The 71635-nt window shown below is 39.2% G+C and overlaps 3 protein-coding genes and 1 long non-coding RNA gene across 6 annotated transcripts; all 4 read left to right on the forward strand.

Moving 5' to 3' along the window:
* Positions 1-7921: 7921 nt before the first annotated feature.
* Positions 7922-10178, forward strand: LOC106962641 (uncharacterized). The gene is made up of 3 exons (XR_001428022.1): positions 7922-8104; positions 9012-9038; positions 9120-10178. It is a non-coding gene; the product is annotated as an uncharacterized LOC106962641 (long non-coding RNA).
* Positions 10179-20308: 10130 nt separating this feature from the next.
* skor1b (SKI family transcriptional corepressor 1b) lies at positions 20309-26316 on the forward strand. 3 transcript variants are annotated; one of them, XM_015057179.1, is made up of 8 exons: positions 20309-20508; positions 20811-22531; positions 22862-22955; positions 23073-23177; positions 23278-23337; positions 23788-23862; positions 25157-25231; positions 25584-26316. In XM_015057179.1, the coding sequence occupies exons 2-8, from the start codon at positions 20828-20830 to the stop codon at positions 25679-25681; spliced, it is 2211 nt and encodes a 736-aa protein (XP_014912665.1). In that variant the 5' UTR covers positions 20309-20508; positions 20811-20827; the 3' UTR covers positions 25682-26316. The 3 variants fall into 3 exon arrangements, with proteins under 3 accessions (XP_014912665.1, XP_014912666.1, XP_014912667.1); XM_015057180.1 differs by having other exon boundaries at positions 25587-26316; XM_015057181.1 differs by lacking the exon at positions 23788-23862.
* Positions 26317-26794: 478 nt separating this feature from the next.
* On the forward strand, positions 26795-35396 carry pias1b (protein inhibitor of activated STAT, 1b). Its single transcript, XM_015057182.1, has 14 exons — positions 26795-26855; positions 28278-28710; positions 28895-28979; positions 29106-29153; positions 29928-30018; positions 30127-30261; positions 30365-30470; positions 31804-31877; positions 32089-32249; positions 32923-33056; positions 33149-33326; positions 33643-33779; positions 33916-33953; positions 34858-35396. Exons 1-14 carry the CDS (start codon positions 26832-26834, stop codon positions 35182-35184), a joined length of 1971 nt encoding a protein of 656 aa, XP_014912668.1. The 5' UTR covers positions 26795-26831; the 3' UTR covers positions 35185-35396.
* Positions 35397-37706: 2310 nt separating this feature from the next.
* morf4l1 (mortality factor 4 like 1) lies at positions 37707-42649 on the forward strand. Its single transcript, XM_015057184.1, has 12 exons — positions 37707-37857; positions 39320-39366; positions 39459-39526; positions 39613-39699; positions 39845-39922; positions 40007-40032; positions 40140-40231; positions 40362-40463; positions 41063-41151; positions 41270-41442; positions 42324-42408; positions 42486-42649. Exons 1-12 carry the CDS (start codon positions 37818-37820, stop codon positions 42568-42570), a joined length of 972 nt encoding a protein of 323 aa, XP_014912670.1. The 5' UTR covers positions 37707-37817; the 3' UTR covers positions 42571-42649.
* Positions 42650-71635: the final 28986 nt, after the last annotated feature.

Here is a 71635-nt window from a genome sequence, read left to right on the forward strand (position 1 = left end):
GTTTGAACTGCATGAACAAAGATAAATTCCCTTTGTTTACACTGAAGCATCTCCCAAATGCCTCCCTGAATGTCTGCTGTTTTCCTCAGAATCTGCACTGAAATGTGATTAGTTTAATGCACGGAAAATATGGATGTTGTAATTACCATTTGCACAAACGAGACACTGGCTTCATTGATATGCTGCTGCTGATAAGACAAGAGCCTGGCAGTGAGACAATGGCTGGGGCCACGAGGGGCTCGCCAACACCAGGGACATAGGACTGTCCTACCTCCTCAGTCAATGCAAGGGGACCAACAAAGGCTGCCCGTCATTCACCGCGCACAGACGTTTTTAATTAATTTTCACTCGGCTCTCCTCAAAGTGCTTACGTGGGGATGTTGACCCCGAGATCTGAATGTAGATCCTCAGCTCCGGCTGTCAGAAGGTCAGCCGTATGGACTCCCTGAGCTGGAGCCCTGTTTTCTATAGCTGTGGACTCAGGAGGCCGTGATCATTGTCCTGACAAGAAGGTCAGTGAAGAAAATGGCAACGCTGTTTCATAAGAGTACGCCTCACACGGTAAACAGCACCAGCTAACTACTTCATATCAAGGTTATCTGGAGCAGCTATCCACTGGTATGCCTTGAAAAGATTCAACAGGATGTGCTGCTTTTATTTATTTCATGTAAAAAGGTCTAACAGGAGAAGCTGTTGATAAGATCTATGGGAGAAAAAAAAATTTAAAACCATGCAGTCACTTTAGATTACAAGGAGTAATACGACTAGTGACATTCCTTTGATACTTCTCAATGATAAACCATTCAGTGTTGCACATGTGAATAGTGAAACCTGTGCATGTGGATTATGCTGTAACAGTATTCCACTTTATGATTTGTAAGTAAACTTGTGTTTCTGTTTGGCTCAACAGATCAGATTTGAAGTTTGGTGCAAACTTTTGGAGGGCCACATTTTACATTCACCCATCTAAAGTACGAGACCCAACAAACATGGAGCAAATCAAAATGAAAACAAAAACAACTTTACAAATAAAGCCACTTTGGTAGTGAAAAATATCCATCCATCCATTTTCTTTACACCCTTGTCCCTCAATGGGGTCAGGAGGGTTGCTGGTGCCTCTCCAGCTATCGTTCCGGGCGAAAGGCAGGACACACCCTGGACAGGTCGCCAGTCTGTCGCAGGGCGACACAGAGACACACAACCATTCATATACACACTCACACCTAGGGACAATTTGGAGAGGCCAATTAACCTGATAGTCATGTTTTTGGACTGTGGGAGGAAGCCGGAGTACCTGGAGAAAACCCACAGGGAGGACATGCAAACTCCATGCAGAAAGACCAGGGCTGGGAATCGAACCCAGAACCTTCTTGCTGCAAGGCAACAGCTCTACCAACTGCGCCCACTGTGCAGCCCGTGAAAAGTATTAAATATCAAAAATAATTTTCTTATAAACCCACAAACATTCATTAGCTGTAATTAAGAAAGAAAATTATTCTCAAGTTGTATTTTAGTAAGTATATCCCAATGGCGGCACATTCGACTTAAAGGTTGTTTTTGAATGCCGTTTTTTCCTGAGTGAAGAAAATTCTTAATTGGAAACTTTCTTTTGTCTTTATAGAAGATTATTTTTACTTAAAATTAAAATTTGTTTGCTCTTTGAAACATGTTGGTGTGAGGAAAAAGTAGAGGAGGAGACAAATACTATTGAAGACGGTCAAAGAATGGGAAACTGAATACCACCAAGTTAAGACAACTCCATTCTCAAAACTGTCAGAAATGTTTATAAACATACAACATGTTGTCATATGCGCATTAGATGGCATATCATACAATATAAATATTTTGATGTCCATATTAAGGCAGCAGTAGATCATAGTCTGTAACAAAAATGTTCTCATTTGGAAAACAAACTGAAAAGCACAAGTTGGGTAAATCCAGTCAACTGTTTCAAAAGTAATGCGGTGTAAAACAATGTCTATTATTACAGTTCAGGTGAGTAATATTTTATTGATTTTCACACTATTCAACAGACCAGGAAGTTACAGACCACTTCCCATCCCTTCACTGTCTTCAGCGAACACATCTGACCATCTGCAAATGTGACCTTGGTTTAAAGATGACATCGTTGAGGTTCGCTGACTGTTAACATTAAAACTCTTCTCTACAAGTGAGATATTTACTAATCATACCGTCTTAACAGAACTCCATTTGGAAAAAAAATAAATAAAATAAAAATCCACCTATCCCCTTAAGTACCATTCTCGCACTCTAAATGCAAGAGTCTAAATCGGGTCAGCCAGAGGATAAGCAGGATGGAAGGTCATCAATGCGCTGTTGTCTTAAAGCTGTTCTTATTTGGATTACTACACAGCAGTGGTCACAAATACTTTGCAAGTGTATGGGCCTGTATGTGTCCACCTTGCACCCCCTGTAGAGCTTTCTGATCTGCAGAGGCTTTGGTGGATAAAAGGAAGCAGGATTTGTGATATTTGTTGAACGTTCCAACTGTGGCCTGGGGAGCTTTTTAAATAAGTGCCTCTGGTTTATTCTTTGGTTTATCTCTGTGTTAACCCTCTTTTGTCTCAGTAGGGGACCATATTTGGTCTGATTAGCAAATGTTAGAAAAGAGGGTCAGGTGGTGGCAGGAGGTCCCTCTTCAAAGCCATGTCATCATGTGAAATGCTCCTTCTTTCACCTTTCCATGGTGAGATTAAACTTTTGACCCAATGATCTACTTTTATCTCTCTGTTGGCCATATCAAGATGTCTTCTGGTCAGATTTTCTTTACTTTTATGTAACATTTATGCCTCTAGACGAAATCGGTCTCAAATATCCCGGATTGTTATTTTGGTGTAGATTTAATACGATCTCTGACAAGTATTTTAAGATGTCGGAGGAATTTTGTCTGGTTATTTTCAAAATCTTTTTGAATCTGGCCCCGGTGGCCGGGGTAAGATGTCTTCTGGTCCCTAAAACCTTTAGATCTAATGGTGGACCATTTTGCTCACAATTAATGCAGCCCCCCAGGAGACCAAGAGCCTATAGACTCATGGAAAATACTGAAGCACCCCTTCAGGCAGCCAGCTAGACGTGGCTTTCTTCCCCGTCACTCACATTTGCCGTAATGGCACGAGAGCCTCGTTGGCTATTCCCAAACGTGGTGTGTTTGCACGAGTGTGTGTGTGCGCGTGTGTGTGTGAGAAGAGAGCGAGAGAACCCACTGCCCCAAGCATGTCTCATTCAAAGTGCTGTCACTCCTTGCTTCCTGGCATCTATTAACATCCACCATTATCATGCTAATCTACATTGTATGATTACATAAAGTAATTTATGCACACTTCTACAGAGAGACTATAGTTGAATGTTTAAAAAAAAAAAAAAAACATTGCACAATTTTTGACATTTTTTCTGTTATGCTTTACTTGTGTTTTTTTATGACTTTGCTTGTAAATTGTCCCATCAAAGGTTTCAGTGTCTCTACCTGGTGAGAAAATAATAGCTCAAATCGCAAACTGAGCCATGCTGCTTTGTTCATGAGGAGAGGACTTTCCCGGCAGTTCACTTCAGCTCCGTATCGGAAGTGGCAAAAATGTGTTTTGTGCTGAAAGTGGAGGGCAAGAGATGAGCTCTCTTCCTCATTTATTCACAGCTAGTGGACTAATTAGGAATGCAGAAGGCTGTTAAATTAAAACTGAATTGCACTTATTAACATTTTAACTACCAACCCCACCCTCTTTAGACACTAAACAAGGACAGTTTCAGCTCTAATATGCCTGAAGAATCCCGCTGAGGCGACTCTTTATGCAACTCTAAAACAAAAGACGTTCCTTAAAGTAAAATCTCCCTTTTGTTTAAACAACCGAGCACTTAACATTCTGCGTTACACGCCGAGGCTCCCTGCACGCTGTCAGGAGATGCACCACCAGAGCTTCTCAAACTCTCTGCTTAATGGAACGCTATTTGTGGTCAGATTGGATGGCTAATGGTGGTCCCTTTGAGGGTAACTCTCCAAATTAAATAGCATGGATTCACATCTGTCAGACAAAACCAGGAGGCTCTTTGTAATCAATGACCCAAACCAAGTGAGGCTCTATGGGGGGGCACCTCTGCTATGATGGCAGAGAGCATAAGAAGCCACCGGGGATGGAGTCGACTCACCTGCCCTAACCGAAGCAAACAAGAACCGGAGGAAGAAGCGCCAGCAGGGTTAATGTACATTTATAGAATGGGTCAAACTGCTTCAGCCAGTCGCTGATTTATAATGCAGGAGTGCAATGTGACTAAACTGTAAGGGGAATTCTTGTTTTTCTGTGCAAACATTGCCGTCGGTGTTGTGTTAGAACGTCGAACCCCATTAATTTTATCACTCCCCCTCTCTTGTTTCTCTACGTCTCTAAATTTTGTTTGGAGGAGAGACTAGCGAGACCTCCCGCTGTTGTGGAGAATTTCCTCTCGTTGTTAATTTTCCCCGCTCCATATGGCGCCGCAGACACTTCACCTGCAGGCTGTGGCAGGCTGTAGCAGGCCGCGTGGCAGCCAGAAGACGTCCTCGGGCTCAGGCTGTCATTTACGCAGGCCCGTGCATCTGTCTGAGCAGAAGAGAGCACAGCAGAACAGAGAGAGTTCTTACTGGATCCGACGCTCCTCGTCCAATTTAATCAGATTCCTAAATATCCTTTTACAGCCTGACACAGGATAAAATCGACACAATTCTTTGATTTTTTTTTTTTTTTTTAGAATTTTGTCTATTTGATGCTTTTAAGAAAACAAAAAAGGCACTGCTTTATCTTCTAAATGTTCTTGTATCGTAATTGCTACATTAGGCTTTTGCAGTCATGTAACGATCAGATGTCTTTATGCACTCTAAAAACAAACATTGGCCCAATTTTTCCATGGATTTTCTTCGTTGATATAGCAAGTTTTTAAGAAAAAGCTATTAGAAATGTTTGATACTGAGGTTATAAAGTTACTAAAGTCCTTTTTGTAAGACACAACATAAAGCGTCAGAGTTTTCTCCAACTGTACGAAGCCCCAAGTAGATCCAGATGCCTCTTCCCTGATCCTTTGCTGCACACTGTTTGTCAGCTGGCTTAACGATGGCCACTATACACTTTTATCTCACTCACAACAAAAAGAAATTTGTACGATTTTTTCGGAAGTGAAACTTGTTTTCAAGGGCAGGTAAAGCTTTCATGGCTCAGAAATTAAATCACTCTTTTGCTGTAGCTGAACAGATAGCCCGATTGATTAGCTAACATCAACTTGTTGTATTCTCATTCTTACTTTATAAACAGCAAACTACTAAATTTAGCAAGTAAATTTATGCAATAATTTTTTTTGTCTTTGTTTCATAAGAAAAATAATAAATTTGGTATTAAACTTATCATGACTATTAAACCACAGCCTTATTTTATATTTATATGTGCCATGAGAATCTCCCACCAGCCGATGTCTATGCCAAAATGTGCATCGCGTCTGTCAGTCTGTTTGCGTGTGTGTGCGTGCGTGCGTGCGTGCGTGTGTGTGTGTGTGTGTGTGTGTGTGTGTGTGTGTGTGTGTGTGTTTTCAGGGGCCTTGGAGTTCGCCTATGGCAGATCCACGGAAGAGAGGGTTTCATCCTGGTTTGTCATTGATTAGAGAAGGGTCTTTAATTCCTTCCCACCCCATGTTGTGATTCATTTGCATTTTGTGTCAGGAGGTAATGGAGTTTTGCTCCACGGTTTGCTCTGAAAAATCTTGAAGATGTGGCCTAATGTGTATGCAGCCGCTAGCAAAGAGCTTTCTGGTTGATTAAGTCTGTTGCGTTAGCTCATTTTTTTCCCCTCCTTTCTTTCTCGTCTTTGATTGGACTACATGCTTCTCAAATACTTGCGTGAGAATAGAGATAAGACTTAAAAAATACATGTCAAGATTATTATTAGACAAATTTGTAAAAAAAAATATATAATTGCTAGTGCTGTTTATTTGTATTTTGATTTTGATACATATTCTGCTTAATAGCCAGTCCCTTGTAGCTAAAGCCAACTGTAGCTTCAAAGCAGCCAGTGTCAGTTTTTGAAATGAGTGATATGGCTCTGTGCCCAGGGCAGAATGACTTTGTGTAGTGAAAGGTGCCATTTATTGTTGAACATTTTGTACTGATCCTGCTCTAAATTATACCTGCTAGTAAAGATCGCTCACTGTAAGGAACTGACATTATATAGTTTCAATAAGATGCACCATCTGGAGGTGAAGGGTCAACCAGCCCAAACAAGAATATCAATCAAAGATTAAAGAGTGTTTTACTAAATTTTCAGATAATAAAATGCAACTGAATTAAATTACCCATTAGATTTTAAGTATTTTTATGATTATGTCAACAGTTAATTCATACGCCACTACAGCAAAATAATAAACGGAGACACAAACGTTCAGCCCAGCTTATAAGTGTTATGTATCTTGAAATAAAGATAGAATTTCTAGTTGGAGTTTTATAATAGGAATCTCATCTTATTTTGTCTGGATTGGGATTTAAAGTTAGGAAAAGCACCGTTACAGTTGGATTGGCTTGATTTTGGAATTTAAGGATGTTTATTTTTGAGCAAAGATGGAAAAATATTGGAATTAAATATGTATCACTGGCATGTCATGTTGTGGGTCAGGGTTAAATCTGTGTGCAAAACTTTCATGACTCCACCACAGAGAAGCAGAGTGGATTCCTGCAAATTGCTTCAAACTTGTTTGAAAGTCAGCTGGGCATCAATCAGGGCAAAAGAGGAGAAGTGTGGGCATTTCATCTGTACATTTACTCCTGGTCTGCTCTATTCAGACAGGAAAAAATATCTTTTCCACAAGAATGTACAAGGAACCCACAAAACTCCAGTATCTAAAACAACCCGCACTCACACAGTTACCTATTTATTCATCCAACTGGATTTCTATTATATTAAAGTGTGGCATCAGCACTCAATCACTTATTGTGAGATGTGACTCATTCATCTGATAAATATGTAAATTGAAAATGTTTTATAGTTGATAGCCAGCAATAATCTCATTTGGAGGACTTAACACAAATTGGATGAGAAAGTGCAGCTCATAACAGTTAGCAATGAGTGAATTCATGTCTGAATTAAAAAGAAAATGAACAGGGGACAGAACTCCTCTTTTTTTTTCATTATTACAAATGTTAATGAAAAAATGTTATTGACTTGAACAAATGGAGAATACACCTGGAAATGTATATTAAAACCTCACTTTCCAATTTCTCTCTCTGTGTAGTTTGCAATTATAGTTATTTCGGCGGCAGTGGGGGGAATTAATTTTCCGTGCAGACTGATAGCACGAGCGGCGTAAGGAGAATGGATATTGTGCAGGATGGGGGGTCTCTGGGTATTTACAAGGTGTGGAGGGAGCAAAGCTTTATTTAATTGAGAGGATGAATCAATAACAGCTGCGGCGCTTTTGTCGGACAAGGCCTTACGAAATGAGCAAGTGATTTAATGTGGACAATCTGCAGCCAGACGGACTGCTGATTGAAAATGTTTTCGTTCTCGAACATCACGAGTGGCTTAATGCAGGTGGAGAGCCTCAAAAACTTTTTAAAAACCCATGAAGACCGGCACTTTCTATTAATTAGAAGGGGTTTTTTTTTTTTTAAATTATGGCTAAAAAGTACCGGGAACAATTTGTCTCTCGATGATGACAAGCTCGCTTGCGGCTTCTTTGTTGCTTAACGCCTTTTTTGAAATGTGTGAATATTTTTTTAAATCAAGAATGAATAGTTTCAACATGTCCTTCCTAATTTGAAGTGATCCATTTTGTTAAAGCCATTACCAAAAAAAATCACTTGCTGTCAATGGCTTCAACACTTGTGTCCTTGTGAGGGTTTTAAAAGTGTTTTTTTTTCTTTTCTTTTCCTTGTTCTAACTTTACAGAAACTCTTTCCATCAGTAAGAAAAGCTCTCAGACATCTCCCCAGTTCGGCTCCCTTTGTTGCCACTGGGTTTTTGGTAAATGTTTTCTCAGATCTCACGTATGCATCATTGCTCCCACGCCATCACTGAAATCCTTTCTAGAAAGAAGAAGAAGAAAAAGAAGAAGAAGAAAAAAATCAATCTTAAAGGTAAATTAGCCTCCCCTTGCACACTGGCAGGCATCCCAGTATGTAAATTCATGTGCTAATTCACAACATGATTTCATCTGAACTTACAAGCAAATGAGGTTTTAATTGAAAATAAGATCTTCTGCAGAGTCCCTCACAGAAGACGTGCGACGAGGAGGAATGACACTTTTCCCAGATTGTTTTTAAGACACAAAAAACACTTTTCTCTCTCTCTCTCTCTCTCTCTCTCTCTCTCTCTCTTCCTCTTCTTTCAAGCCATTTACAGAACCGTTGTATGTATCTCAATGTTTGCCCACATTCTCCAGCTCCTTGTCCATGCGAAGAGGACTGGCTATTAGCATTTGTATATTTTCATTATGCTAATGTTGTGTTAGCACATGCCCACAGATTGCCACCACTGGTGCAGTCATTCTGTCTTGCTGAACATAAAGTGGCCGAGTGGGTCATTTTGATTATGACACACTAATTACATATTGCCCCCACCACAAAAAATAAAAGGGAAGTCAAAGCAACCCACAGTCTTTAACGATAAGCTTTTATGAGTTGGTCGAGAGAAAATAGGAGAAAAAATCTCTACCTATGGCCCTGACGGCTATGCTGCACACATGCTTCACTGCTTCCCTTTAAACTTCCTAAATTGTGTTTCACAATAAATAGATGCCCAAGCCTTTAACTGCCAGTATTAAATTAGATACCATTAGATGTAATAGAAAATTCTCCCCCTGTAATATTTTCATAAGAGTTTGAGGCATTTGATTAATCTGACCACATTTTATTGCATTAATGATTTTTTTTTCTCCCTTCCACTCTGTTGTAAAGACATCGCATACAGGCTAATGCTGTTTTTTTTTCCTTCTCCTTCCTCTCTCTCCCTTTCCCCTCTCTGCTCGCTCTCATTCATCCTCAGCCGTTATTGCAATGCATTGTTGATGAGGTGAGTCGGCGTCTTATGTGCTTTCACTCCTAAAGTCATTCCTAATGGAGTGGAAACCTTATATTTTGTTTCCTAATGAAGCACAGGAGTGGCAGACAGCTCCGCTTGGGCTGTCCTATGGCTGCCTGCAGGTTGAAGCCACCGGGCCGAGCCAAGCAGCTCCGAGGGAGCCAGCAGGAGACGCCAGGCCGGGCCAACACACACCCTGTGCATCAGCTTACACTTATACAGGCAGCAAAAAGAGTGTGGAGAAAAATCTACGAGGAATAAATAACTTTCTGAGTGGGAGATGGATTTAGATCTCTAGAGTTTTCTCAACTGCAAGTGAAATTCTGCACTGAAATTTTTACTTATGTGCAAGTGTGACAGACAGCTTGATTACAGAAAGCCGTGTGCTTATTAGGACTGGGCTGAGTCTCGTGATGTGACGGCCTCGAGTAAAACACCACAGTTTAAAGGCATTTCTGAAAAAAAAAAATAATAAAATGGAAAAAAAAAAAGAAAAAGACATTATCTAATAGATTTAATTTAAAACATTATGGCAACAACTGACTCCTTTGGTAAGATAGCAAGCAAATATTGCCTTTCTGTGGTCCCTAACTGGTGACTGGATTGGAAGGTTTTCTACGCCAGCTAGTATTTCGCTGTGGGTCCCACTGCCAACGGTGTTTCTTCACTTCAAGTTATCCTTCTTCTTTGTCCTTTCTGGTTTGTTGGACCCGTCAGTGTGCAGGTAGCTGCTGCCACTACATTTTGTGCATCAACAGCTGGTTGCTGCTGGCATCTTTCTTGGATCGCGTTGTTGGTACCTTAGTCATGCATAGAGATGCCACATTTGACAAACCTTAACTTTGTTCAAATCTTTCTCAGAATGGTCCAGGTATCATGTTTGGAGAAGGAAAGCTGACGTCAAAGAACATCAGATATATCCTGGCTTTCTGCCAAGTGGTGCACCATCAAAAGATTACCGAAGCGCCTCTATTGAACGCATCTTCTTTTCCAACACTAGTGGAAAAATCGGTGATCCTTTAAAATCTTAAAGCCATCAGGAAAAACAGTAGCACTTTGATCTCATCCCAAATCATCTTGAGGCTATTCAGCTGAGCAGAGAAGACATTGTATAAAATATTTGTAGCCTCTATCTGATCATTGGTAAAAATTGCATCTTCAACTCCCAAACTAAATAACATTAAATAAACACTGAATTTTACTTTTTTTTTTTTTTTTTTTGCAGTGGGACTGTTTTTTTTTTTGTTTTGTTTTTTGCTGCAGTAGAAAACCTAGTGTTTACCTGCTTATCAGATAAATTGTAGCTTTAAATAACTTTAGCCTAACAGTAGTGACAAGTGGTGCTTCTTTAGTTTTCACTGAAAGAATGAGCCAATTTGTTTTTTGATAAGAGATGGAAAGCTTGCTGACAGGCAGTGTTCAACAACAATTGGAAGAAGGAGACCACCGCTCTATTCTCCATACAACTTGAGAAAATTTTTGACACTTTTTTTGGCTTTTCAAGGACTACGATCTGTAGAGAGAGTATGAAGAGGAATTTTAATGATTTTGAAGCAAACCGATAAAACCTTTGTATAACCACGATACCAATAACAAAACCATGTCTAGTAGATGAAAATATTCTCTGTCAAGTTTCAGTTTGTCATTTTTTTTCTTTTAAGTTTAATCCTATGTTGCATGTTGAATGTAAAACAAAATGTATGTCCATGATAAAGTAGCAAACCAACAGGCATAACTAAAAAAGTCAAACAAAATGCAATCTCTAAAGATGTGTAATGTTTTTATGGATACTGTCTCACTAGAGAACCCATAAAGATTAGGAAATTATCAGACTGAAGTTACCAGATTGACCCAAATGCAGGCGTGATGCAGACAGGACGGTTGCATACCAGAGCTTTTACTGAAAATTCAAAGAACTCACAACAAATGAGCTGGAAGCACCACAGAAGAAGAGCATCTGGAGACATACTGGCTTGACGGCTAGTAACAGGTCAATAGGGTGAATAGAAACCTGGAGGATAAATGCTGACTGATAACAAACAGGCCACAGCTGTGAAGGAAGAGATGATCTGAAGGGCACCTGAGGAAGGTAAGTGGAGAAAATGACAAAACACCAGCTGGCAAAACAATAACACAGGCATCATCAGGTGGTGAATAACTATAATAGAAAACATGACGACACAGAAAAGTAACCATAAACACTTAATGACAGTTTGCCTGTCTAATAGGAAAGCAGCAACACACTGCTTGATTTGATTTACAAAAACTAGCATAGCTGTGCTAGTTTTACACCAGCTGTTGTGATTCCAACTTTTTCTCTTGAGTCCAGATAAATAGTTCATCAGGACTTTTGTGTGTGTGTGTGTGTGTGTGTGTGTGTGTGTGTGTTTTGGTTAGCGGAGACTTTTCTCATTGTTGTTCCTTTCCAGTTGATAAAACCTAAACAATGATGTTCTGGGTTCTTCTGTGTCTGCATTGGTCGCTGATTTGCTCCTGGTACCATTTGTGAATAATTCTTCTATATGTGGTTGGCTGGAGTCAAAAAGCCTTAGAAATGTCAAATAGATGTCAATGACCTCTTTTTCTTCTGTTCTTGAAGTTTTTAAGCTGTGGATATTATGTCTTGCTCTTATAAATTGGCTAAGCTTGCTTCTTGTTGTCAGATCGGGTTCTGTTCAAATGATTTCTTGATTCAATAGGTCAGGTGGCAAACTGAAGGAAAAACACACAAAAGATATTTTCACATATGTCAAGTTTGGTTTGAAAAGCCTTTTTCCCTTGATATATTTGGTGGTAACAAAATCTAAAGAAATCTATAAGAGAGCAAAAACGTGTTGCAGCTCTGCATAAATGGACGTCAATTAAACTCATTTGTCTGACAAAGTGCCTTGATATGAATTTTGTTCTAATTTTTCACTACATAAACTTAATGAGTGACAACATCAAACTTGGACCAACAAGGTTTCCTCATCAAATATGGGTCAGCCATCATCACGACAGTCCCTTTTAAAGTGACATTTGGGCTTAAGCTTTGATTTCCAACATTTCTTTTAAGATATTGACCATGTGGAACAAAGCAGCCAAACAAAAATACAAAGGCCAAGAATTATCAATTTACATAATGTGAGAATATCATTTTTATTTTTTTTTAAATGGCAGAGGTCATTTGTGGTAATGCGCCGTTACGCCTGCTTTACATCCGACATCTGATGGCTTCCTCCGTACCCTGATGAGGCTGCCACTTAACAAGTCCAGCATCTGACTACTCAAAGCTCTTCAAACTGTAAAAGATACGCCAAACTAAAGAAGTGCAGCGTGATAGTGGAAGGTCCTGCAGCAGTCATATATGGATTTGCAAACCCTGCCTGTTCACCATGTGCAACTCGGTTTAAGCAGAGCAGAAGAAGCGGCGAGGCTGTTGCACTCTGAGCTATTCTGAGCTGACGTTTCACAGCAAGGTCACTTTTAAAACAAAATGTCTCCCTCTCTATCTGGGTCACAGCGCATTCTGCTACTTTCTCCGAAACTTCCCTCCTTCCTTTCTTCCGCTGCACCACAGCTTATAATTAAACACACACAATTATCCCAAATTTAATGGGATTTCAGGATCGGGCTTTTATTTAAGAGGTAATGAATAATATTTTAATTGCATATGTAACTGTGAGAACCAAATGTGCTTCTCTCATCACGTGTAATTACTACCACATATTCCTAGTGCGATGTTCTGAGAATGCATTCAGGATCTTGCGGGCGCCTCTTTTTCCCTGCATTTCTAAGGTTGATGAGCTGCAGTAATTGTAAAACGACTCAGTGGGTGGAAGAGAGGAGGAATAAGCACACTTGAAACATATGGACATGGTCCTATTGTTTTCTTTTGATGTCTGTAATTAATGATATAATGCATGGCACTGAAGTGGTTTGACCTCTGATACGACGATTATTCAGAGTGTGGCAGCATCAATCAAACTGTGCTTTTCTCAGATCTATTCCTGCGCAGCCCCTCAGGGACAGACGGAGCACCCACTGTATCCTCATTTGTATTCAGCTGACCATGGCCTCACTATGAATGATTTAGACATCTATATGTCAAATGTAGTCACGTTCGCCGCTGCTGAAGTTCGTATAAAAAACTCAAGTGGACGGTTGGCTGCCTCAAAAATAGGAGAAAGAAGTCATTTTCTTCACAGTACTTTGGTGTATTTACTGCTTGTTTGCCTCTGTCCCTCCACCCTGGATACGACGTGTATTTTACTCGTGTCGGGGGAGATGATGTCTCTGTGTCCAGTAATGACAGGCTCAGTGGTGTTATTCAGCCTCTCCGCACCATAATGCGAATGTTTGCCTTTTGGATGGAGGACTGGACCAGATTGTTTTGGCTATTTAGAAGAAGCGAAATGCATCACTGCCCCGCCCGAGGACAGAGGCAGGGGTTGATGTCCCACTCCAGCAAACATCCAAGGCCCTCCTTGGGACGGGCGTATTAGAATAAGCTGTTCCATTGTTAATTTAAATGGCTTAATGCATCACTCTGAGGTGAACAGACTGATGTGAGCGGCAGAGGAACCCCGAACAAGTAAGAAGGATTGCGATGCCGACGGGTGTTTCTTTAATATCAAATCATATTGAGTCCTGTGTTACTTCAGTTTTTCCAAAGGCAGCTTCCAGGTTATTAGCATAAAGCTGCAGCAGGATTGGTTTGTTCTCTGGTCCTTTAATTTTACCACAGCTCCCAGATGTTAGGTCTTTGTCTCACCGCTGATCCCCGGCTGATCTACGATGTTGTCCGTATTCCGCCTGCAGTCCGTTGTGGCTGTGTGTTGTGTTATTGGGTCAGGTGAATCTATCAAGGACAGAGAGTTGGGCAGTTTACACACCAGGGGGATAATTACAGGGTGATTGGTGTCCTCACACTCTCTGCTCTCACTATCTTTGTCTCCTTCCTGCGAGCTTTGCCCTTACATAAACACACACAGCATGTGTCAACTAACAAAAATAAATAAAAAAAAGGACAAAAAAAAAAAAGGAAGTAAAGCTAGGATTCAGGAGCCCTTACTTGTCCCATCTCTGGGGCCCACTTTTAAACATCTGTGTTTGTTTGATAGAAAACCTGTGCAACTATTGTTTACAGATGCTTGTGTACTTATTTACACCAGCTCACTGAGACGAACACAAGAGACCGCAGCCATGTATTTCTCCAGCAACTCATCCCCCTGCTGTCATTAACCTAACCCACTCACACAGACTGTTCATCACGATTTCACACATAAGGATCTCACTCCACCCTGATTCCTCACATCTGCATGTCCTTTCTGGGACGTAAGCTGTCGCTCAGGTTGAATTAATTACTTTGTGCAACTAATTACTATTTTGACCCTTAATGGAACAGCTTGACAGTTTTTGGAATTGCATTCATACAAAAGCGGCAGCACCCACTGACAGTGAGAGAGAGGTGGCACCACGGCACAGTGTTTGGTCAAAAGTTTACATACATTCAAGTTGTTCTTTCTTTATGCTTAACTTTAATACTTTAAAAAAAAAAGAGAATTAGGAAATGTTCATCTTTAGGGGATTTTCTCTAATCCATACAAGGTCACAATTATACACACAGATGAAAATACATTCACAAACAGTAATATATTTAGATACAACCAACATTTTTTATAATAATTAAAAAATTATAATAATATGTGGATATGGTATGGGAAAGACATCACAGAAAGATTGAGCAAATTAGGTTCAAGGCATCTAAACAAATCAGTGAAAGTCCCGTCTTTTTGCAAAAGCTAAGAGGTATAGATTTGGTCCCAGGTCACCAGTTCCAGTTTTTCGTTTGGGTTTGTTTTTCCACTTTTTCAACCTGACGCTCCAGGATGAGTCCCTGTTTGTTGGTTTAGTTTAGTTTTTTTGTTTGTTTCTTTTAAATAGCCATTTTGTGGAAAGGTCAATGACACTTGAAGGGTGTAACAGCTGCCCCGTTCTCAACAACTTCCTAATTTTTAAAATACATCATTCCATATTAATGACAAGTGTCCAATATCAACTGTCACATGTGGTTATGTTAAATATAGTTTTGCAATTTCTACCAGTATTTTCTGAACCATTCTGGTTCATTTCTTAGCCATTGCCTGGTAGCAACTTTTTTAACCGCTGCCATCAAAAACTTTTTAGAAGACGTGAAAGTTCTGTTGACCGCTCTTATAATCTGAGATAGATGCCTAAATGTTAGACATCTTTGGGATAATGTGTGTTTTCTGCAGCGCATTTTAAACAGCACATTCCCATCTACATTTACTACATCTTGTATTTCTAGGACTTGTGTGATTTCTAAAGATTGCCACGCGAAAACACTTCATTTGTTAGACACTGTGATGACAAGTATGTCGCACACTTCCTCACTTGCGGGGTCTTGATGGAAATCTCTGGTTTGCTGTTCACACACATATAAGCTCTTTACACTTCCAGAGTTTGAAAGCTTGTCAGCAGAGGAAAACAGTGTTATGTTTCAGCACCCCGGACAGTTCCTCTGCAGAGACCGGCTGGGCGTTCGAGACCCTCCAGTTGCCCCTTCACTTTGAAAATCACCGGGGAACCACCAAGACGGAGTCCAGAACTGAGATTTACCACATCCCAGCCATAAGTGTGCGCGAAGCTGTTGTGCGCCCCAACGAGTCTATGCAGTCGCCCGACTCCTTCCCCCTCACTCGCATATCATCCACCCAGAGCCATTCTATCTGTATGGAAATTTGGGCTCCACAGCTGGAATCCAGCAAAGCACTGTCATCTACTAATAGTTATTATCGCTTTGGCCTTCTCTCTCTTAAAAAAAAAAAGGGAAAAAAAGAAACCCTCCAATACAAGCACATCACATCTTTATGGTAATGCCCTACAATATAGCCCCCAGCTATGGTGCATAGACCTTTGTTATCATTACGATAATTCCCATTCTCACTTGACTCCTCATTACACTTTTGAAAACTGCTTGGGGTTGGGATGTAGACAAATTTCTGCATCTTCCTTTTATTGCACTGCCGCACACGCAAAATTTACATCCCCACCATATAAAGGCAGCAAGAATGACAAAAATAAGTTTAAGAGATGCTTTTAGCAATAAAGAGTTACTTAAAAATACTTAATACACATTTTCACATTTGTTCACGTTACATACACAAACCTTAGCGGATTTTGTAGCTTATTTTACATGGAATATCAACATTGTAGTAAAGGGGCATTTTTTTTACACAGAAATTTCTGAACAGTGTGGTCCATGTTTCAAATCACCCCTTTTACTCTGACATCTCTAAATAAAAACCTATAGCCTTTAACAGTTGCTTAATAAATGGAGTCCATCTGTGCATAGTTTAATCTCATTATAAATACAGCTGTTGTGTGAGGGCCTCAGAGGCTTGTTGGTTGAGCAAACAGCATCAGGAAGACGGAAGAGCAGGTTTAGAGCGAGGTCAGGTTAAAAAACAAACAAAAAAAGCTTTAGGTGTCTTATGTAGTCATTTTATATTCATCAGTAAAAAAGTGACTGAGTATTTTGCCACTGCAAATCAAGAGTCATGCTGTCGGGATTCTTTTCTTCAGAAGGGACAGTGAGATTCGTCACAGCTGATGGGAAGATAAATATAGCAAATTACAGGGAAATACTGCAATAAAGCCTGTTATGGAGGATTTGATTAAAAAAACCTAACATTAAACACAGTGCTACAACGGAATGGCTTAGGACAAAGCATATGTATTTGCTTGAATGGTATAGTCAAAGTTCAGAGCAAGCTAAATCCAATGAGAACTGAGAAAGACCTTCAGTGTGAACATGCACAGTTGGCAGAAAAGCACTCTAAAAGACTCAGTTTCATTTCAACATGTATTGACCACATTTCCAAGGCTCTGTGTTGATTTCTTTGTTTAATAAAGAAAAATAAATCATCTTTCCTACAGTTGTACACTTCATTCTTTTGACTCATGGAGGCCCTTTGTCAGCGAGACCCTTTCTAACATACCAGAAGATATGGCTAATAAACTTTCCAAGTGTTTCAAAGTAATTTATTTTTAGCAGTGGATGAGATGAAGCAAAGGAGGTTATCTTTGTCGAACCAAAAAGGCGGTTGATTACCTCCAGATTACTGCCTTGAAGAGCTTCAGCTCAGCTCTGCATTACAAGGAAAGCTCAGAGAAACACGGCAGCATGTGTCCTTGCTCCTCTCCATGAATGCCCACACAAGGCCCCTGGATAGACTCGCACATACAAAAAGTAATAATTGCAGAGTGATTGACACAGCTTGTCCCGTGCAGCCTGTGTTCCACTCTTGAAGGCTCTCCTCGGAGCACCCTCATTGTCACGCAGCCTTTTAGCATCTTTGTTCCGGCCTTCCCCCAGGACCTCACAGCTCACCATTGGCAGATGAGTCCCGCTCTGTGACAAAAGGGTCCCTGTGCTCAGTCTCATTTGATGCAGTGATGAACCCCACCCCACCTCTCTCCTCCTCTCTCTCTCTCTCACTTTCACTCCCTTTCCCTTTTCTCTCTTTCTCTCACACACATGCATGCACACACACACTAACCCGCTACACTCCACCTCCTTGGAAGATGAAATGTTCCGTTTAGCGGTGCACGATGTGGGGGTCAGGACCCAGGGGTGGGCTTTTAGGAGACAAATAAACATCCAAGCAGGAGAGGGGTGATGTCTTGTTTACGCATTAGCAACCATTTAGCAAGTCTTACTGTTTTCTCAACACCTCTCCTGTGGCCTCTCAAACAGCTGATCTTCCTCCTCCAGTTGTGTGCTTCGACATCTTAGAGTCACCTGCGCCGTCCATTCCTGCCTCTGATCAGCCGTAAGTGACAAATCCTGCATCCTGACTCATTACGACATGAAAGCAAACAGGAAAGATCCAGCATAATTAGCCTGCAGCACATTTTCCTTTAAAAAAAAAAAAGAAGAGAGAAAACACTCCTGATTATTGTCACACCCAATCAGGGAAACATTCACACTCACAACTGCATCATTCTAACACCATCTAATGAGGTGATGACCAACCACTTGTTATAATTGCTTCAGTCTCCTTTTAATTTTCAAGCTTATTAATCATATGTAGGGTTATTTAAGAATGCATAAATTAATCTTAGATTAAAAAGCCTATCAAAGACTCAAAACAATTAAAGAGCAAGGTAAGATTTCCCCTGGGCTGCCACTTTTATTTTAATAGAGTGTTCAGGTGATTATCATACTTTGATGCAGCGCTGTGATTAATGCAGAGACACTTTTAAATGAGCTGTTCTGCTTCACAGAGAGCTGGAATCAGCTCGAACCTGACACTGACCTCACTAAGTTGTTTTCTTCTTATTTTGTTTTGAATTTTTTGGGGGTTTGTAGTTTGATTTTTTTTTTTTTTTTTTTTTTCTTAAGTGCACATAATTTTCTGAGGAAAAAATAATGTCAGATTTATCGTCTTTTAAAATACGGGCCAAAATTGGAAATGTATTCCTGAAGTGGATGATGTTAAGAATTGTAAAAAGGTTTATTTAGATTGTTTTGCGCACTTGAACGAGTGTTTAGTATCCTTGACCTTCATTTGGATTGATTCACGTCACTGACAATGAAACCCTCCGTTTTTACGATCCATTGCGCTGATGCCCCTCACTGATGCTCAGTGATCGGTAGATACTCAGGTGAAGGGCAAAGCTGTACTCCCATTAAATTTGGTCATATTTTCATCCGCCTGTTTCAAATTGTTTCTTTTCTCACACGGATTTTTTATTTTTTATTTCATAAATCAGTTTAAAAATATTCTGCTTCATTCCCAAATGCGAATGAGATTTGTAGATTGACATATGTGGAAATTATTTTTAAAAACAAAACAAACAAACAAACAAACACAAAATCATGGTGCGGTTTATATAAATCACATTTGAATATTACGCTAATAACTTCTGAATTAAATTCAATATTCAGCACCTGCATGTTGGAAGTAAGGTTTTATTTATTTATTTGTTTGTTTATTTATTTATATACTTAGTCAAGACCTGGAAATTCAAACATAAGAGCATAAATAATTATTTTTTTTTCCCAAATCCCCACGAAAGTGTTTTTTTAATTATTATTCCAATCCAGTTTTACTTATAAAGCAATTTACATTAAGACCACCGTGCTGTATAGAATACATAAAAACATACATTTTACAAATGCTACAAGAAAAGCCACACAGAAATATGTATGCATTTTTAATTTTTGGAGTTTCTCATAAATTCACAACCTGCTGATATTATCACAAGCGTTATGTTCATCTAAATTTTATACTGCAGCAAGATGTTTTTAACTTATTCTAAATATTTCATATTGCTATTCATGTTTGAATATTACTTGAAAAATATAAAAGAGTGGATATAATAATAATAATAATAATAATAATAATAATAATAATAATAATAATAATAATTTTATTTCAATTACTGCTCCAACATTGCATCTTCACCCACTGAGTAAATAATTACGCACAAACTGTCATTATTGCTGTGTCCAGCTCTGTCCCGCTGATGTCACTGAGGCCAAGCAGAACGTGTCCCGTTACCTTCATCAATATTATATCAGCGCCTGTCGCAGCGCGGGGGGGACACAAGAAAAAGATTAACCCAAAACCTTTTATTGACTTTCAGGAAGTTTAAATGTCGGTCGCCGATGGCGCATTGTGTCTGATTCTTTTCTCTGAGCTGAGAAAAACACCGTAAAAGCAGCTCACAAGGAGGGAACCTCAGAGCAGCTGTTTAATATTATTCTCCTGGCACGAGTAGTTTGTAAACTGTGAATACGTGGGAACCCAGCACGTGACGGAGGCCTGCACCAAGCATTCATCCACCGCGCGCATGACAATGTGTCAGAGGGGGGTCTGCTGTTTCAGTGAATCCCACATGCAGACTCCCGTTTATTCTATAAACAAACACGCCCGATATCAGTGTGTAAAGGTCGTTTAACTTATATCGCTTAGAATAAAGCGCTTACTTTGTTTACTTAGCTCCTCTTAGAGTTCAGCACAGACCTTCGGGCTCACACCAAATCATCTTCATTGGTCATGAATCCATATTTAATGCGGGCTGCTCGTAGAAGTGGGAGTGTCTTGCCCTAAGTTTTGCAGTCACTTGATTGCTGTTGTTGTCGGTGGGGGTAAAGAGACTGTTAGGCGAGGAGGGGGTGGGAAGCGTGGCGGGAGGTGGGGGGGGGGGGCGGTCTGTACAACAGTCTGCGTGCCATGTGGACACCGCTGCTCCTGGTGGCGCAACACAAACACTCCGCGCACACAGACCGCGCAGCAGAGAGACGGGAGGACACAGAGCAGGAGGGAGGCGTCCCGCTCCTAAAGCAAACACATTTGCAACCTCCAACATAGACTTCTTATTATTTCTCCGGCATTCATTCGATCACAGTCACTCGATTTCGGAGGTGATCTGAACAGGACCGTCAAAGGTGAGTTTAGGAGACGGATTTCTTGAGCACAGATGCGGTCTGGGTGTCAGATGGAGGCTACTTTGGAAGCCGCGCGCATGTGTTGTCATCTTTGTAGTTTGCAGGATTGCTCAATCATGACTGTAAGAATTAAAAAGTCACGGACAAAAAAAAACTGCGTTGTAGAAAGACTTGTGATAAAATACATACTAGACATTTGCGTAAAAAAATCGAAAGGTTCTTAAAAGCAAAAAAGTCTTAATTAAAACTCTTTTAAAGACGTATTGCAACTCATGTGTCCAAATTAAATGTCATATTTGCAGCCTCCAGGTCTCCAAGGATGGACTCCATACCTACGGGACGAGACACCACCAGCTCTTCGCCAAACTCCAAACAAGAACTTTCCTACCCCAGTACCAACTTGAAACCCAACCAGGTCGGCGAGACCGTTCTGTACGGAATACCCATCGTGTCTTTGGTGATAGATGGTCAGGAGAGACTTTGCCTTGCGCAGATATCAAACACGTTGTTGAAGAATTACAGCTACAACGAGATCCACAATCGACGCGTGGCCCTGGGCATCACCTGCGTCCAGTGCACCCCGGTGCAGCTGGAGATCCTGCGGAGAGCCGGGGCGATGCCAATCTCCTCCAGGCGCTGCGGGATGATCACCAAACGCGAGGCTGAGAGACTCTGTAAGTCGTTTCTGGGAGCGCACTCGCCTCCAAAACTTCCCGAAAATTTCGCCTTCGATGTGTCTCACGAGTGCGCCTGGGGAAGCCGAGGAAACTTCATCCCGGCCAGATACAACAGCTCCAGAGCCAAGTGCATCAAGTGCTCCTACTGCAACATGTATTTCTCCCCGAATAAATTTATATTTCACTCTCATCGCACGCCGGAGTCAAAGTACACGCAACCGGATGCGGCTAATTTCAACTCCTGGAGGCGACACCTCAAGCTGTCAGACAAGGGCAGTCCCATGGAGATCATGCACGCGTGGGAAGACGTGAAGGCCATGTTCAACGGGGGAAGTCGCAAGAGGACGCTGCCGGGGAGTGGTTCTGGGTCCAACTCTCCTCTAAAGCTGCAGGGGCCAAATCGATCCCAAGACTCGCCGGAGATCCCCGCAAAAATCATCAGCTGCGAAGACACTCGGGGTGCTATGACCAGCGCCCGCAGCTACCCGGTCATTCCGGTGCCCAGTAAAGGCTTCGGGATACTACAGAAAATCCCTCCGCCGCTTTTCCCTCATCCCTATGGCTTCCCAGCTTTCGGTCTGTGCCAGAAGAAGGATGACGGGATAATGGGCGAACAGAGCAAAGCGGGGCTGCCGGGAGTCCTGTGGCCTGGCACCAAGGACAGCGCCTACCCTTCCTTCCCCATGTTCTGGCCCACTGCGGGCCCGCTGCCCATGCCCCCGTACGCACAGACTCCACACAAGCCCCCTCCTGAGCTGCTGTGTCCTAGGCAGACAGAGGTGGACATTTCCGAAAGCAGCGACCGCAGCACCAACACGTCCAAAGACAGCGTGGTGGACACCGACCGCTGCTCCAGCACCCAGTCCATACGTAACGAAGACGACAAATCCGGGGACGAGGGGCGGCCCGCGGAGGGAATGAGCCTCCCGGCGCGGAAACTCAGCTACGTGTCCGCTTTCAGGCCCGTCATTAAAGACGCCGACTGCATCGCCAAGCTGTACGGCAGCAGGGGCGCGTACAACGGCTGCCGTACCGGCTACTTATCACCTGATTTTTTAAGCGAGAGCTCCAGCTACCGGTCTGTGTCCCCGTGCGTGGACAGCGAGGGCGAGCCGGACGTGGACGTGGAGACAAACAGATCGCCAGAGGAGCAGGAGGACCCCGGGCCTCGGACTCCTCTTGGTTTGGCGCACAGCCCTTCACCGAAAGACTCGGAGTCCTCAAAGGGCGCAGAGGGAAGCGAGAATGAGGCGCAGAAAATGAACCTGCAGGTGGTCCAGTCCTCTGACAGAGAGCTGCAGAGCAAACAGCTACCAGAGCACCACATAGCAGCACCTTTCACAGAAGTGAGTCAAAACTACTAATAAATTAGATTTTTTTTTGCTGATTTTTAAATAATTATTTGTTTGTAGTATGTCTCTACTTTTTCTATTAATTTTTTTTCCATGTAGAGGAAATTTGATAATAATTCCCAAAAAAGAAAAAAGAAAAAACAACAGTCACAAATAATCCAATTATTTTGAAATAAATATATTAAAAAAGTTTAACTGAGTACAGTTCAATCAAATATTATTTTTATATTTATTTATTTATTTATTTTCTTTCTTTCTTTTTTTTTTTTTTTTTTTTTTACTGAATTTCCAATATTGTCCTGAGCTCGGTCGCCTTTGCTTCAGGTTTACACACCGGACAGAGCTGAGCTGCAACAAAGGAGCAGCCCGTATCAATTCAGACCGACCAATTACCTGACGGCAGTACTGACTACAAACGGTAGATTATTATTATTTTATTATTATTATTATTTTAACTTTTAAAAAATGCGGCAAAAAGGCAAATATATATATTTTTTACTTATATTCATTTAATTTTCGTCTCTTTTTTTTCAAGACGAGAGCGCAAGTAAGGAAGAGCCGTCTTCCACAGTGGAGGAGATTGAAACAAAATCTTTTAATGGACAAAGCAGCGACGAGAGCCAGCGAGAGCCGGATGAGGGTGAGCTCGTGAGAGAGAAAAATTAAGTTTTTTGCTGTATGTATGCACGCTTTATTTTCAGAATAATAAAAATGCTGAAACGTCATTTGTGTGAATCCAGGTGAGGACGCGGCAGCCAGAGGTGCGCCATTACGCAGAGAGTTCCAAAGTTTAGCAAAGGGTAAGATGACTGTTTTTATAATTATCATTCTTAATACTAATCGTGGTAGCAGCAGTGTACTTTGAGTAATAACAATTACATTTTCAATATTTTGTCATGATACAGATAAATTGAATCAAACTGAAACCAAAATAGTTAGAAGGAAAAAAAAACAACCTAAAAACAAAAACAAGTATCTCGAACATTCAGGTTCAGCTTGATCAGCTTCTGATATCCTCAGATGTCCTCAAAAGAGGAGGGGTGTGCTTTCTTTTCGTGCCTTTATTTTTAGACTAACAGTCTCAGGAAGCTGTGCTCTGAATTTCCATCCTAAGTGATGGCGATGATGATGATATCCTCATCATCGTTGTGATTAAAAATAGAAAGCTGTCCTAGATGTGACGCAAAAGGCTCCCAGCGCCTGTTTCTCTGCTCCTCCACTAACGCTTCCTCTTTTGCCTGCTTTTTTAGAGGAGCTGCAGAAGCAGCTGTTGGAACAAGTCGAGCTGAGGAAAAAGCTAGAACGCGAATTTCAGAACTTGAAAGGTAAGAAGACACTTTAACGCAGCGATGATTTGGATTTCTGTCTTCCACCAAGTGCAAAAGATTTATTTTAGGGTTTATAATAAAACAATACGTTTGTTTTATTTATTTATTTATTTTTTGTCACTGACATGAATTGGGTTGTTAAACTGTTAAAATGTGTTATTGGAACTGCATACATCAGAAAAATCTATTGGCTGGTTCTCAAACTATCACAAATCTATCCCCACATAAGAAACTAAAATTAATGAACAAAAAAAAAAAAAAGATTTTAATGACAAAAATAACAGCACTGTATTTCTCTCTAACACATTTGCAAATTCTGCAATGTTCTATTTTTCCTGTGAAAAAAATGACAAACCAAATACCATTTAAAAGTGGTTTTGTGCTATATTCTTGGAGAAGAAACAGTCGTTGAATTCCCATTACTTTTTCAGTAAAAATAACATTTTTCAGCCTTTGTGAAACACGTTGATTAAAGAGGGTAATTCTGATCTTTAAAATTGTTTTATAATGTGCAAATCTTTTAGTACCGTTAAATCGTTATGGTAAAGGCTTAAACCGCTCTTAAAATCTGACTTGAGCGGTTATTATTATTATTTAATTATTTATTTATTTATTTTGCCCTTATTTTATATTTTTGAACTCTGGTTTAATAACATGTAAATACTGCTTTTTCCTCATGTGATATTATACATTGTTTCAAACTAAAGTTCGAGTTATTCAATCACTCTGATAAAAAAGGATATATTTTCTGCAAACAACAACAACAAAAACTTACAAAATTAAAAAAATCGTAACATTACACTTTTTTTTCAAATTTCTTCGAATTAGTTGTAAACATGATCTGCTTTCTAAATAATTCCCAACAATATATCCGTCTTCCACTTCTAATGTAAATCTATAATTAACTGTAGTCATGCGACATTTCTGACCAGTGTTCATTATCAAAACACGCAAAATTGTTAGAACGCAAATTTGACGTTGGTCACAGTTCAAAAGATTTTTTTGTAGCTCTCGCTTTGGAACAGCGCCCTCTATCTGCTGTTAAACAGTCTGACAGTTGCAATCCGATTTGTGCAAGCTTCCTGGTTTTATCTAAACCAAAAATTATAACAAATACGTTAATAAAGTGTGAAGCAAACCTAGCTATATGCTTATTTGTATTTTTTAATTGTGATTTATTTGTGATTGACTGACGTTATGTTTTGCTTCTTTAGCTCTTTTTCTTTCTTTCTTTCTTTCTGTCTTACATCCGAGCGGAACACCAAATTTAATGTTGACTTTTACTTCATAGATAATTTTCAAGATCAAATGAAAAGGGAGCTTTCCTACAGGGAGGAGATGGTGCAGCAGCTTCACATCGTCAGAGGTGAGAGAAATAAAGCAAATGAGGAAAAAACTCACAGCAGAAGTGTTCAAAGATGTGTGAGTAGTTTAATTTCAACTCAATTTGCCTCATTCTGTCCGTTTTCAAGATCTTGTATACGTTTACTAAAATTTAATTTACAAATAAGATCTATTGCGTCCTGTCTCATGGCATAGCTGAAGGATATTACCCTCAAAGCAATGATCAATCCGCCAACAAAAAACGTGAATTGCTATGTGGTCTTTTAAAATGTATCTCAACCATATTTTATTGTAAATAAGAGCACGGATATTACGTATCTATAATTTTCCGGAGCCGTTTGCTTGTGCACTATTGATTGTTTTTCTCCTTCTAGAAGCTCACGACGCTTTACACCATTTTTCCTGTAAGATGTTAACTCCTCGCCACTGCACGGGATCCTGCACATTCAAATCTCCTCTGCTGCCGCCTTGAGTATTGGACATATTTATTAAGGCACATGATGGGTGAAAAGGATCCATCTACCGCTCGTGTTAAACACCAGAGGTTGGAAAATAAAAAATAAAAAAAGTGGAATATAAACATCAGCGGAAAGTTGGAGGAACTGAACTGAAAACAGACCAACCTGTAATTATTTGTAAGATTGAAAAAAAAGTGTATTACCACCCTCAGTATTTATGAAACCTTCCTGCATACGTTGTAATTTGTTTTATTAAAATTATGTCATCAACTCATTTCATTTTTGTGGCAAAGTGCAATGACAGTGAATGTCCTATCTTGAAATTAATTATCTACGGGGGTTTTTTTGTTCAGAAATATTTTTTCTCCCTTTTCCTCTATTATAAATAAGTATGCTATTACTTTTTGTCTTCTTTTTTTTAGGTCTGTCACTCACATTCAATTAAATGCACTTTAAATGAGTCACGGGAAATTACAGCAAAATACACTGTTTGGTAGTTGTATTGGTTTTTAACGGATGGAAAAAACACAGAATTTAGAGGAGGAAATCTGTGCATCTGCGTCCATATATTATAATAAGAGTAGATTATTTGTCCCTATAACATTTGTTTTCATTGTTGAAGAATAAATCATTTTATTGAAGAAATGTGGCACATTTTGGCGTCGGTGTGGTAATTACTCTCAGTTCTTTGTATTTTAATTATTAAAATCAACCCAATAATATTATCCTGCGTAAGTGCTGCTTTGTTAGACTCAAAAAAATCAATATGTTGCTGATTGGTCGAAGTAAGTTTTCACTTGTATATTGTGGTACCGTAAAGTAACATAAAATGACCCAATATATTGATTTTTTTTTTAAACAAAAAAAGTCACCCAGCGTTCTACGTTATCGTCTGTTGGTAACCTACAAATCGTAATATTTTCGCCTAGGATTATCACGTCTCATAACTAATGAGATCATTCAGACAAAACATAGTCAATTTTAGTTTAAAACTATTTAACCACTAACACTGTGTCCGTTTTATTCAATTATGCTTTCCTTCGTAGTTTTAAAAACATGCGAGTGATTACTAGCGTTGCAACAGCGCCCCCTTCTGGGATTCGCAGAACAACATTCAGTCCCTTGAGGGAGACTGTGTTGCGCATGCGCACCTAATGTAACGAGATGGCGGAGAGTGCGGAACTGAAGGTAAACCTGCTCTGTATATTAGCTTGCCGAGTAGATGTTTCAGTCACTGAAACTTGCATTTTAACGCCACATCACTCTTGGTATTCGACAGCAAAGAGCTAAGTTGGGTTGTTATGGAAGTATATGATGAATAAATAACTGAGCAGAAGGAACCAGAATACCGTTAGCTTGCGGCTAAGCTCGTTAGCATTAGCTTTGTTATTGTTGCCGACGTTCCCGTTAGATTTACCCTGCCGTTCTCCTGATCAAAATCTAATATATCGCTTTCATTAAGGATGAAACCGTAACGATTGCCAGTGTTTTAAATTTAACAAAGCAGCAGTTTCGGCTACCTTTTATTATTTTTACACTAATGTTCGAACGGTTATCTGTTGAAAAATGGGCCATGTCTATTCCCTGGAAGAGAAGCGCATGTTAACTTGAAATATTGCTTCCTTTTTCTAGGAATGGCAGTCTCTGATAGCAGATCTGGTTATATTATAATGCTTGGGAAGTATATCCATTTAAAAATACATGGCGAAGGTAAAAGAAAAAAGAAGAATCTGGTTTCTTTTTGGGCAAATGACAGCATCGCATAGCCAGTGGTAGCTAGTGTATGCTAACTAAATCTGTTATCTTCCTCTCCATCATTTTTTCATACATTGTTATTGTACCCTCCGCATGATAAGTGCTTTCTTTAATTTTATGAAACCATACTTATATGTGCAGAAATGCTGCTCCTGCTTTATAATGCTTTATAATAGACATTTACTTTGACATAATTGTAGCTGTTAAGCGACATTTATTTTTGGAGAAGAAAAAAGGAAACTTATGCATTGATAATAAAACACCTGCTATTCTTTGTATAAAGTACATTTATGCATTATTTCAGGCTAGGTCTAAGGTGCTATGAGAGTGTTTACATCTAGATTCGTTTCCTCGTGAAATAGATAAAGTAATCCAGGTTTATAGCAACTTCAGAATTGTCTAAATTCACATATCAATAAGATGACATATCCAGAGATTAGAATATGCTAAATTGACCTTGATCGTGTGCGACTGGTGATTGGCAGGACAAATATATAAAAGGCTATGTTTTTTTTACCCTTATTCATGATATGCATCAACACTATGAACTCACTCAATCTTTGGCCTCAATGCATTAACCAGTAACATACTATAATGGTCTTTTGAAGGAGTTAAATAAAAATTAGTTAAAGCTAAAGTATGGATAATCTGATCATTTCTTTCAAACTACTACCTCTATATTAAACTTGGCAGGAGAAGGCTGATGGAAGCATCTCTGTTTTATAAATGTTTCATATTAAAGAAGGAAAAGTGCTACAGGTTATTTAATAGAGGTAGTTGTTTCATAGTGGATTAGAAAACTGCGTTTTCCCAGTTTTTATAGATCCTTTTCCCCACTCTTCATTTTTCCACCAGCAAATGGTAATGAGCCTTCGAGTTTCTGAGCTCCAAGTGTTGTTGGGCTATGCAGGACGGAATAAGCATGGGCGCAAACATGAACTTTTGACCAAAGCTCTCCACCTACTCAAGGCTGGCTGCAGTCCTGCTGTGCAGATGAAGATCAAAGAACTCTACAGACGGCGGTTCCCAACCAAAATGGTTTCGCCAGTGGACCTAGCTCTTCCCGTTGTTCATTCTGCGTCCAGCTTGCCCACTGGCCTCGCTCAGCTAGGGTTCGACGGCCACAGCTCTCCCTCACCACTGCTGCCTGTTTCTCTTCTCGGACCTAAGCATGAGCTGAGTCTGCCTCATCTCTCCTCCGCTCTTCACCCTGTACACCCTGACGTCAAGCTCCAGAGATTGCCATTCTACGATGTTCTAGATGAGCTCATTAAGCCAACAAGCCTGGGTGAGTGCACAACCAGCTGCTCAGCTGTGTTTATAGTTATAACATTCCTCCTGCTTGAGCATACCAGTGAAGCTTTGAGATCACAGGTACAGCTAAACAATGAGTCGTGAGAGACGTGCACAAAAAAAAAAACACTTTCTGTAGTTTCTCGTCTGACTTTGTGTTTCTGGCTTCTTTCTCAAAGTTTCAGACAACAGTCAGCGCTTCCAGGAAGCATGTTATGCCTTTGCATTAACGCCACAGCAAGTTCAACAAATTAGCAGCTCAATGTAAGTGAGAAAATAAAGCCACAAACAGTGTATAGTGCCGCTGCTATTTCAACGTGTAAAATTCCTAACTTTGAATTTGTTTTTGTCATTGTATTGTGTAATAAACTGTTTATTCTAACTTTTCAGGGACATATCTGGGACCAAATGTGACTTTGCTGTTCAAGTTCAACTAAGGTATTTCTAACACACACTTTATTTTGAGTATCAGTCTAGTGTTTGACACGTTTCTGCTTTAAGCTCTGGTTCTAAAACATACAAAAACAATAAAAGCATCACTGAAATCCTGCTTGTAAGTTCAAGTTTCATTTAAAACCGTTCATACGTCTGCAACTTTTCTACATTTTGCCATTTTAAAAACACAAAAAAATCAGAATCCACTTGTTTAGTAGATAAACAAACAGCATCCTGAAGACTAAGGAGCGTACCAGACGGGTCAGTAAATAGTTGTAGAGGAGTTTAAAGCGGAGTTGAGTTGTAAAACAATGTCACAAGTGTTGAAGATGGAGGAATGTTTAGTTCTCTGCCTGAAAATGGAGCGGGAGATAACTCCAAACCTACTAAATAATGGATTCAAAATTCCCTGGCTCACTTAAACATTGAGCCAGGAGAGTGTCAATCAGAACAGCCACCACCGTAACTCTTCAAGAGAAAATCTGTTGATGGAGGCATCCACTCCGTGAATCTGATCTTTATATGGAAGAGAGGAAAGAAGAAAAACGCTGATGAAAAGGTTTTTGAGAAGTCCCTTAGCCTTTTTTGTGCCTGACAGTCTGAAAACTTGCGCTTTAAAAAATATCCCATTTTACATTAGTCTCTCACCAAGTCACTGTCATTTTGGTAAAAAAAAATACTCTCATATCTCTATAAACAGCAATAAAATACATTTTCAGTTACTTAAGACATTTGTGTAAACCTTAATGATTTATTTTTTCTTTTTATCATTTTCAGATTTTGCTTATCGGAGACAAGCTGTCCGCAAGAGGACCATTTCCCCCCCAATTTGTGTGTGAAGGTTAATGGCAAACCATGTAATCTCCCAGTAAGTAAAAGCCTTATTTTGCTATGGTTTAGAGTTTTGTGTGGTTTCTTTTTAATTTGCTACTGTGAAATAAATGTTTTGTGTGTTTTATTTTTTTTCTGTTTGCAGGGCTATCTCCCTCCCACAAAAAATGGGGTGGAACCAAAAAGGCCCAGTCGTCCCATCAACATAACGTCTCTTGTCCGGCTATCTACCACTGTCCCCAACACAATTGTGGTGTCTTGGACATCAGAAATCGGAAGGGTGAGATTACTGTATGAGAATGTTGAGAAATAATAATAATGGAGCAGTATGTGAGCCGTCTGCATGACATTTGTGTTTTCATTTGTTTTTTTTTTGTGGTCAGTGTTTTTCTATGGCGGTGTATTTGGTAAGACAGCAGTCATCTGCAGTGTTGTTACAAAGACTACGGGCCAAAGGGATTAGGAATCCTGACCACTCAAGAGCCTTGAGTAAGTAAACACTTTGCTTAATAGTAAAAAAAATGTTGGGCAATAGAAACAACTTAGTTTAAAGCCATATATGAGCAGTGTATTTATCAAAGTATCAAATTTTGAGTTTTTTTTTTTTTTGTTTGTTTGTTTCAAATTCTGATCTTGTGTTGAAAGCCAAGAAAGGCTTATTGTGCATTATGAATGTTGCTGGTGCAGCGTGCAAGAGCACTCTGAGGCTCATCACAAGCTTTTAAGTCAATTTCAGCCAAGTCTAGGTAGATTATATGTGACGGTGTCATAATGGATTCTATAGAAGAAATGGCTTTTTTTTTTATGACAGCACAAAAAGTTTAAGACCTTTTCCAGTTTTAATTAAAAACGGCTGTGCTGTAGGAATGGTGTGATTGTGATGTGCTTCACTGACAAAGACTTATTCCATAAAGTCATAATTATAATTTTCAGTCATTGTTTACCTCCAGATTTACTGTGTCTCGTTTCGTCTGGTGCAGTTTTATGAGGCATGTCTTAAGTGACATAAAGTTTGGATAAAATGTGACACAACCGTTCTGGCTGCAGAAGTTTTGACAACAATTGAATATATGTCCGATTTTGTACCACATATGGAAGTGGTACAAATATTTTTATTAATTTGTTTTTTTTTTTGTGTGTGTGTGTGTGTGTGAAAAGATTAGAATTGGGCCGCTCAGACTTCCATGAAAAAGTCGGATATAGGTCGCATGTGGTGAAAAATATCAGATTTGGGTCGCGTTTGCCTGCTGCGTGAATGTAGCCTTTGTTCTTTCTCTGCTTCAACACACCTGAGTCAAATAATGAGGTCAGCAGCAGGACTGGAGAAGTTGACTGCAGACTGAGGAGGTAACTCAGCTGCTTGACTTGTCCTGTGTTGGACCAGAGACGTGTCTAAATTTGGCAGGATGAGGGCCTGGATTTAAAGACCCTCCGCTGTAAACCTTTCAAAGAAAAACACATCAAAACCGCTTGAATTTTAAGAACACGTTAAAGAGGAATGAATTTAAACCATATTTTACATTGTTTACATCACCTAGGTCTGTTTGTAAATGTTACAATGAACCATCCTCCGTCTCTGAACCTTTCTTCACACTGGCTTTGAAGATCTATAGTTCCTTTAAAGTGGTATATACAACATATGTTTACCGTATCTAAACTACTGTATGATTTCAGTTGTTTAGTGCTCCTTTTTGTTGCTTTAATCCATCTAAATGTTAATCTAACTTCATTGTTTACTGAAGGTTACATAAATACGCTTGTGGTAAATATAGATGGCTAAGTCCACGTTTAACCTTTTTGTTTCTCTCTTTCCATCTGACAGTCAAGGAGAAGCTGACAGCGGATCCAGAGAGTGAGATAGCGACCACCAGTCTACGAGTTTCTCTCCTTTGTCCTGTAAATACTCTTCAGTACTATCCCGCTCATTTCAAGTCTTTGTGATCACAATAGGGTTTTAGTTTAAAAAGGAAATTATTTGTGCTGTGTAACACATGGTATCAAAAAGAGGGACGGATATTAAAGAACCAAACAGTGTTTTTTGGGGTTTATTATTAGGAGTCGGTCACACTTTACTAACTGCTGCTTTCTTGTGTTTCTCTTTGTACAGCTGGGGAAGATGAGGCTGACCATCCCTTGCCGATCAATGACATGCTCACACCTACAGTGCTTTGATGCTACACTTTATATCCAAATGAACGAGAAGAAGCCGACGTGGGTGTGTCCGGTTTGTGACAAGAAGGCTCCGTATGAGCATCTTATTATAGACGGGTGAGCGCCATCATAATTCATGTCAAATCTTCTAAAATTTGGTTTAAAATATCTGCTATGACTAGAACGCCCTGTCCCCTTAATTTTGTTCATAAAACTTAAAATTATTGATTTTTTTAACTCTACATCCTGGTAGATTATGTCTGGAAAGGATAATTGTGGAGCTAACTGCGGAATAACACGGCAGAATATTTTCATTGTCTTCAGAATGTAAGAAGCACTTTTCCGTCGTCTAAAGTTTGTGTAACGTGTGGCCTGTTGCATCATTCTCGAAAAACATGTGTATTGCCATATTGTTGTTGAATATTCCAGAGATTATTTCATCTGAGATTAATCTAAGTAATCCCAATTTCTCTCTCTTTCTTTTCCATCACTAAATTGCGGCCATCGTGGTCATGAAGATACAATCCATCAAATCAGCCAAATATATTATTTTACCTCATAGACCATTAATGTATTGGGCTCCAGTTATAACAACCTCTTAAATATTGCAACAGAGATTACACTGTTGTACGTAGGGATATTGCACCAGCTATTACATTTCAACATATTGCCCAGCGCTACTAATAAATATATATTGTGTCTTGAAGGAAATTGATCTAATTTGTGATGAGAGTTAACATTTTGGGTGAAGCTTGTGTCAAAGGTGTTTACAGGTTGCTTGTTTTCACAGGTTGTTCATGGAAATCCTGAACAGCTGCTCTGACTGTGACGAAATCCAGTTCAAGGAAGATGGAAGCTGGGCCCCCATGAAGTCAAAGAAAGAAGTTCAGGAGGTGTCGGCGTCCTACAACGGCGTGGACAGCGGTGCGTAGCTCGCGCTTTCCGCAGCCTCACAATCCAATATCGATCCTTGAACACAGAGTGAAGTTTCTTTCATTTTGCTTTTCTGTGGGTAGATTTGTCCAGAACAGACTCGCATGAGCATAAACGAGGGTCGTCTAACGACAACAACAAGAAAGTGGATGTGATTGATTTGACACTGGATACCTCCTCAGAAGACGAGCAGGACGACGAGCCGCCTCCCAAACGGGTCTGTCCCTCGCTCTCTCCAGTCTCCCCGCCTCCAAACAAAGGGTAAGCTTCAAAATCACTTTGTTACTTTTCGTTTAGAAACATCCCGAAAATTAGAAGATCATCAAAAAAATTGATTTATTTTAGTAATTTAATTCAAGGAGTGAAACTCGTTTACTGGCAAATAAAGCAACATATTTCAAGTAGTCATTTTGGTTAATGTTGAGGATTATGGCTTACAGTTTATGGATTAATACACATCTAGTGAGTTTCCCTTTTTGAATTGAAAATACTGAATTGAAATACTTTACGACTCTTTTAATTTAGTGAGATGCACATGAAATGTCTCTGATTTTGTGCTGCATTTGTCTGTGATCAGAGTGTTGAACCTGCACAGCCAAGCTTCACCCGTGGCCAGAACTCCCAGCATGCCCCCTGTGGAGAGCAGCTACATTCCTCCCCCGCCTCCTCTTATTCAGGACTACCGCCACTATTATCACACAAGCGATCTGCCTGGTAAAGCTGGTGCTTTCCCCTAATTTCACTTAATCAAATCTACTAAAAAGTGCATTTTCAAGTAATTTTACCGCTTCTTGAATCAGAGTGTTATTGAAAAGGTGAATGAAGTTTTATGTTTTATTCTTTTTTACAGATCTGAATTTTTTCTCCTTCCTCCAAAGTGACAATCAGGTAAGTCATCTATACATGTTCCTCTTACATCACTGGATTGAGTGATGTTGACAATTCAAAGCAAAGACATCTATTTTATTCTGTAAAATATGATTTAAATGACTCCATGATGATACATTATACATGTTTCTGTAAAAATCATCTTGCAAAGAAAAAAATGTCACTCTTTTTACTATAAGTTAGCGTTTGTTACTTATAGGTTTTGTTATTTCGTACCCATCAGAGGGACATTTTAGAGCTGCTTTTGATATTGATTAATTAAAAAAAATTATTTTTTCATAGACTACTCGGGGTCAGTTCATTCAAATATGTAATAATAGAAAAAATTAACTGACATTTAATACCGCTCTGAAAAAAGTAATTGCCTAGTAAATATAATAAGTGGTTGAGCCTCAGCTGTCATCAGCTGGAAAATGAGCTTTTCTACATCAGTGTGGAGAGATTTTGACTCACTCCTGTCTGCAGAATTGTTGTAGTTTAGCTACATTGGAGGTCTTCAGAGGAAGTTTGAAGTCGTGCTATAATATTTACATCTAAATCAGATTCAAATCCAGGGGCGTCTTTTTATTTTTTCGTACAGGTTCAGGTTGGCTTTGAAAACCGTTTTTTTCTCATAATAAGTGAAAGCGATAGTATTACTTTGTTTTATATTAGATCTTGTTTGACTTGAAATATCTTTCTTTAAAAAAGAAGTGAAAGATTTTCACCGCACTACAAGCACATGAGCATGAAACAGTTTGTAGACACGAAATAGACGTAAGAAATGAAATGGCTATGTGATTTGGCAAAGCAGCAAATTGAGCCAACCCCACTAAAACATTGAGTTAAACTTTGTGTCGTGTGGCTTGCACTGTGCGTCGCTCTGCTGCTGGTGGCTAACAATGCCCCCTTTGTGTCGTGGAAGCATTACAACATGGTGATGGCTGCTGCAGCGGCCGCATCAGCGTCTGCATCGGAGGACCACGACCTGCTCCTCAACCGCTTCCTGCCCTACAGCTCCTCCCAGATGCTGCGGGAGCAGTCGGCCACCCCCGGGGGCAGCACCCTGGCGACCGCCAACGGAGGCAGCAACAGCGGCAGCACCAGCAGTTTGGTGTCTTCCAGCAGTCTACGGGAACGCGACAAGGAAAGAGACAGCCACGGCCTTTCTGGATTGTCACGGTCCTCTATGGAGGCAGCGGCGGCGGCGGCCATTTACGGCTCCTTATCTGACGTTATCTCTCTTGACTAGATCCACGTCGAACTGAAGCACAAGGGAGACCTCGAACAGGAGTTCTTTTGTAAATATTAAAAGTGGAAGATGAAAGAATACAGTGCTATGTACAGAGAGGAAAAATCTATTTTCAATTTTACTTATCATATGTATATAAACTTGGGACGCCTCTTGTCCAGTGCGTTACTTCGGTTGATATTTTTGTGTGAATACTGAAGACTTTTTCCACACCTCTTCATGTGGTCTTTGATTATATTGTAGCTTTTGTACCTGGTTTTTACAGTTTGTTTCGATATTTTATGTCAACGGCATTATTTCAGCATACATGCACAGTTCCCGGGGAGTCAACACCAAACGGGACATGTTTAGAATATAAAGAAAGCAGGCTTGTTGTTGATGAAAGGTGAGCCTCAGCAACACGGGAAAATGTGTAGCACTTTATGTTCTAAATGGTGTCATCTTTGTCATAATGTTTTGACAGCAGAAAGATTGGCCATTTGTTTTATTTTTTTATTTTTTATTTTTGCCATCATTGTACATTTATTTTCTCTTAACACATTCATGCTGTGGTTGTTGTTTTTAAATAATTATTTATGATGTAAGTTATATTAGGTGTGTGCTATTTTTGAAAGAAGCATTCCTATGCCTCTTGGAACTGTTGCCACTAGAAATGCAGGAGAGAGTGCGTGATCCTTGTGTTTCATTGCTGCGCTCTTTCTCTTCTCGCTCATCTTAGTCGACTCAAAGAACAGTGAACATTGTTTTATTGCTCAGACTCTACGTAAACTACACCTTAATTGGGAGAAAGCCAGGTTGATCAGACTGTTTCAGTGCGTGAATGAAGGGCACTGGTCCAGCTAGCACTCACGATTGGACCTCTATATATGGTAGAGATATATATATATATATATATATATATATATATATATATATATATATATCAAATACTTGCAAAAGTTAGCATTTTTCTTTAATGTATAGCTGTTTATTTTGTGTATTACTCAAAACTTAATAGAAAACTAGACAGAAGTGACCAGCTGACAAATTTCTGCTCCACATACAAGACATGGCTAGTTTCTGGTCAGTTTGAAAGGCTATAGCTGTGTTTATTTTATTTTTTATTTTATTTTTGTTTAAGTTAATTACATTTCATTATTTTTGATGTTTTATTATAGCACTTGTTTCCTTTTGTCTTCGTGCATCGAATCTGTGTGGAGCAGTTAAACCTTACAGTTCCCACTTAGTCGTCTTCAGCTTTCTCTGTCTGCTGGCTACCTGCAAGCTCACCTACTTGAGTGCTATGCGATTCTGTAGTGAGGCCACAGGATACAGTCTTTTTTTTTTTTTTAGGTGTTAAATGTATTTGCAACAGCCTTCAAGATTACTGTGATAGTTTAGGCTTTGAGTGAATCACAACATACATTTTGGCCCAGAGGTAAAACAACTTTAAAGTCATTATGAATGCCTCCCTTTTTTGTTGCTTTTCTCCTTGACTTGTCTTTATGATTAGGTTTATTTATTATCATATATACTTTCTGCATTGGTTTGATTCGTGAATATGCATTGCTGTCATTGTATGTGATATTTCTTTTGTAATTATATAATTATTGCTATTTAAAAATATCACTGTTGCTTGACATGCATTGTAACATTTTTAGTTTCTGTCTGTTTTGCTATAAGATGATGTCAATAACTCAATAGACGCTTTGGTCATTTTGAAAAGAGATGAGATCTACTGTGCTGATTGATATTGGCAAGGATTTAAGCTTGTAGAAAACAAACAAAAGGTCTTTGCAGGCTTAGTTATCTAAAGATTCTTCAGTTACATGAGGCATTAAAGAACATTTCACATAATTTTTAAACAGTTTACATAAGTAAAGCAATTGGTTGTCTAACATATTAATTATAATCACTAGTTTGGCTGTAGCCTGCTGGATAAAAAGGTTTCTAAATTTGGATAGGGGTAAAGGATGTTAAAACCTGAAGTAATTTTTAAGTGAACTTTAATGTCCAACACTTTGTGCTTTTATAATGTGAGAGACATTCATTGACACCTCTGGTCAAGATGTTTAGACCTAAGATAAATTTATGTTTTATTGCAACATTATATTAGGGAAGCACTTAGTCTTCTCAATTAATCGAGGAACTTTACTGTTTTCACATTCTCTTGAGTTTGTGATTATAAGAGGTAGGATGCTTTCTCCATCTAACTTCACAGATTTTGTTAAAGATTTGTATATTTGTGGTTAAAGCTGTGTTTATCTGTAAAAGAAAGGTTTAAAAAAATAGTAAAGAAGAGACGGTATTTGCTCGACACAGGTTTGATTGAAAGTTAATAAAATAGGCAAACATCAAACTAAGATTCTGCATTGCTGGGTTGAAGATAAAGATTAGAAAGTCAGGTTTAATAAAGAAAAACTTGATTTGACTTTAAGCAGTTTACTTGTGAAGTCCTCATTATTTCATGCTTGTCGTTTAACATTTTGCACTTTCGTCCCAGTAGGTGGCGGTTATGTATATTATGCTGGTTGCCAACCACCAAAAAACATCCACAGAAGAAGAAGAAGAATGACGTCATTGGATAGCGGCGCCGCGGTGGACTGGAATGGGACCTGAAGATTTTTCCCAAATTTTGATAGCTTAATCCATGAATGGCGCCGAAACAGGACCCGAAGCCTAAATTTCAAGAAGGTATATAGTTGTTTGTTTGTCGTATTGTTTCGTGTGAGTTTCTGTCCGCTTTAAAGCGCCTGAATATTGCAGTTGTTGGAGGTGGAGCGGCTAGCCGTCATTGTTGTTGCAATAAAGATACAACGGGTTGTTATTAATTAGATTTGATAGTTTTAGCCGAGTATCCATGGCTTCAATAAAGCTTCTGATTTAGAGTGCATTGTGTTAATTTTAGAGATAGTTTTAACTTCATTCAGATAGCGTTAGCTACTGAGAGACTTCACCGCCCACCTCTGACAGTATTTTACCAAGCTAACCGTTAGCTCATATCTTGCTAACTTTAGTCTTTCTAACCATTGTCTATTGTTGCCATTTTGAATATATGTACATACAGATAGTATTATAGTTTTTTTTTTAATGGAAAAGCGAACCAAGCTAAGAATGCCACGCTTACTTACAGCTGAAAAATCCGTACTTCGGAGCAGAAGTACCCGCCAAGAACCGAATTGTTTTGTTTGATAGCTTGCCATAATCTTCATATCAGCTCGGAAGAATATACATCTATGACGAATAACTGTTTTGAAAGTTAAAGCTAAAATCAAGATAAATGCATTTTTTGATAAAGTACAGTGTACGGAAGCCTAGAATGACCATAGAAGTTATTTGCAAGATTTAAAAAAACTACAACCTGCGACTGTTTTTTTGTACTTCCGGTATATTTCTTCAAAGCTAAAAGCCGGACAAAACAAGCAACTCAAAAATGATGTATTGCAACGTTTGCCTATTTCAAAAATAATTTATTCGGGTCTAAAGAGCAAGTGAAAAGTTTTGTTTTGTACACAATTTAAGGAATTTTTGTAACTTCCGTCTGGTCACAATTAGTAAAATGCGTCTCGCCTTCTGAAGGCGCTGACCATTTCGTTCTTTTGTTGTGTTGTTTATTTTAAAGCCAAAATGAATCAATTAATGTTTGCCTGGATATACTTATTACCACTTTAGCAATCAATTAGCAAAAGTAATCATTAAATATCTTTATTTAGTTTAACGAATAGTACTTTTACTTGTATGCATAATCCCTAGGAATACTTGACACAGTGGGTAAGACATTTTTTACACATAATGTAGATGAGCAGAGACAAAATAGCAACATGTTGCTATTAAACAGGAAACAACTTGGCAAATTGCTCCAGAGCCTCCATAAGATCACAAATAAATGACGCAATGATCTAGTCTTGATGCAGTTTCCTTTGCTTGAGTCAGAAATTAGATAAAAATATTTTAAAAGTCATCTGTTCTTTTTTTGTTGCGTGTTTTTTTTAAGGAACTAAAAAAATGTATGTAGATGGAAAAAGAAATCTTAGAAACATAATTTGTAGGGTCATAAGAAAATAAAAAAGTTTGTCTGGCGCTAAAGCATGTCCTTTCCCTGTTATTGTTTTCCATATTTCTTCAGTGGAACTTAACTGTTTTATTTCCAATGCAGGTGAAAGAGTGCTGTGTTTTCATGGGCCATTGCTCTACGAAGCTAAGGTAGGCCGCCTTAGTTAAACTATTCTTATAAACACTCTCTTGATGTTTTTTTTCCTTTCAATCTTGACAGTAATTGGTAATTCTCTTTGCAGTGTGTTAAGATTAATATCAAGGACAAACAGATCAAATACTTCATTCATTACAGTGGTTGGAATAAGAAGTGAGTGTTCAGCTCCGATAATAAATGTCTATACTTGCATATTTGTAACAGTGGCTTGAGTACTCAAATAATATTTTCTCTTTCAGCTGGGACGAATGGGTTCCTGAAAGCAGAGTTCTGAAGTATGTGGACAGTAACCTTCAGAAACAGAAAGAGCTTCAGAGGGCCAATCAGTAAGTCCACTATGATGTCATGCGTTCAATCTTTTCCGTTTGATTTAATCTGTTTTGTTTTCTCTCCTTAATTGTCTGGAAAATTGTCTCATTTCATCAGAATCACATGTTCTTGATTAACTAAGCTTTTGTTTTCTCAATTTAGAGACCATTATGTAGAAGGGAGAATGAGGGGAGCTGCACCGAATAAGAAGATCCCTGCTGCATCGCAGAAAAATGATGTGTGAGTTATTTTTTTTCATCTCGTCTTTTTTTTTTTTTCTTTATCAAACTTTATAACTTGAGTTGTTGTTTTTGTTTTTTTCAGGAAAACCAAAAAGAACAAACAGAAGAGTGAGTATATATGTTGCTTTACTCTTAAACATTAAAAAGTATTTAAATTAAAACAGTTGATATTTTTGCCTGCATTAGACGTGTTAAGTAAATGTGTGTGTTTGCAGCTCCTGGAGCAGGAGAGGGAACAAGTTCAGGAGGAGATCCAATCCATCCTCCCAGGAAGAAGAGAGCACGAGTTGACCCAACTGTTGAGAGCGTAGGTTCAGGATTTCATATTATAACTATGTTCAGAACATAAAAACAACATATTTTTGATCCTTGAAGGACATCATTCATATAAGGTGCACAGATGAAACAATGTTTTGTTTTGTTTTCCTTCTGCTTAGGAGGAAACCTTTATAAACAGAGTTGAAGTTAAGGTAAAAATCCCAGAGGAGCTCAAACCATGGCTTGTGGATGACTGGGATCTGATCACACGTCAAAAACAGGTAAATAATCAACATTTGGTTATGTTTCCATATAGATTTCTAACCACACTTGCGTTGCATTTGGTAAAGAGTCTGGTTAAAAAAAAAGACTCTTTAAAAAGTTCATGATTCCAGTCTCTTTAATCATTTAACCCCAGAGGTTATGGAAGAGAGAATATTCCTCAGAATTATATTTTCAGCTATCTAAAGCTAAGATTTAAATAGCTGTAGATATGTACAGATTTAGGTATGTGGGTGTTTTTCTTCATCCCATTTCCTGGCTTACAGCGACCAGCACTTGTCCAGTCTGCTTGAATGTCATGTTCTCTTACATTTTTAAAAATGGCTAAAAGAAATTGGTCGCTGTTGCATCACCAGGCAAACAGGAAGTCACGTATTACTAACTGAAAGTTTTTTTTGACCCTTGTATTATAATTTTTCCCCCCGGATGGGTACATAATAAATAGATAGATAAAACCAGAGTGAGATTATGCTGCAGCAATAATATATATATATATATATATATATATATATATATATTTAAAGCTTTTAAGAGTTCCAGTAAGTAAGCCACAGAGAGAAGCTTCCAAACAACTATGTTTCAATTTGTTTTTCTTCAGCTTTTTCACCTTCCAGCCAAAAAAAACGTTGATGCTGTCCTCGAAGACTATGGAAACTACAAAAAATCAAGAGGAAACTCTGACAGCAAGTAAAGACTTGCCTTCATATTATTTTTTTTCCCCAGGATTTGTTTTATAGCCAGCTCCAAAAATGCCAAGAGAAACCTAAGTCTTTACCGGTGCAACTTGTTTTCCTTCAACACCCAGGGAGTTTGCTGTGAATGAGGTGGTCGCCGGTATCCGTGAATATTTCAACGTCATGCTGGGGACGCAGCTTCTCTACAAATTTGAGCGGCCTCAGTACGCAGACATCCTGGCAAACCACCCCGACACAGCCATGTCTCAGATCTACGGCGCGCCTCACCTACTCAGACTTTTCGGTAAACACTCAAAAAAAAAGAAGAATCTTTATAAAGAATGGTTATGAATAGCAGCAGTCAACAAAAATTAATAATTCAGACGCTTCAACTGCAGCTCAACTGCTTTTAGACTCAGTTTCATCTCCTACATGTGGGTTGAGAGATTTTCAGAAGTATTAAATTGACAATGTATTATTCAGTTGATTATTTACATACCTTTTGCCTCATTGTCAATATCTTAACTTATTACTGAAATACTGAAAACTTATTACTGAAAGGTGTTATTTATCATCAGCATTATATTTTTTTCTAAGATTATTTATAGAAAAACTAAATTAACGAAAAATGGTGATCAAATGTCAGACGGGACAGAATGTAGGCCATAAATGTATTATTATTTTTGCATATCATAAGTTAATAATTGTATTTGTAAGTGTTTTCGTGATGGTATATTTTGATATCTAATCAAAAATGAAATGCAACTAGAAATTATGTTGGAAGCAGCATATGATTATTTAATCTGTTTTTAAGTTTTGTTATAGTTTTTGTGCTGCAGTGCAATTTGAAATTTGATCCAAACATGTGATTGGTTGACCTCCATAGCAACCATCCCCACTGACTAGTGGATGGCGATATCAGATCAATTTACAATGTGTTGCAGCATAAGACCATGACATTTACATAAACAATTATTTTTAAATAAGCTATTTTTGTGAATGTAATGCATATTTTAGGTAATAACATTAATAAAATATAAATTAAGTAAATGATGCATTTTTTTTTTTCTTCAATGTTTATAAAATATATTCCATTTGACTCAAATTTTAATTAAATAGTTTTTACACTTTTGTACCTCTTTATTCAAAAATCCATTCAAAGTTTGTGAATTGTTGTTTTGACAGTGAGAATTGGGGCCATGCTGGCGTACACTCCCCTGGACGAGAAGAGTCTTGCACTGCTTCTCAGTTACCTACAAGACTTTCTCAAGTAAGTACTGGTAACTTATTCAACAAGCCTTCAAATGAAGAATCTGCAGCATAAACGAGCGTTTGTTTCTTTTTCAGGTATCTCGTTAAGAACTCTGCGTCACTCTTCAATGCAAGCGACTATGAAGTTGCTCCTCCAGAGTACCATCGAAAGGCGGTCTAAATTTTATTTTATTTTTTTAGTTGGATCTGAAACCTTTGTGTGTTAAAGATCAGAAAACTCTTTCAGTTGGAAAAAAAAACCCTTTGAAGCACAGATTTTGTAACATTATTTTTGCTTCTCAGAAGAATCATGTGTGAATGAAGTTGGTTTTTTTGGTTTTTGTTTTTTTTTTTTTTTCCAAGAGGAACGCTGCTGAGAACTTTTTGCCCCGTATTGGTATGTTTTTGATTACCACTTTTATGTTTACTCTGTTTTTTTGTTTTTTGTCTGAGGCTGATTCACAAATTTGGACAGCACCGTTTTTTTCTTCTATTTCTCGACTTGAAACAGATACTGGTTACAAACATCCTGGAAGCAGTTATTTTCTAATAAAAGTCTTTCATTCGTTTCCTGCTGTGCTGTCTTTTATAGTCCCACTTGGTTTGTTTGACATCACTTTGCTATTCCTTATTTAATTAAACTGATATGTATTTAGTTAGTAACACCTGTCTACCAAGATCAAATATAAACTATAATTTATTAGCTTTCTGTGTCTGAAGATGGAAATTTTGTTCATTGTCTTGAGGAAATTAGTTCAATCTGAGTCAGTTTTTTGGCTAGAGGAAGTGTGTGAACAACAATTTTTAACTTTTGCCACGAGGTTGACAAGAATATACTTTGATCCAAGTCATTCTAATTTTGCTCCCTTTAAATGATTTTCTTCCAGGATTGCTCCTTACTAAACTCTTATCGAGTTTCTTATCCACTCAGGAAAAACATTCATGTGCCATAATACTGCCACCACCATGTTTCACTTCAGGATGTATTTTTGTTGTGTCATAAGTCCTGACTTTTAAGCAAACTGGTTGGCGTAGAAGATAATTATGAATGGAATAAGATATTGATAATTAAAACACTCGGGAAGAATTTCAGATTTGCATATTTTACAGGTTGAATGTCTGTTATGAGACACATTAACTTTCAAGACTGTCATATCTTGCTCTGATGGCTGGTGGAAATCGTTTTCTGCATTTGCTGTTTTTTTTTTTGTTTTTTTTAAAGAACATAGAATATATTTTGAAGCCAACTCTTTCTCCTTTCTGCCTCCAGCTGTTATCCGCCCCCCCACCCCCACACACACACACACACACTGTTGTGTCTTCACACCATGAAAGAGAGAGAAACCAAATATTAGCTTGAGGCTGATTTGTGGTTTCATCTGTCAGACACTTGCATTTATTATGGCAAGAACAATCTTAACTCTTTTTCTTTTTTTCTTTTTTAAGAATTTGTTTAATCCAAGTTTCCCCAGCCCTAACCAGAAGCATATGTGTTTTTACTGCAGAGAGTTCTCACTTTGCTGCACCCTGACTGCTTAAAACAAAAACACCATAAGGAAGAGCGACATTTACTGAGGCCTCCTCTGAAAAGCCACTTGCCTGCTCCTTGTTCCTCTTGCGTTACTGCCACAGCTAATCCTAAACATAACACAGGTCTGGCCACCCTCTGGGCCGTCACGTAAACCAAGAGACAAAAGAGCCATTTAGTGGTGTCATTATTCAGAGAGGGACAAATACATTGTTTGCACAAAACAGACACCACTTCTTAGTGCGATGGATGGTTTTTTAGCTATTTTTCTCCTAGTAGTTTCTGTTTAAAACGGATTCAAGATTAGTCCTAATGCACCAGAATAGCTCATGTTGGAGGTTTTGGAGATAAAGTCCAGACTGAGATGGTTTGGACATGTTCAGAGGAGGAACAATGGTCACGTCGGTAGAAAGATGCAGAGGACAAAGCCACTGTGGAGGAGGCAAAGAGGAAGACCAAAAAAGGAGATTTATGGATATGGTGAAAGAGGACATGGAGTTAGTTGGTGTGAGGTTAGAGGATACGACTATATGGAGACAGATGATTCGATGTGGCGACCCCTGAAGGGAAAAGCCAAAAGAGAAGAAAAAGATTTATGAGCACAACTGCTAAGCATGTGTGAGAAGCCTTGAGATAAATTCATCTTTTATTGCACTGTCTAAAATTGTGAAAATATGGTTTTAAACTCTGTCGACCTTATTTCTTTTGCCACAATTATCAGTAGCCCTGACAATTCCTTTGAAATAGATGGATAAATAAATGTGCACATAAACACAGCTCTGGAAAAAGTTAAGAGACCACTCAAAATGGTCAGTTTCTCTGAATTTACTTTTTAAAGCTATACAGTATGTTTGAGTAAAATGAACATTGTTCTTTTATTTTATGAACTACTGACAACATGTCTGAAATATCAAGCAGAAAAAAATTATATTTATTTGCAGAAAATGAGAACTGGTCAAAATAATGAAAAAGATGCAACGCTTTCAATCCTCAAATAATGCAAGGAAAAAAAAACAAGTCCATATTAATTTAGAAACAATTCCAATGTTTTAACTCAGGAAGAGTTCAGAAATCAATATTTGGTTGAGTAACCATAAGGTTGTGTGTGAAAGAAGTGACAAAAAGTATTAAGCTTTTCCCAATGTTCTATTTTTTCAGATGTACCTGTAAATTCCTTGAGCTTAAAAAAATTATTGCAAATTATGGTCTAATAGTTTTATAATGTATATAATAAATAAATGTATTGCAAATATAAACAATTCACATTTTTAAATACACCAGATCAGACAAATGTGCACCAGCAGAGAGTTGCAGTGCTGTTTGGAGTTGAAGCTTATTTTCTTATTTCTACGTTTTGGAGTGAATACGTGAGAAATTTCTGTTCTTCTAAAATTATACATGCAGAATTTTGGAGTTCTCTTCATAAAATTCAATCCAGAGCACTTCATGTTTTCTCTTCATGTGACCTGATTTAATCCTTCCACCTATAAAGTTTGTGTCAGTTTCTACTTTAACCACCAGATGGCAGGATTGTCATCCTAATATACCACCAAGCACGCATTTGTACTGTTGGTATTTTTCCTGATTTTGGTGTTTTTTTTTTCTTTTTTTTTTTTTTTTTTTTTTGATTGGTTGTACCGTAACAGAAGCTTGCTGATCCAGTGTCTCTGGAGAAAGATGATATTGTTTGGAGTATGTCATGCCAATAATAATAATTTTAAAAAGCCTGCTAACTCAACCGGGCTGCAAACTTAAAAGAAAATCTTGCAGAGACTCCAAACAGCTTGGTCTTATTAGACATCGAGTGTTATCAGTTTATCTTGCTGATGAAAGCCATTTGTGTTACATATGACTCCTCCAGAGCGTATCCATCTGCTCCGAGCTCAGTCTGTGTTTAATGTGGTTGTGAATGTTTCCCCAGACTGGGACTTAGTGGTAGACTAATTACACAACGGGCAGGCAGCCTCGGTTGTACACCACTGCCAGAGTCTTGTGTGACTGTATGTCATTAGTACTGGAAAAGTGCCTCGGCCACAAAGGGCTGCGGTCACCCTGGGCCTTTAAAACATGAAAGCTGCCATGCCGCTCCTCTGTAGAAGGAATTTGCAAGACATAAACAGACAGTAAAATGGAAAATCACATCTGAGCCTGTTTGTTTTCCTGAAAGGAGGCCAGAATTGGTAATTCTTACTCAGATTCTTTCCAATAACAGTGAGCAGTCCAAATAAAGGACAAGGACTATTTGATCCATCTGTTTTCACTGTGGCGTAGTAGTGGTTTTATGCTTAAGATCTCAACTTGGCTGGGCGGAAAGAAACTGCAGAGACTTGAGAACACATTGAGGCCTTATTTATTTAATTTGTACATTGGGTTTATCACCTGTGTTGTGACTATTTCTTTTCTACAGTAAAGCCAGCTGCAGAGCATGTAGTATATTCACTCTGTCACCATGTGTTCACAAAGAAACCCCACTAGGGGAATTACAACATATATATATATATATATATATATATATATATATATATATATATATATATATATATATATATATATATATATATATATATATATACACTTAACACACAAATGCATTTTTCTTACAAATGTGGCACAATTTAAAGGAAAATGAACAGATGATGTATTGGCAAGAATCATCTTTACATTCTAGAAATAATCAACCAGTTCAGACACAAACTTTCTTGCTTGTTGTGCAAATACTGTTTGCACAAAAACTATTAAAAGAAAGAAAGAGTAAATATAACAAAAGTTTGTTTTTTGAGGTAATTATCTATTAAAATATTTCTGAAGTACAATGAAATGTACAGTCCAGGGGTTAGAATACTTTTTTATTTCCCTTGAATCTTTTTGCTAATTACCTCACAATCATTAAAATAAACAAACAAACAAAAACAAGTGATCCAATTTCATGTTTGCATGGAAAAACTTTTAAATCATGACTTTTTTTGGTGGGCTGCACAGTGGAACAGCTGTTGGCGCTGTTGCCTTGCAGCGAATCCTGGCTTGACATTGAGTTATAAATACGTCATAAATACTGTATAGTTTTTTTTTTTTTTCCTGCCAACCAAATATTGAAATTCACCCTTTCTGAAAAAGATGCACAGCGAACAAAAGAAGCCTTTCTCTGAAACATATTCCTACAAGTTCTAGATGACACACATACAAAAAATACCTTTTCTGTCAAACCGTGTTATGTATTTACATGCTGATAGGATCTTTGGTTCCAACTCTATGTTGGCCAAAATAATGCAGCAGAACTGCAAAGGCCCTGAGCTTCACCTCGTCTAGTTAGTGTCCAAGTGCAAATTAGCCCTCCAGCGAAACAGTTAAATGCTAATTTAATCTACGGGGACTTCACTTTTTTTTCCTCACATCACCTTGGTGGAAGAAAATGGTGCTTTCTTTTGATGTCGAGCAGAGATGTAAAACGCTGTGAACTTGCAACTGAATATCTAAAAAGATAACCCTCCGTCTCTGTCCCTCATTAGGCAGAATGTAGAGCTAAAACACCTTTTCATGTCGCCACAGTAAACAGCTTAATGTGTACCTCTTTCATCTGCTGCTGCCCCAGAGTCTCACCGCTGCTTTGATCCACACCCGAGTGTCTGAGCACGATCACACCATTTCACACACACACACAAAAATATGTTTCCATTTTAATTTGGATTTTCTCACAAACTCGTTTCTCAACACCTCCACTAGGACGATGAATGCAGGGTGAACGCATCTATTAATTTTTGACACCTTTGAGGAAGTTTCTACAAAGAGCTCTGGAAGCTTTGTTTTAGCCTGCTCTCAAAAAAAGTCTAATTTTTTTTTTTTATTTACCAGGCTTATATATTACATTATATATTACATTTTCACCAGTGTTTAAGTGGAGGATCAATTTATATGAAGATGTTAGTTATACATTAACTGTGCAAATAACAATTTTTTTCTTTTTATTTATTAGTTACCAATGAATGTAAACTAATTACACAAATAAATCAGGGTTCTGTAATTAACTGGAAAGTGATGCACAACATTTCTTCACCCTGCAGAGGGCAGAATTGGCTGACAAATTAGTAATTAAAAGAAGACAGCAGAAAACACTTATAGTTTCTAAAAGAAACCCTGTGTGAACATCTACTGGATGGGAACGCCAAAAGTGCCACAATCAGATAAACAGACAAATAATTACATAATTATTTGTTGAAAATAAAAATTCAAACAAAAACAAATATGAAGGGTAAATATTTCAAAGGCAAAACTCATGTAAATGTCAATTACACTATAAACTATAATTCACTAATTTCACCTCAAGTCCATTTCAGACCAATCATCTTGTCTCAATCAATATCAAACCCGCCCACTTATATGGAATGCCTCTCGGGGCAAAAACGCGTGAATATTTCACGTGACTGTGTACAATGCAAAGGCAATGTGTAAAATATGTGATGTTTACCTGTCTAATAAGTGTCAAAATCTTGCGTAATTAACATGTAGGCTACACATAAAATAAATATGCGTTGTTTGCGCAAGCAGCCTCTGGTAATGTCCCTTTTAGGCAACGGAACTTCCTCTGAGTTTTAGTCGCAACTCTTTGGCTGTTTCTGATTAAGGGCTAAAGCAGTTTAGCAAAGATGGGCCTGGGGTTCGTCCCACCCTTCTATCCATTTCATTAGTAAATATATAAGCAGATTGAATGGACGGTTGCACTGGACTACTCTTGTTTTAGCTTCTTAATCATATCATACAATACATACATTACACAAAGTGACATGGACAGTTTGAGTACCGAGGTCAAGACAAATCCCTCACTCCGTCAGCACAGTTCTAGGAGATATAGCTGTCATGGCTGAGGCCTTCAAATGAAATGTCGGCATTAAAGGAAGGAACAAATATATTTCTAAATGCTTAAGTTAAATTCCATCTGTTCCTGCAACAGGGTATATTTTTGTCTTATGTTTTTTACTTGCAATAAATTCCATAGTGTTGCGGTTGTTGTCCACAGTAATAGCTTTTGGATTTGCCCTGGCAAGCCTCTCCTTCAGCAACCCAATATATATTTTTGAGAAGCCTAAGAAAACTCTTCTGTTTTATCCAAAAATCTCAAATAACGTTTAAAGGAGTCTCTGAACATAGTCAAAAGATAAGACGGAGATAAGATAGTAGTAGAAACGCAATGGTTTGGGCTTGTTTATCTGCCTCACTACTTAAAAGGTTGTTGGAGCTACTAAGAATAGTTTGTCAAATTTAAACGAGCTTGATGTTAGGCCACATGTTTGAAGTTAAATCTAATTAGTTTTTGCAAATTTGATTTTGTTGACTAAATTAGAAAAGATATTCCTTTCCTCATTTTTGAAAATCATAAGCTATTTTGTATCCTCTGATTTGTGCTGACATTTTCAGCACAAATTATATGTTGGCAAAGTAAAGGTGAATCGGTAACACTTTATTTGAAGAGGGTTGAATAAGACTGACATGACACTGTCATAAACACCTGTCTTGAACATGAAAAAGCCTTCATGAATATTTATGACTGTTGTCATCTTTTAATACAAAGTTGACATTATTCAAAATGTCTTTGTTATGACAACTTGATATTAACCAGGAAATCATTGCTGTTTAAACTTTACCTTTAATAACATAAAGTTACCTAATTTTTAAAGTGCAATCAGTAATACTTTTATAACAAATTTATATCAGTAATGATTTCTTGGTTAATGTCAAGTTGTCATAACAAAGACATTTTGAATCATGTCAACTTTGTATGAAAAGTGTCATAATTTACCGAATGACGCTTTATGACAACAGTCATAAATATTCATGTTCATGACAGGTGTTATGTCATGTTTATGACAGTGTCATGTCAGTCTTATTCACCCCCCTTCAAATAAAGTGTTACCGGTGAATCTAATAAAAATAATATGTCCATGTTGACTTTGGACTTAAGAAGTTGACCAACATCAGCAGAAGACATGACTCCCCACATCATCACTGACTATGGAAATATCCACTGGACTTGAAGCAACATGGATGCTGTCCCTCTCTCTTCCTCCAGACTCTGGGACTTTGATTTCCAAATGAAGTACAACACTTTACTTCCATCTGAAAAGAGAACTTTGAACCACTTTGCAACAGTCCAGATAAGACGCTTCTGTTGCTGTCTCTAGTTCAGGAGTGGTTTGACACAGAAATGCGACATCTGTAGCCGACATGTGGGATTCATCAATGTGCAATGAATCTTGATGAGGTGACTCCAGTGTCAGTCTGAATGAATTTTGCTTGACAATCCTCTCATCCAGGTGCAAATTTTCCAACCACAATTTTTCCTTTCACTCAACTTTCTATGAATATGGTTGAATACAGCACTGAAAGGAGCCAGCTTCTGTAACGATGACCTTTTTGTGGCTTGCCAGTGATTGTCCTCTGGACATCTGTGAAGCCAGCAGTCTTATTCACTTGCAACATTTGTGAGTTAATTCAATGATTAGACTGTGAAGGCAATGGTTGCAGGTTGGCTATATCACTTTTTCACAATATGCACATTTCTGAGACTGACTTTTTTTTTTTATTCAATGTCCAACTGGGATCAATAAAGTATTTTTGCATTTAAATTTTGAGTTTTCATCAACAGTAAGCCATAATTATCAAAATTACAAATAATAGGGCCTTGAAATATTATTGTGTAGTGATTCACTTTCTACAATGAGTGACCATGAATATTTAACTTTTTCATGATATTCAAATGTTTTGACACGTACCTGCATACAATATACAGCAAAATAACTTTTTTTTTTTTTACAGACAATATATGCCTTCATTTAAATAAGAATTTGTACTTGTATAAATGATGAACTGCTTTCCCTAAAACAGCCAGACTGTGGCATATATAGTTCAGATTTCCAGGACTGTGGAGCTGGTATCTCATTAGGAGGCCTGAAAACTTGACAGATTCTCCTCCAACTGCGCTGTCGGTCAGTTCCGGGCCGGCGGATTCCTTCTGACCTCGACATGCCACAGCGTTGCCCTCGGTGCTCCAGCTACCCGTGCTGCTTGTTGACAGCTGCTCCCTTTAAGAGCTGCTCGGGACTGGCCTGGTGCTGACCTCCTGCCAGTCCACTGAAGGCCCGGCAGAGGCAGGCTCAGACCAGGAGGAGAGGGCGAAGTCGAGGCGAGTAACAAGGAGTGTCAGAGAATGCATGAACGTCCACAAGAACACATAGGGGAGTTGAGGGAAAACTCTCAACACATTTCCACTGTGCAAATCAGAGTGCAAACTGTTAATTAAAAAAAAAAATTACAGCTTTCTCTTTGCCTGCAGGTACTTTTCCTAACTTATAAATAGTTGTTAGGAGGTAGAATGACACAAATGTTTAAGCAGTCGGTGTCTAATTTGCAAGTCGATATAATGCGGTATGAGCTGGCCTCATGTTGAGCCGACTGTGGGAACACGGAGCGGTGTATGATTATAATTTTAGAGGAAAATGTTAGGTTTCCTCTCGGCTCATAAATAGTCTATCATCATCGAGTGGCACACGGCTGAGCAAAAAAAAAATTACCCCAGAATTTTGTGCTGCACATCAAACACAACTGGCAGAGACTCAATTAATGATTAATATGCCAGCTGTTGGTGGCGGTGGCATTTCAAATGTGAGAAGGACTCCCATCGGATGTTTGATCACCTGATGCAGTTGTGTCGGAACACAACAACAAAGGTGTTGGAGGCGCCGTTGAGCGAGTGAGCTCAAATGTTTTGAGCCACCTCCTCCATGATATCATGAGATATTTATTGTTACAGTGGAACAGGTCTACGGAGCCCTCCCAGCAGCGAGGCCCGCACCCAAAACAACGCTCCGTTCACACTTCGGCGGCGAGGACGTCGCAGAAGCGGCCTTGACGGCGTATTCTGACCCGGAGGGCCAAAGAGAGACAGGAAGCAGTTGGCTCACGCTCAACTGAAGCGATGCATGGGACTTTCCCACACGCCTCGGGACGCTCCTCTTCCAGCCCAGTCTGTGGTTGGAGCGTGTGTCTGCACCACTTCACACCAGGGAGAGTAAAAAGAGGAGGAGGAGGAGGAGGGAGGCTTACTGTAGAAGTTGGAGAAAACTTTTCAGAGGGGATTCATTGCCCCTTAGCAGAGAGAACAGCATAAATTATTTGCGCTGGCAGATGTTCACAGACCCAAATATGCATGAATTTGTAGAGCTGGCAGGCTTCCCTCAGCCAAACTTACTGCTTTTCACGATGCGTGCAGAAGCAGTTGTTATTCTGGCTGTTTTACAGAGAGCATTAATCTGAGCTGTCAGCACCACCAACCACTTTGGTGGAAATTATTTCACTCCTTAATAAGGGAACTCTGGTGCTATATTACATATGGCGGTCGGACGAACATTCTTGGTGGGTCTGTCATCATGTTGCTGTTCTCCAACAGTGAGGCTTCTGTGTTTGGCCCGTAGCACATTCTGTAACCAAGAGATGAAAAGAATACTCTAACTAGACATTAAATGGAACCGCAGCCTCTCAAATTCTCACTTTTGATGGCGATGTGGAGTGCCTCCTGCCAGCAGGAAGGAGAAATTCAAAATTGTGTTGACTGATCAGTGTAAATTGTTTAACTGAAGCTGAAAACATCTTGAAAGCAAACTATTTACCAAAATATATTTCCAGGGAATCAGAATGGGAAAAGAAGTGTGATTTTTTTAACTGAACTCCGTCGTGTGATGAAATAGCAAAAACCTTCTGTTAATTTTTTTTTAATTATTATTACATTTGACAGACATCCTGAAACTCAGCAGCTACTCCACAACTGACACTTGACTGAACAGCACTGTCATATTACAGTAAATGTGAGTTCACATAGTAAGGATTTATAGACAATTTGCCAAGCTAAAAAGAGAAAGGCAGGATATCTTTTGAGTGCAGTGGCTCGGAGACCCAGGACTGGACTCTGGGTAGTCTGGTCTACCTGTGATGATGTCTGCTCTGGTTTTCACAGACTCAGACTTTAATGTGCTCAAACATGCATCAGAAAACATTTCCGAGCAACTGCGTCAAAAGAATACTTTATGTTGCCAAGCCATGCAGTGGTTGCACAAGTCTAACATTTCTATACGTAATCAATCTGTCCGCTTAAACTGCACTGCATTAACGTTGCTGTCAAACAGCTTTTCAAAGACGCTGTCTGCTGCACAACTGGAACTCCAATAATCCATTTTCAGTTAGTTTAAATAAGGTAACATATTGTATTGATGTACAAAGTTACCTCAAACTAATGTTACGTATTTGGTTAGAAATCAAGTGAACCTCTGCCTATTCACAGTTCAGTATCCGCGGTTTCACCTATTTCTAGATTTTTGTTGTGTAACTTTATTCCTAAAACCTGCCCATTCTAGGGTGTTTTTGTTGAGCATGTAAAATATTCCAAAGAAAAATGCTGCTTTGGAAGTTCAAATACAATAATTGGCACGCTATTGGTTGGTGTTTGCAAAGCAGCCAATCAAGGAGTGGCATTTATTGACCTTGGTGCTGATTGGCCGAGGAAAAGCAAATCATTGCTGAATATGTAAACATGTATGGGTAACATTTGGAGAGAACCAGCAGACAATATGTGCAGACATAGAATTAGAAAGTAAAGCTAAAATTATGCACTTTACCACCTGATAGACCTTATGCTTACAAACAACAGCCATGGTTGCCTTGAAGGTCTGCTTGTCAATTATCTTAAAGCTATTGGTTGTTAACTGGTGCATAAACTGTGTTTTTTTTTTTTTTTTCCTTTTCACTCAGTCTTGGATTGACCCGTTTCTGACTGGCTAATATATTTTAACCAACATCCTGAGGAAAATGTTTTGATTAAACAAACTATATTTGGTGGGAGAGGAATTTTTTTTTATGCTTTACTTTTTTGGTGATCTCATCTTTTTCTGAAACGCTGGGGAAAGTCAGAGTGTTCAATCCATTATTTTCTCTTATTTTCTCAATACACAAGCAAACATTTATTTAACATAATTCCCATTAAAATATTGCTTCCCATCTACAGCAGTTGGAGGCATGTGACTGTACATTTTGAAACAGGCAAAGCCCTAAATCTTGTTCAAACAATTACTTATCTGCTTTAGAAACAATAGAGTGGTTGAGTTGGATGTATTCTAGTTCAAAAGTTTGAGATTTTCTATCTCTTAAGTATAATACTACCGTTTGCTACACAAACGCTACATGCTTACATGAAATTCTTGCAGTAAAAAGTACATCTCAAATTACTGTGTGGTGCTTAAAAGAGGCTTTATAACTTAAATAATCACACCACATTCAGAGGTTTCTGTTTTCTTCGCAACAAATGTTAGCAGATATTAAATTCGCAGCATGTAGCACTTTTCAGTGGCTTTTACCGTAAAGTTTTTGCAACAGCTTTAGACTGTTACCTTGTGCATGAGCTAAAGTCTTTATAGTTGTCCCTATTGGGAACGGATTTTGAAAATACATGTTACAGTGAGTTATGCAATTAGTTATTCTGGCCATACTGGGCTACAGTCATTACAACGGCTCTACTGAGCATTTTGAAAAAGGAGTAATTTGTGACTGCAATGCGCTGCCTGTTGAGGTAAAATATCATGTTGCTATCTATTCAGTCATTTTTATAGGTACTGAGTCATAAACCAAATATGCTTCACACCTGCATGAGAAGCACATAACAAAAAAACATAGCATAGTAAAGCTATCATCAGTGCTTGGAGATGCAAATAACAGCAATAAAGACGGATGAGACAACCTGAAACTGTCACGTTGTGTCTAACTGCTGAGGGAAAAATGACTTACAGCCTTTTCAGCCAGAGAGCTTTGGCAGACTGCCACTTAGCTAGGTCCCCCTGAGGGCCCTTACTCGTGAATCAGAGAAAATGGGAATTACACATATTAAAGAGGGTAAACGTCAGTAATCACAGCATTGGGAGGGTGCTTGAGGACTCATCAGGCATGCCTTTTTTAGAGACACTTGTTTCAAGGAGCCACGGCGTTCAGAAGCCGCCGGCAACGCCAGGATTACACAGTTCACCTTATGAGATTCCCAGTCAGCACACCTGTGTTTACACCTCAGCTGTGTCTGGCCTACACACCGATGGAACGCACTGCCGAAGCACCACCTGATCCCTCTGAAGCGCGCTCGGCTTACGCTTTGACATATCGGTTGTTGTCTCCTGTCCATTGATATTTCCAGCCTGTTTGCCTTGCATTGACTGTTGTGTGGTCCCTCGCAGCGGTGGACCTGGTGGTTTTTGACATGGGAAAGTTTGTTTGTTTGTCTGTCTGCTCTGCAGAGGTCATGCGGCGTTGTGTTTGTTTGGCGGGTCAATTGAGTCCACTAACAGTGGAGGCCTGGGGAGGAGAAGCGACGGAGGGAGAATCACACAGGCTTCCTCTCCTCCCTGTGTGTTCCTCCTCCACTGGAGATGGCCAGACCACAACTCCCTGATAAGATTTCTGGAGTCGCTCCACATGACTTACCGCTGTTGGTACTTTGACAGAAAACAACCCTCAAGGGAAACTTAGGCAACCATAAATATTTAGGCATCAGAGTGCTTTATGGAGTTTGTTGTAAAAGGATTTATAGCAGCCTGGGAGGCGATGTATCTGTGTCCCAGGACCTGAAGCAGCCGGTGTTTACAGCATCGCATGTGAACTGAACCAAATAAGCACTTGAGAATAAGGAATGCAAATACCTCAGCCTCTCCAAACAGGTTCCAGAAAACAGGTGCCAGGAAATCTTGGTTCAAAAATCATAATGACCAGCAGAGATGACTCACAAACAAGTTGAGTCAAGGCCTTATATGGGCTGATGATAAGGATTATGAGGATCTGGTGCAAAAACACAGAATGACTGCCAGAATGTATTCACACTCTGATGGGATTTAGAGGTAATCTGGATCTAATTTATGTTATAAAAGAGAGGTTAAGACAACAGTTACAATTAATTTGTTGTCATAAAACTGACTGATCTTTTGTCTCTGTGAATTCTGGATTTGTTGTACTTTCCCCGCCCCCCGTGTTTCTGTTAAGACAGAACAGTATAACAATTAACTTGCTGACGAATTTTTGAAGAGCGTTTGACTAATTTTTACAATTTACTTTTTGCTAGACTTGTTTTCTGGTCTTCTCTTTCTGGTTATTAATAAGTATGTTGTTTATATTGTTTATTTATTTTTACTTTTTTTTTACTCAATAATCTTAGCACTGTCAGGTTTTTAATAGTATTTATTCACTACTCTGGGCATAAATACAGGCAGGAACGTGGGCAGGTCGATAGTGTTTGCAACAACATTCTGCAATAGAGAACCTCAAAACTGTGGTTTTGATGGACTCAACTGAACCCAGATATTTAATTTTATCTCATAGAAATTCTTTGCTGGTCCATACATAATGAAAGCAATTCAAATTAGCTTATTTCTTTGCTATACGTACAAATCTATTGGCATAATATCACTTTAGTTTATGTTTTTAAATGTGCAACCTTTTGGATTTAGGTAATGCAGCCAAAAAGATGTAAAGTAATGTCCACACACAAACTTTATTGAAAGCAAAAAACCCAAACAAATAATAATATACACAAACTACTTTTACTTAGTTCCAGCCTTTCACACTCGTTGGGACAAAACTAGAACTCTGAACAGAGCTACACAGTTTCTTCATTGCGTCCTCCTTCCCGTAGGCGCAACTTACTGAGCTGCAAAATTATGGTCACTCCGCTGCAAAAGTTGACACGTGCTCCTACTGCTTTTCAAGATTAAACTCCTAGCTTCACTCATCCAAACTGTGCAGCTCTTTGATTGCAGATGGAAAGTCTGCCAGTCCATTTCAGTGGAGTTTTACTTAAAAACTACATTCCTCCTATGACACACACGTAGAGACCTCGTCACAGAAGAACACATCACTAGTTGTTAGGCTTTTGACTATGGTTATTTGCAAAAACATGTTTTATAATATTATGTGTGTAAAAAAATTGGTCATGGAGTTCAGGGAGTAAAGCAAGAGACCCGTGTGCAGATCCTGTCTCAGTTTTGAGTCCCGGCCCGTTGGCCTTTGCCTCGTGTCTTCCCTGTCTCTCATAACCCACTTTCCTGTCAGTCCATTGTCATGTGAAGGCCACCAGGACCAAAAATGTTACTTGTTAGCAAGCTCATATGATGACAATCCCATGGTTACTCAATTATTGCTGCTTATAATATATATATATATATATACATATATATATATATATATGACAATGAGAACATTGTTATGGTGACGTGTTGAATAGGGAGCGTCAGAAAGTGTCGGAGGTTCTTAAAGCGACAGTGGCCAACTTCAAGGTGTCAAATACTTTTCACTTATTTTTGGTACATACAGCATTTTCAAAACAACTGAGGGTAACATAGTTACTTGATTGTGCTATAAAATGGCTCTGTGTGCCTGTGAAATACATAATATCCCTCCTTTAAATTGACATATTAAATCATTTTCCTGCCATACTGATTTAAATGGGTCCAACACATTTTAAGACCAGTATGGAACCAAAAAGGTTGCTCTCTTGTAACCCTGCTAAACAAATCACTAGGAGCTGCAGGCTGCCTTGGCAGTCTTCACCACCACTCTTCCTTACCTTCACTCTCCTCATCAATGTTTCATGAGGGTGTTATCTGCATCCCTCTCATCTCTGCCTTCCACCTCGGGTCCTGTCTACCCTGGCGCTTTCATCTCTATCCTACAGGGCAGTCGGACATCTCGTCCACCATCCACGCTGCCCCACAAGCCTCAACCATCCTCGCGTCTCCCTCTTCATCCTCCCCCTGTTGCTTTGCTTCCTCCCCGCAGGGTCACACGGCCGCCCTGTCCCAGATTGCCGTAGGATCAGGATTCCTCATTATCCTGTTAACTGTACATTTATCTGACAAGACAGGGAGAGCGAGAGCGACCCCCGGCATCATTAAGCTTTAATGGACAGCCTAGAAATGAGGGAGACGCCATAAAAGCAGGAGCCGAACCAGAGTTTCTCTTTAATGTCTCTGATCGCCCTGACAGGATTATTAATCAGGAACTAAAGGAATTTAAAACCTTTGCTCTTGGCTTCCTCACTTAGAGTCTTTAGCTTGCACCATTACATAGCAAGCCAGGGTCAGGAGGTCTGCAGCTAATTGGTTCTACAGGGTTTTGAATAACAATGAGCTGAGCCCAATTACTGAACTACAGAGAGGTGGAGATGAGAGGAGAGGGAGGGAGGGCCCAGTGGAACAGGCTCATAGAGGATGCAGGGAGGAGGAGGAGACGGGGGAGGCTGTTTTCACGGCTGCCGTCTCTCTCCTCCTCGGAGTGGGGATATTAATGAGATCAGTAAATGAGTGCTGGCGCAGATGAGGATGTGTCGGTGCAGAAAAGCAGCCGCCCTGGCCCTGTAGGACAGCAGCAGCTCCTCATTCCCTATTCTATTTGACTCATAACGAAATATGTTTGCCACGTTCTTTTTGTCCCAGATTTTCCTCTTTCTCCGTATCTCGTGTTCATTTATTAGTGATATATATATTTTTTTTCTTTTCCCTGACATAGGGGATCTGTAGAACTGTGGCGCTTTGATGGCACCACAGAATCTCAGTCTGCCTTGTAACGCATTAATGCTTGTCTTCGGGGGTTAGTATTCAGCTGCGGTTAATGCAGTTAGTCCCAGTCGTTTAGAAACACTTCACCACTAAATCTGTACTCACTTAAAGAGGCATACAGCAGACGATCTTTCCCTGATTGTCTGACCCCTGCTGCTTGTTCACATCAAAGCTTGTTTTTCATCCTCTCACTGATCCATTTTTTGCAAGCTGCTGGTCAATTTTACAGTTCTGCAAAAAGAACGAACACATTAGTTTTCAAAACCAAAAGATTTCTAAAGGGATTTTGAGTTAAATAACTGAGTCATAACTAAAATCCAGTTGCCCTCAGATGCCACACAATCAGTAAATAGAGTACACCAGTGTCTAGCTTAAGCTTAATGAAACTTATAAAGGCGTCAGGGGATTGTTGGAACATTAGTAAACAGACAACATCATGAAGCAACACATCAGGGAGGTCAGGGAAAATATTGTGGGGGCCTGTAATTAAATTCACATTGTGCATGTTTTTGTACTTCCATTTGGGTCTCTACTGCTTCTAAAAACAGTCCAAAGGCATAAAAAACACCCAGCATTTTTATAGAAATAAGTTAATGTTTTGTGGTGTCTTGAAAATGAGCCATTTCTTAAACCTCCTGTTTTTTTAAGTCACATTCGACCAGCACTGTGCCGTTAACTAGTAACTCAAACTGAGCTAGAGCACATTTAGTTAGCTGGTTTTTCCTGTGAGCGCTGTACAACGGCTGCTGGAAGACACAAATGTTTTGTTGTTGACTTGGCTACCCGAAACCACATGCTGTATTCCTGTTGGTTTTGCAGGAGGCTCTTCTGCTATTCAAAGATCTAAGAATGATTTTGTGCAAAAGAGCATAACAAACATGTTTTGTACAGATAATGGATCAATCCTAATTTGTTCAAGGAAGCATAATAGGTGTTGATAGTGAAACACATAGAGAGAAATACAGGACAAATCTAGAATATTTTAGGGTGGGCTAAAATATCCTAAACTTTTTTACGGTATTTACTAAAAACAAATTCTACTAGGTTATGTAGGTAACACTTTATTTGAAGGGGGTGAATAAGACTGTCATGATACCGTCATAAACATGACATAACACCTGTCATGAACATGAATAAGCCTTCATGAATAGTTATAACTGTTGTCATAAAGCGTCATTCGGTAAATTATGACACTTTTAATACAAAGTTGACATTATTCAAAATGTCTTTGTTATGACATCTTGACATTAACCAAGAAATCATTACTGATATAAATTTGTTATAAAAGTATTACTGATCGCACTTTAAAAATGAGGTATCTTTATGTTATTAAAGGTAAAGTTTAAACAGTAATGATTTCCTGGTTAATGTCAAGTTGTCATAACAAAGACATTTTGAATGTCAACTTTGTATTAAAAGTGTCATAATTTACCGAATGACGCTTTATGATGACAGTCATAAATATTCATGAAGGCTTATTCATGTTCATGACAGGTTTTTATGACAGTGTCATGTCAGTCTTATTCACCCCCCTTCAAATAAAGTGTTACCATTTGTTTTTAGTAGAAAAACAAATCTAAAGGTGTTAGATCAAAGAACATTGATGCTAAATTGCCATAGGTCAAAGGCCAGACCCAGATTTGATGAGGAATTGGTGAAAATATCTGACAATTGTTGTTCAAAGATTTTCTCCATCTAATTTAACAGAGATTGAGCTGTTTTGAAAAAAAAAAAAAGATAAATACAGAGAAAAATTTCTCAAGTGCACAGCTGGTGGAGACACATGTACCAAGAGATCTGTAGCAAATGGTTGTTCTACAAAATCCCTAAATGTATTTTGAAAGAGAAAGAAAGCAAAAAGTAAAACAATTCATTCTTGGTCTTAAATCCAGGTAAAATAGATTAACTTTAGGGCTCAAGGACTAAGTACACTTTCACAGGACGCTATATACAGTTGTCATATAAGCCAGCACATATGGATATATATAACAACCGTGGCTGCAGACGGCTAAATGATTTGAACAGCAGGATTATCAGATTTAGATAACTAATTTGTTCCAGCAGCAAAATGGCTTTTCAGGATGTTGAAAGGAGTCCTTTTTTTTTTTTTTTTTCCTTTTTTGCTCATATTTTCGTCCGCCCTTGACGCTTTTGCATCAGCGTTGAGTGTTAGGACTTTCAAATTGATCTGTGCTTAAATAATCTCTTTCAAATTCATGAATTCACAGTGAGCAATCCCCTCTTCTGAGCTTTCATCACTTTCAATAAACCCCAGAGAAGCTGTCATTACGTCTCAACCTTCCCGTCCCTCTCTAAACCGTCTCTGAAGGGCTGCAATTTGGAAATGTGATTTAAATATCTCTCGGAACTGATAGCTGGTATTTACCTAAAGTCCCTCCCCTCCGTGCCCCAAACTCATGCACCCACCTATGACATGCTGTCGTCTGACAAAAGCCAAGGTTGTCAGCTGCACTTCCTCTGCTTTTGTCAATGACAATAACTGCCTGAGGCAGAAAGTTTAGCCCTGACCTTTCTGGATCAGGAGGCTTGCAGAAATCCTCTGCGGGGGCCTGCGTCTCTGCACGCTTTTGTCGCTTCTTTTTTAACAGCAGGATTTCTCGGAGATGAGAAGGATTCTCTTTGCTTACGCTTTTAATCGGCTATAGAGCACCAAAATACTCCAGCTGGAATGAGAAGCAGATAAAAGCCTTCTTAACTCTTGACAGCAAATGAACTACAAATCCTTGAGCTTTTTGTTGTTCATTCTTCAATTATGTAAGCAGCACATCTGTGTCTTTTTCTCCCCTCCTCGGTGAGGATGCTGTGTACACACAAATAAAATTCTGGACAGATAAAAGCCTGAAACATCGAGTAAGCAGCGGACTCTTTGTGGATGATCTCCCGAGAAACCGCTTTGAATATTCATCGCCGATGATTGACTGGCTTCACGAAGATTTGTGCAAGTCTTGCAAATGCACTTCTGAGATCCCTCCTCTGCAGCGTGCTTGGATACAGATTATGCGAGCGAATCTCATCATTATAAAAATGGTTGCGGGTGCCATTCACTCCCAAGCAATCCTCCGAGTCTGCAAATGTATTCTGAACTCTCGAATCTGCATATTTGCATACTGTAACAGGAGATGCAGCTGCGGTCTCCAAAGAGTTTATCATTATTTCACATTTATTTTGTCTCCCTAATTACCTAATTAATTCTGTTGTTTTGATTGTGGTGTTTACCGTTTGTTTTGCGGGGGCGTAATCCTGTTCTATTTGTCTGTTTGAAGAAGGAGCAGTCTCGCTGAATTATTCATGCCGCGCTCCAGCGACAGCACCAACCGTTTAAATGATGAAGGCATTTGTGAAATCCTCTCTTTCACACACACACACTCTTTCTTCTCACTCTTGCCTTTCTCTCTCTCTCTCTCTCTCTAAATGCCCGAGGCGGTGGAAGTGTAAGGACGGGAGAGGATTTCACAAGGATCACAAGAACACCTCAAATGAGGCGATGGGAAAACATGTCCCTCTAATGTGTCTGACCGATTTTAGAGAGAAGGCCAAAACCCAAAGCCACGTTCTAATCTCGCACCATTATGTGACCTTTCATTTCCACTTCTGACAGGAAGGAGTGCTCCACCCTGGGCATCAGACGTGTGTGAGTGTGTATGTGTGCATGTTTCTGGCTCTCTGAGCAAAAACGTGGACACTCGAGTCGACACAGGCGCCTCCCTCACCCCCAGGAGAGCTTGCTGATGTGTCGAAATGGTGTTCACTGATTGGATATCATTGTGTCATGTGCTGACCGGGTATCTGCTTCACACCATAAGCTGTGACTGCTCTTGGTGTTGACTATACTTGATAGACCACAAGGGTCTGGCAAAATACCCTTGCAAAAAACTTGGCAACCTTGATATCAACAATAATTTCTGCCTACTGGTTTGTGGCTGCTCTTTGCTAGCTAGAGATTCACTCACACTTGATGATCTACTTTGCAGAAGCACTCTTACGAGTGTTCCTTTTTGCCATCTTGTGGTACTCTTGTCTAACTTGGTTGTCCACATTAGCAGAGCGAAATTCTCAGCTATCGGACTTTGGAGACGCAAATTGATGACAAGGCCAAACTAGTCAGCCACCTTGTTATCAGTTGGCATTAAAAACGTCACTGACGACCCTTAGCTTAGCTAGTAGACCTTACAAAATGCAAAAGTTGACTAGTTGGAGCTTTTTCTGGTAATACCAGTTACTAGGGAACCTAGAAAAGGGTTCCAAAAATGCACTCAAAGAAGCATAGCGTAAGACTACTTTTGATCTGCATGTTAACTGATGAAGCCTAAATTCATGCTAGTTAACTAGTTTATATGAAACATGCTTTTCAATCCTTCAGTTTTACATTTAAATCATTCAGTTGTAGTCTACATGAAGTGGAATTTCAACCCTTTGGTCTCAGTTCCTCGTTATTGTAGCTACACAGGCATCTCTTTTAGCCCCTGTCCTGAAGTGCAACTTGTTTTGGCGCTGTCTCTGTAAATGCAACTCGCACTGGTGAGGCATTATTGCCAAAAACCTTCAGATAATCAACCAGTGCAGTCTTTTGGCTCTACTAGTCAGCCAGTTGAATTTTAGGTCACATTTGTTGACTAATAGAGCATAAAATGTCTGGTTATGGCTTTTTGATAGTAGTAGTTCTCTAGTGCAACTAAAATGTGTCAATTATTTAATAAGGACATTAATAATGTACTTATAACGTCTTATAGTTTGCTACTTTTTGACCTTGCACATTAATTAGAAACGCACAAAATGAATATTAGTTAACAAAAAGAAGGCATTTCAGCATTACTTAACTAAACAGTAATGTTTGCTATTGTACTCTTTAGTGTGACAAAAACCTTCAAATTAGTTACATTTTGTTTTTTTGTTGTTTTTTTTTAGTCTGCACTAGTTGACTAGTCTTCACATTTGAATCACCAGAAAACCACTTGGCATACATAATCTGCGTTAACAAGCCAACACAGATCACTGCTCTTGAATGCTAAGTAGTTAACTCATCTGACATAGTCAGTGCATCGAAATAAAACTTCTGCTCCTACAAGTTGGCATTAAAATGTTGAACTAGCAAATCTTCAACTAGTCCAACGCAGGTATAAACTGGTAGACAAGAATTAGGGCTGGTACCAAGGATATTGTTTGCCATGCTGGTCAGCTGAATCAATAGATCTATTTCAGACTTACTGGCATCTGGTTTACTGTCTTTTTTTAAGGAAATGCTATGTCTTCTCTCCCAGTGTGGTCTTAATGGTGCTCCACTTTGTCATGAGAGAAAAGGAGAAAGGGGAGGCGGAGGGAAGTGACGGCGCTCTCTGGGGATTTTCTGTTTGCAGTGTTTACTGCTAAACCCTTAAGGACTTACAGGCACTTTCATCAGCTCTCAGTGGTACATAATACACTCTTCCCTGCCTGTGTTCAGGCAGCTTTTAATGTCTTATATTACTGTCACTCTCCTGTGTGTTTTTTTTTTTTTTTTTTTTTTTTTAAAGAGCTGTATACAACACCTTTAAGTCCCATGGGTCACTCGTGTGTCTCAGTCAGGCCTGACTGCCATTTCCAAGTTGTTGCACACTCACATTACTCATTTACATGAATGCGATCCTAGACCAGCTGTCACTTGTTTGCAGATTCTCGCATTGTTTCCTCTCAGGAGCATATTGTCCTTTTACATAAGCAAATGCATAAATGAAAACTTTCTTTTTCTTAATGTCCAAGTTTCATCATATTTTACATCCAGGAAAATATTTAATTTTGAAAGTATGAAGCATAAGTAAATCACAATTGACATTTTTATTGTTTTTCAAGACTCCAGTCTTGTTTTGGTGAAAATCTTTAAACTGATAAAAAGGAGAAATCCTATTGATTTTTTCTAAATTCAATAGAACAATCCAAAGCTGAATAAGCAGTGGATTATGTTTCGTGTAAAGGCTGAGACTGATAGCTTGGACAGGGAGTCAACAGCCAGACCACCTAGACAGCCATTGCTGTTGTTTTATGAACATTTGGTTTTTCACTTGTTTCTTTTTTTTCCTTGTTGTTTACTCCTCTCAGGCAATAACAAAACCTATATGAAAATTTGCTTTATGAACTTAAGATACAGACTATGCTATCTCTATTTTTGTCGGGCATCCCAAGTCATGTCCAAGTTTGGAGACACAATTTACCACTGCCTTCATCAACTTCTGTCTCCAACTTATGTTTTTTCTAAATTTAACATAGTTTTTTGATTTTGTACATGAAAATGAATGCAATTGTCCTGACCTACAAGTATGAACACAAACAAAAAGAAAAAGTTGGAAAGATGATGAAACATGTCCTTTAGGTTTCTGTTAAAGGAAGCAATTTCGTGAGGCGCTCTCACCGGCGCTGACTCCAGGCTCAGACAAAGCCTTGAGCAAACGGTTAGTATAGTTTTATTTAAAATCCCTTTCAATGTGTTGTTTTCTCTCTGTAGGCTTGTGGATTCTGCATTCTATTTGATCTGCCCTAAACATACATCTTTAATCTTCGCTGCAGGCTGTGTGAGAGAGTATGTGTGTCACCGGAGCCTCTCCGCTGAGGCTTGAGGCCTGCTTTTTTATTTATTTATTTTTTTTTTTCTTTGCAGCGCTGCAGCCCCTTTGGGAGACCTGCAGAGGGCAGCACACTAAACACACGTCACCTTCTGCAGCAGCTAGGTTGCACCTGCACACAGCCATCACTATAAGCATACATCTTCATTAGCTCAATGAAAGAAGTCAGAGGAAAAAAAAGAGATAAGAAAAAAATAGATAGAGAATGAAACCATCGTGGGCCCGCAGGGTGTTCTACTGTTTGCACTGACACAGAGGACGAGTTATGCTAATTGAGAGTTCTTTGCATAATTAGAGAGAGAGATGGAGGAAAAAAAAGTATCATTATTATTAGGGGGAATAGCCAGACTGAGGGTAATTTTAAGTTTCCCAGCAGGGTGCAACCAGGGAACAGAAGAACCGAGGACACAGTCTCAATGTTATTCCTGCTGTCTTTTGATGCAGGCGGCATAATTCATCTAAGATACTTAGCCTGAGTACGCTTTAATGATGATGACTTTTCCTAATGTGATTTTTTGAAAGTGTTTTAATGTATTGTCTTCACAGCGGATTTGTTTAGTGAAGTAAATTTGAAGATTGCATATTAAGTTATCTACTCAAATTTTCCTCTTATGTTAAATGAGGCGTCCGTTGTTACAACTTTTTCCAGACCACAATTTCCTGCTTTTGTTTTTAGCTGTTATGGGTCTATGTTGAGAGCTGTGGAGCATCGTTTTTTTTTTTCTTGTCCATCTGTAATGGTGCAACTGGGAGACAGCAGCTGGAGTCAAAACATAGTGTTGATTTCAATAAGTTATTAAAGGTTTAGTTCAGGATTTTCTAAGTGAGGTCTGGTTAAAGGGTGAGGTAATATTTTTCTGTGGTAGATAACTCTCCTGGCGTTTTCATGTAACACAAATCCAGAATCGTAATCCCTCCAGGCTAAAGCTAACAACTAGTCCAAATGGCGCCAAGAGTGAAGCAGACTTCTATCTATAACAGCTTTAATCATAAAATCATCATAATAGTTTATGGAAAAGCTGGTCTGTAAACCTTTACACCACTGTCACATCTGTACTGTATTGCATTTATAGAGTCTGATGTATGGGAAATTGAGGTTGGAGGCTTTGCATCCCTGTAATTTTCCTGTGCAAACAACACACTGACAAAGAAGCAGTTAAAATATAGAATTATGCTGGATCATGTTTGAAATCACATTAGAATTGTGACATGATAAAACCTTAGTAGTTAGTAGGTAATTAGAAAATGTAAATTTTTTTTACTCTCTTCTTTTGTATATTAAATTTTTATTCCTGTTTTCTATATTGTTACATGCACATGGTCATTCGAACACTGATTTACATAACCTAGCAACTTCTAGGGATCTTTTGCACTGCTAGTGGTTGTCTTCCTTGCAGATCACTGTTCTTAGAATGTGTTTCAGACAGGAAGATTAAAGGTGGTACACCACCTCCAATCTGAATGCCCTGTGCAAATAATCCTCAGTTTCTGTGGTAATGTGAAAACTGTTTAAAGAGTATTTGCATGAAGTAATTATGAGACTGGAGCAATGAGGATGGTCAAAATTCAATTTATTTATCCTGAATAAATAACTAAATGAAGATGCAAAGATGTTTATCTAATGCAGGTAAGATATTACAGCAACAGTAGATAATTTCTTCATAGAACCTCACTTTAAAAACCCATAGCTATCCCTTTAAGGCTCTGTGAAATTATTATGATTTTTTTTTTCTCCTCTCCAAAATGTAATAAACATTGAATGCTGGGTGAAGAAAGTTGCCTTTCCCTCAGAGAACAGCACTTGAACTTGCTTTAAGACCATGAGTGATAGTTTATGTTGCAGTAAGTATTCCTTTCAAAGGCATTACACGACACTGGGGATTAAGAGAGTGCACCACACTCATCTCATTTGTGTCAGGCCTGGGAAAAAGGGAGCTCTTTAAATACACACTCCACCAATAAGCCATGTGGCCCAGCATGAACACAAGAAGTGAGAAACATTCCACCTGCCCCAGTTGTTCTCCACCAACGTGGCCTTCTAATACTGTGCCTGCTTCACAAATTCAAGGAACATTCCCCCGCTTCAAAGGTTTCCTCTGGTTTTTTTTTTTTTGTTGTTTTTTTTTCATCTGTGTGCACCAGCCCACGGCCAGAACCACCCGATTAATATTTCAAAACATGTTCCTTGCTTCCAATCCCCTCCTCTTTTTCTTCCTCCCCGCCGCTCCCCTTGCCCCCCAGCAGCATCATCTCTTGCACATGCAGCCCATTCCCTGTTCACCACTTATTCTCCTATCTCAACCCCTGACACCACCACCATCCCCCTCCTCAAACCCCCCCCCCCCTCCTCTCCCCACCTGCCTGCATGTTCGCCAAAAATGTGTGATGTTCCCCCCCCGCCCCTATCTCATGCTTTGCTGCTCCACTGCTCCCTTCAATCCGTTCGCCAGGATAGTATGTTTTATGGATTAATAAGAAATGATCCTGGAAGGTCCAGTCAGGCAGCTGAGGCGCCAAAAGCAGGAGGATGAAGCAATGAAGCAGAGGGGGAGAGGGGCAGGGTGCCGTCTGCAGTCGAATTTTAATGAGTACCAAGGGGAATATCCTTTTTTTTTTCATGGGGTATCCTTCTGGTGCACCACTCTAAATCACTGTCACACAAACAAGGTATTCCCATCATGCCTCTGGTTTGGCTTGGTAACTGTGTCATCTTGTGGCGCAGCCACCTCTCCGGCACACCTGCTCTGCTACCCTAATTGAACAGATGATCTGCCAATTTGTCATGTTTATCTTCAGAGGCGTTCTGGCGTCAATGCCCTGCTCTGCTCAGCCCCCTCAGAACACAGTGCAGATGTTAGCACAGCTTTTTCTTTCTCTCTCTCTCTCTCTCTCTCTCTCTTTCTTTCTCTCTCTCTCTCTCTCTCCTCATGACAGATCTTGTAGTCATTACTGAATAATTCATTGCTGCATTAATGTCTTTAGATAGCATCTCCAGCATCTTGCTCTGCTTTTTTGGCTCGCTCTCTTCTCTTTCTCCTCCAGCTCCTCACATGGGAAATCTTTATTATTCTCTCCTCAGACAGCAAAATATGCGGATAAAAGATAATTGCCTGCCTTGACTTGGCCATTGATATGAAAATAGGATTGGAATTATTTACTGTGGTTTAAAGGTTAGTTGAAGGTTAAAAGGTGTTGCAAAAAAAAACAACAAAAAAAACAGTCTTTATGTATAGTTTGGCAGCAGACCTGACAAGACATTTCTTAGAGGCTAATATGTTGTTCATCCTGCAAAGGCCATGCAGCAAATAAACAAACAAACAAACAAAAAAAGGTCTCCTGAGATTTTAACTCTGGCAAAGTCAATTATTCAGGAGCAAATTAAGGTTCACTCTGTGCATAAACATGATATGCTCCAAATAAGATTGTGTGATTTTTGAGCACACTCCAATGTCTTGTATTCATTTTGTGTTCAGTGTGTCTCTTTGTTCACTCTTCCATGCATGGTGGAACATAATATGTACACTGTAATGAAGAGGGAGCGGGGCTCTCTCAACCAGTTTAATGTATTCGATCCGTTGCATGCTTATAGGCTTGTTATGGTTCAGATGGACTTTGAACACAGCCATAATAAATTACCTCCGCCGGCAGTCGTCTGATGTTTCTGCTTAACAGCTGCTCTGATGTCTGTGGTTTGCCCGTCACTACTTACGCCAGTCTCTATTGCCATGGCAACTGGAGGGGACGTATGCAGGTAGCGTGCCGTGAGCTGGGAGAAGTCGTGGGGAGCTGTTTGATAGTAGACGTGGAGCAGCAGACAGTTGTCTCTCTGCAGGCGGCACATCTGCTTCAGCATATGGAAGCAGAGAGAATACAGTGTCCTGGGAAAGTGTTCACACCCCTAGAACTTTTTCCAGTTCTGATGTTACAACAGTGAACCTCAATACATTTTGTCTGTATTTTATATCATAAGCCACCACAAAGCAGTGCCGTGCATTTATATTCAGTTCCTTTTTAGTTTAGTCTGAGTCCAATGAAGGCGTCTGAATATAAATGAATCCCACTTTTCAGATTTTTTTGGTATACCAAATAATTAACACATAATTGAAAACCATGCTTTTGCAAGGTGCTGCACTGAATAGATTCAAATACACTGATGTTGAATTTCAACTAGACGCTCTCAACTTAGAAAGTTAGTGGTCCCTTTTTCCCTTTAAGTAAAAATTGCTAAGGTTCTTTATGCTTTTGCTGAATCTCTCTCATGATTTTTTTCTTCACGTAGCATCAGTTTTTAGGCATCGAAACCTTCAGCTGAGACTCCGAGACTGACTCGGTGATATACTTTCATATAAATACATCAAAGAAAAGTGAGATGAGAGGCAGAATGATCACAGTCCTTGTGGGAAAGGATTCTGCAAGTTCACACCTCCTCCTTACCTGCTTCTTCATACACCCGCATTTGATCCTTTTTTTGTCCTCCGAGGTTCACTGTCTTCATCCAAAGACGCAGGTGTAATCACTCACGCATTCACTGTTAGTCAGAACTACCTCTTCTGCTCTCAAAATAGAGATGATATTCAAATCTGCAGCATCATAAAACCATCTAGCGTTTTTTTTTTCTCTCTCTTTCTCTTTTCGACTCGGGTTGGTCAATAGATTCACATGAGGCGTTATTTTACAGAAATGTCTGGAAGTGTTTCTTGTTGCTTCTTTCTTTTGCTGTCAACGATTTTCTGTCTCTGCTTTTGTTTCTTGTGGATTATTCAGACATGTTTGACACCTGACACATGCATTTTTTTGAAACCATAAGCCAGCTTGTCTTGCTTGTTGTCAAAAAATCAAAAAAAAATTCTCATTGACTATAAGTATCCATCCTTCCTTCCAACTAAACCGTGAAAACGTAAGAGTTTAAAGTTTGTAGCAGAAATAAATCACATGTAATCCTAATCAATGTTTACGTAATACTGATGGAGTAACACTAAAGACAAAAAGATGGACATGATATTATTCTACGACATGTTTACTGCCCAGCTGCACACTCTACTGAGGAAGACTTAATCAAAACATGAGCTGAGTGATATCAGCATGTATGAATGGGTGAATGACTTCATGTCGTGTGAAGCGCTTTGGGGTCTCTGGCCACGTACAGGCTACTTACCATTCACATGAAAAGAAAGCTACAGCGACAGTCGGTTTTGAGAGACCAGCTAAATATTTCGAAAAAGTCTCTAAACGACTAAACTAATAGCGCAATTTGATGAAATCTCAATTCCAGCTGGCCAACTGAAGTAGGGGATAAGAGTCTCTGGAGATGAAAGTTAAAAACTCTGCAGTGAATCAAAGCAAAAACTACATGGGGATTAGTTGTTGGATTGTGGGTTAAAAGATTCAGCAGTCATGAGGCTTCGCATGAGTTGCCACTGATCTATAGCAGGGGGTCAAATTTTGCCCTCCATTGTCAATATCTCTCTGCTCTTGTGTTTCAGATTGTTGTAAAGACATCTGATGCCTCATCTTTTCTCTTCCCCCGTTCCCTGCAACGAAACTGTATCCTGGCCTCAAAGCTAAGCACTTCAGGATGAAGTTTTTCTCAAGCCAAAACTGCTTGTGCGATTACAGACAGATCGATAGCTTGTGGTGTCTCCAGCCAGCTCACCCTGCTGGCACAGGAAATGATGCGATCCATGCAGCTCTGACATTGACAGGCCCCAGGGAGACAACAGCTTCACTTACTAGAAAAATCCTCTCCATTAGCCAGGCGGGGGCGGATCCGCCCACTCTATCGCTGGGATGCTACCAGGACTGTGACATTTGTGTTGCGCCGATGGTAAATGCCTTCCTAATCATCCGCTACCAGAGAAATCTGAATTCTCATCAACGCTGATGGACAGCTCCTGCCCAATTACAATAAACAAAATGGAATCCTTCCTGACCCCGAAATGCCACGGCTGCTGACACCACTCCCTGACAGCATCCCACAGTGCCGGTGACAAAAGCTGCAGGCGGTCACACCATGTCTGCCCCCAGGCTGTTGCCCTTTAGCCGCCATGCTTCTGCTCAGAGGTTAAACCCTCCTGACTTTTCTTATAGCTGTGGAGAGGCCTAATGATAGACCACATCCTCTTTCAGATCTTAACTACACATGGCCCCTCCGTCCAGGAAGTGGTGCTTATAACCATGTCAGGGAACAGCATCACTTCAGGGTAGTTTTTTTTTTTTTTCTTTTTTATATGGCTGAGGCAGCTACTTTTAAACCCCAAGCACTTGTATTGACCCACCTCCCATTTCTCTGGCGCTCTCTTCCCCTCATCTCCCGCTGTTTCCTTGTTTGAAACAATATAGCCTGCCTGTTGTTATTGATTCCAGGAGATTGGGCCCTGGTAAGTGCTCCTTCGAGTCTTGTGTTATATTAAGCAATTGTTCCAACAGCAGATGACAGCACCGAGAAAGTTTTGGCTGGCTCTAAAAGGCCCGGTATTA

Source organism: Poecilia latipinna, unplaced genomic scaffold, assembly GCF_001443285.1.
Source record: "Poecilia latipinna isolate Pla-1442-1.1 unplaced genomic scaffold, P_latipinna-1.0 Scaffold1442, whole genome shotgun sequence".
NCBI lineage: Eukaryota > Metazoa > Chordata > Actinopteri > Cyprinodontiformes > Poeciliidae > Poecilia > Poecilia latipinna.

Bases quoted from the DNA above. Each gene is read 5' to 3' on its own strand.
- skor1b (XM_015057179.1), top strand. From the start codon at position 20,828: ATGGACTCCATACCTACGGGACGAGACACCACCAGCTCTTCGCCAAAC. The intron at 22,532-22,861 runs GTGAGTCAAAAC...CCTTTGCTTCAG, and splicing joins TAGCAGCACCTTTCACAGAA to GTTTACACACCGGACAGAGC. The intron at 25,232-25,583 runs GTGAGAGAAATA...TTCTCCTTCTAG, and splicing joins GCAGCTTCACATCGTCAGAG to AAGCTCACGACGCTTTACAC.
- pias1b (XM_015057182.1), top strand. From the start codon at position 26,832: ATGGCGGAGAGTGCGGAACTGAAG. The intron at 26,856-28,277 runs GTAAACCTGCTC...TTTTTCCACCAG, and splicing joins CGGAGAGTGCGGAACTGAAG to CAAATGGTAATGAGCCTTCG. The intron at 31,878-32,088 runs GTAAATACTCTT...CTCTTTGTACAG, and splicing joins GAGTTTCTCTCCTTTGTCCT to CTGGGGAAGATGAGGCTGAC.
- morf4l1 (XM_015057184.1), top strand. From the start codon at position 37,818: ATGGCGCCGAAACAGGACCCGAAGCCTAAATTTCAAGAAG. The intron at 40,033-40,139 runs GTGAGTATATAT...GTGTGTTTGCAG, and splicing joins CAAAAAGAACAAACAGAAGA to CTCCTGGAGCAGGAGAGGGA. The intron at 41,152-41,269 runs GTAAAGACTTGC...TTCAACACCCAG, and splicing joins AGAGGAAACTCTGACAGCAA to GGAGTTTGCTGTGAATGAGG.